Source organism: Nicotiana tabacum, chromosome 10 (genome assembly GCF_000715075.1).
Source record: "Nicotiana tabacum cultivar K326 chromosome 10, ASM71507v2, whole genome shotgun sequence".
NCBI classification, from domain to species: domain Eukaryota; kingdom Viridiplantae; phylum Streptophyta; class Magnoliopsida; order Solanales; family Solanaceae; genus Nicotiana; species Nicotiana tabacum.
In genome coordinates, this window is record NC_134089.1 from 101,171,415 (window position 1) to 101,243,503 (window position 72,089).

Genomic DNA, 72,089 nt, shown 5'->3' on the forward strand with positions numbered 1-72,089 from the left:
CCCATGATATATATATATATATATATATATATATATATATATATATATATATATATATATATATAGTGGACGGCGTGCCACACGATCCCATAATATCATATAAAAGTGGACGACATGCCACACGATCCCATAATATCATATATAAGTGGACGGCGTGTCACACGATCCCATAATATCATATAAAAGTGGATGGCGTGCCACAGATCCCATAATATCATATATAAGTGGACGACGTGCCACACGATCCCATAATATCATATATAATTCGAAACATCTGATTTTGTAAGGAGAGTCCCATTAGGGGAAATCAACAACTTATCACTCTAACCCGACAAGGGTATAACTAACAACCCAAAATATCCCGACAAGGAAGAGTATATATATCGGTCTACACATCCTGGCAAGGGAGTAATCACAACACATTCTCTTTTTAAATCCCTCCTTCCTCAACTAATACGTTCATGTTCGAGCTAACGCTCCAAAAGTACACCAATCACAATTTTACCTCAGCCGTTCACATTATATGAAACTCATCAAATAAACAAGGAGACTGTGTCACGCTATTCAAATTAAAAGCAATTAAGACTCACGGTCATGCTAGACTCCGGTGCATACATAACCGTCACCATGCCTATACACCGTACTCCACATTAGCAAGTAGCAAATAACATCCTAATCCTATTCCCTCAAGCCAAAGTTAGAACAAACACTTACCTCAAATGCTCCAAACTCAACTCACGTTTCTAGTATAGCTTTACCTCTTGATTCCACCACCAATCCGCTCGAATCTAGTCATAAGTTACTTAGTCACATTAATAATTACTAAATGAATCACTCCCCATGCATGAAAAATAAATTTTACAAGGTTTTTCCCAAAATGGTCAACAACACCCCCCGGACCCACGTGGTCGAAACTCAAGGTTCGGACCAAAATCCGGTTACCCATTCTCCCACGAATCCAAATATATGATTTGTTTTGAAATCGGACCTCAAATTGAAGTCCAACTTCTCAATTTGTAGAAAACCTAGGTTCTACCCAAAACACCCAATTTCCCCCATGAAAATCTTTGATTTGAATTTGAAATCACGTTAAAAGATGTCAAGGAATAAAGAAATTAAGTTAGAAATCACTTACCAATCGTTTTGGATAAGAAAAGTTGTTTGGAAAATTGCCTCTTAGGTTTTGGATTTTTGAAAAGTGGATAAAATGACTGAAAATCTCGAATTTATATATATGCTGGGGGCTGGCGCGGACCGCGCAGAAATGCACCGCGGCTGCGTGGCTACCTGCGTGGACCGCACGAAAATGTACCGCGACCGCGCCGAGGGAGGGAAGAAGTGGGCTCTCTGAACCCACCCAGCGCGGACCGCACTGATTTGGTACGCGGCCGCGCTGGTCGACCTGGCTACCGACCCTCTGAACCCCCACTACGCGGACCGCACAGAAAAGCACTGTGACCGCGTGGCTGCCAGCGTGGCCAGCGCGGAAACGGCCGCGGCCGCGCTCGGCCTGCAACACCTGAACCTGCATTTTTTTAAGTCTAAGACCTCCCGGGCCCCACTCAAAACTCACCCGAGCCCTCGGGGCTCCAAACCAAACATACATATGATCTTAAAAACATCTTACGGTCTCATTTGTGCGATCAAATCGCCAAAATAACATCATATACATAGAATCAAGCCTCAAAACACATGATTTTCTTTCAACTTTCATAAAACTCAAATTCCCCATTTTAAGTCCGAAACACGTCATATGACGTCCGTTTTTAGCCAAACTTTACATATAGTGCATAAAACATATTTAAGACTCGTACCAGATGTCGGAACCAAAATACGAGCCCGATACCATAGTTTTCTGATCAATTTCCTTCTTCATTTTCCTTAATTAATTTCAGAAAACAATTTCACACAAAATTTCATTTCTCGGGTTTGGGACCTCAGAATTTAATTCCGGGCACACGCCCAAGTCCCATATTTTTCTGCGGACCTTCCGGGACCGTCGAATCACAGGTCCGGGTCCGTTTACCCAAAATGTTGACCGAAGTCAATATTATGCATATTAATATCAAAATCCATCAAATATTTCACATAATTCACATATTCTAACATAAACACTTTCCGGCTACGCGTCCAAAATGCGCACGCAAATCGAGGCAACTAAAAGCGAGGTTTTCAAGGCCTCGGAAGCGTGGAACAAGGAAGAACTACGGTGATGACCCTTTGGGTCGTCACATTTATTAGGCAAGATAAACAAAGAGAACAAAGGTAAAAGAAATTTATTATAACACAATGAGAAATAAGGATTACAAGGATATAGCTATAACGGTCTATATTAGATGCCTAAATGCATAAAAAAGGGGGGGGGGGATCCTATGTTTTTTAGCCTAAAGGATCACTCCGTGCAACATAAATAATATTTCGCAACTCCCTTGAGGTAGGGAGTTACTCGTATTATTCAGCGGGCACAAACTATTATCTCTTGCTACCCGATTACTATGTTAAAGTTGTTTACCTAAATGCGCTCTAATTCAAATCTAAATCGTACCCTATGCCTGTATACTCGTCCCATGCCTATGGTCCATGAGGCATTGGACCTCTACTTAGGTGGTTCTAGACTTTACTTAGGCTGCTCAGAATGATTAAACTAGGCGACATACAAAACAAGTTGGACTTCATGTAGAGGCCAATTAAGGGCTCAAGTTAGCCTCCACACTTAGACAACAAATGCATGCAAACAAATTCTTACATTAGGCGTTAGATAGTATTGAGGCAAATTAAAGCCATTAAGCCCTATAGACATGGTTTCTATGTGACCTTGGATTCAAACGTGTAGGCAGTTTCAGATGCAAGGCACCACTTACTCGTGTTTGATCCTATAGGCATACTTTCTAATGATAGAATGGCTAAGTAATGAAACAGTGTTTGAAAGTTTAGCATTAACACTATAAAACGAGTGGTAATACCCTATAGGCAGGATTTCTAACGATCGACGATTGAAACTGATTTTTTTTATACTTAGCCCCAATATACATGTTTTCTAGGTGAGCAGTATGATAACGATAGCAAATTAACCAATTAAAGTCCTATAGGCATGATTTCTAGACAAAGATCAGTAGAACATAAGCTAGTATAATCATATAGGCATGGTATCTAATGAATATGCTGTGTTATGCAACTTGAAAGAATGGTTATTAAAATTTGTTTCCTATAGGCATGCTATCTAGTAACACATAGCAGTAGACATAGGAATAAATAAAGCACTTATGCTTTGATAGTAGACAAGTTGTGTGAGTGTGTGATTCTCCTAATGGCATGATTTCTACCAGTATACATGAAAATTGAATAGCATATATGGCAGATTGGATAAAATAACAAGTAGACCATACGAACCCTATAGGCATGTTTTCTACCCTTGCATGCAAACATTAAAGTATGCCCATTTTCACGATTTCACTAACACCCCAATTGTTTATTACAAACCAGATGATAAATATAAATACAAATATTACACGAAAGATAATAATAGGCCTACAGTAAACCCAAAAGGAGATACCCAGTATTGCATGGGCCTTCAACAAACTCTTTCTTCACAAACAACATACCCAGATCCCAACAAGGGATTATATTTATCAGCACAACCCATAAATCATAGAGGAACTCAAGCCAAACCAAACAGCCACAGATTGACCATGTTACCCAAACATTAAATTACACAAAAATCACTTAAACAACCTAGTTTGTAGATTCAGTAGATAGAATGAGGAGAAAATGGAGTGTCAGAGATAGCTCAAGTCTTAGTAGTAAATAGAGTGGTCAATAACCCCAAATCCTAGTGTGTCAGAGTTCACAAGGGTCTCAAATAGACCCGGAGCACTGCTCACAATAGGGAGGTTAATAGTAAAAGTCTTGGTGGCCTTGGCTTTTAGCCGGCCAAGAGTGATAGATTCAGAATAGTGTAGATAACAAATGAGAGAGAGAGGATAATGATTAAGGGTCAGAATTTGAAGATATGCACTTGTATTTTAGAAAGCAGACATAACAAAGTTGTCTAAAACACAGAACATGCTAGTTTAAGAGGGTCAACACGATTTAGAGGCAGGTTGCTATTACAGATTTAACACGTAGCATGAAGGAACATATTGGTAGAAAACACATTAAGAGAGTTAGAGGAGAAATAAGCTTTTCTGAGATTACAAGATTGGAATACAAAGGTGAATAATATCAAACGAGTCTAAGTAGAGCACTAACTTAAAGGGTTTAAATCCTAAGGGTCCAAATTATGCTGAATATCCATCACAACACCAGAAAGCAGACATACCAGTTTATCACAAAGATAAACAGTTCCAAACATTGTAAGGAAACACAGACTAAGATAGCCACTCTAAAGGTCCCAAATAATCACTAAGGATACAGAATCAAGCAAACCAAAGGCATGCTGAATGACACAATAGCAAGGGAGTAAGTCATACGTAATAGTTAAGGTCTTAACATAGATTAAAACATATTATAGATGTGAGTCAGTCATTACAGGAATCCAGAACAGAGTAGAGAAGCAAGCTCATGTCAAACATTAAATGTAGACATTCAGGTACCAACACATTAGGCTAAATGAACTTAAGAGGTTCTAAATTATTCAAGTGAAGCATATTCAAATAACATATATCAAAACTGGAAATTTTAGGTAAAATTCAAATACCAAAGAGGTTCAGATCATAAGATGAGTTCAATGCTAGCAAAGTTATACGCAGAGATAGCCCAGAAACACAATCAAAGCCAAGTTACTTACTAGTTGAACAGACAACAAGAAAGAACAAATTCCATAGTACTTTGAATATTAATAAAGAGCAAGAACCCAAAATCTTAGTACGTTAGAGTTCTCAAGGGCTTTAGATGAACCCCGGGCAGTGCTCGCACCAAGAAAGGCTGGAAAATCAAATTCTGGTGGCCTTGGATTTCAGTCGACCAATAATCAAAGGATAGAACAAGAGAATCAAAGAACAATAGAGTAATAGCTTCAATTTTTAGTGAATCTAGTGATTAAAGGTCTGTCTCAAAGGGAAATAGGAAGGGATTTATATAGTAGTAGAAATCAAGCAAACAAATCAAAGAAATACTGTAAAATCAACATAATAAGGAAATAATAACATGCAGAATCAATAAAAAGTCGGATTAGGGAAAAATTAGGTAAAACGTAGTTGACAGAAATCGTAAAATTGGCTGGAGATCTTGGCTAATCGGACCCATATAGCCTTGATATAAACGTATCTAGACGAAATATTGTTTGAATCCCAACGATCAAACTGATTCCCTTTGATTCGAAGATTTGTAGTTGCCAAAAATAGAGCAAGTACTATTTAATACCATAAAGAGGCAATCAGTGGAGAAGGAACATGAATATGGTAAGTAAATAATAGGTGAATCCCATTGCTAACGAGATTAGAAGAGGGATTGGTGAAGGGCGGCGATTAGGGTTCTTCAGAGAGAGGTGAGACAGAGAGAGTTTAGAGGTGGCGGGTAGTGGGATTTGTCTCTAGAGTTTGGGGTATTGGTGATATAAGGAAAGTGAGGGAGTGTTGTGAGCCGTTGATCAATTTTGATCAACGACTGGGATTTGAGAAGAGCTGGGCCGGGTTTTGGACTGGATTAGGGATTAAAGGGTCGTTTGGATTGAGCTTAGGGGTTAGGCCAAGGATTTGGGGCTTGTTTGGTCCGAAATTAATCCCGATTTTGGGCCAAATTTTAAAATAGGAAATTAAGGGGGAAATAATTTAATAAAACAGTTAAATAAGTTATAAAAAAAATTATTTATGCAAATTAATACTTTAAAAAAATAGTAGGAGATTATAAAAATATAAGATATTATTTTGACCTTGAATAAAATGACAAATGCAATAAAATTGTAAACTATAGGCTATTATTGCAAGATTGTGCAAATAGCTTAAAAATACTAATATAATTATATAGAATAAAGTAAAATATTTTAAACATATATTATAGATGCAAAATAATAATTTTAGGTAATTAAGTTATCACAAAATAATTGAAAGGAGTAATTAATAAATATTCAAGTAATTTAAATACAGGAAAATCAATTTTAAAGCTCTAAAAATTATAAAAAAATTATACAAATGCTTGTATAGATTTGTAAACTAAATAATGATGCAAAAATGATATTTTAAAAGTATATATATTTTTTGAGAAAATACGAGGGCAAAATTGGGTATTAACAGCTGCCCCTCTTTACCGGAATGATGAAAGAGTTGTCGGGTAAAGAAAATGATGACCAATTTTGGCCGAATTGAGTGAGGAATGATGTAATTTGAAAAAATGGAGGCCGAACCCTGATTCCTGAGTTGCCTACATATCCCTGGTGTTACGGAAATCAGGCCGTGTGTAGTTTTGGATCCAACGGTGAACGAAACCGATAGAGTTATTATAGGAATGTTCGCATGTTTCAGAGAGGGTTCTTTTGGGTAGGATAGTATTAGATTAATTTATGCGGAGTCATGCATGTGAATCTGAAATGTTACGGATGTATCACAAAGCAAATATCTGAACGGTCATAGAATAAAACTGGGTAATTACTGGTGGTCGGCTACATTTGAAACAATTAAAGGATGTGAACGTTGTGAATTGAAACCGGAGCGAAGATTGCTCCCGTTTGTAGAACGGTTACCTCCTGGATTACCTGCAAAACTTAAAACACGGTGCATGCGAATATATATATAGATTATTGCGAAAATTTAAAACATGATGCAAATTCCCTTTAGACCATGAATGTTGTCCAAATTCCCTTTGGACCTTGAAGGTTGCTTTTGGACGGTGATGGTGATATCCTTAGACCATGACGTCCTGGGCCATGAAGTGTATGACAAGGATTCACAGGCCATGAAATGGTGTCCTCAGGCCATGAGGATGGTGCTTACGGATGATGACGCCTCTGAATAATGATGTGCAATTTGAGAAATCCTCAAGCCATGGCCTGGTGTCTCCAGGCTATAAGGATGATGCCTTCGGACTATGACACCTTTGGACAAAATGGCGATATTTCAGCCTATGAAGTGCAAACATGTGACTCTTGGTCGCATGAGAAGATGAGACAAGACAAGGCTTAGTCTTGTATATGATGAGGGCAGTGCTTAGACCTAGGTGAACAGAGGATAGTGCTAGGTCTTAGGTGGCATAGTGGGGATAGTATTTAGTCTTATGCAAGGAAAATGCAATGCTTAGCCTTATGCAAAAAGGGGAACAATGCTTAGTTTCGTGCAGGAAAGGCAGTGCTTAGCCTTATGCAATTGAGGAGGCAACGCTTAACCTCATGTAGGAAATGGAGACAGTGCTTGGTCTCATGCAAGGAAAGGCAATGCTTAGCCTTATGCAATTACGGAGGAAATGCTTAGCATCATGCAAGAAATGGAGACAGTGTTTGGTCTCATGCAAGGAAAGACAATGCTTAGCCTTATGTAATTACGGAGGCAATGCTTAGCCTCATGCAAGAAATGGAGACAAGGCTTAGTCTCATGTAAGGAAAGGCAGTGCTTAGCCTAATGCAATTACGGAGGCAATACTTAGCCTCATGCAAGAAATGGAGACAAGGCTTAGTCTCATGCAAGAAAAACAAAGAATAGTTGTGAGAGAGTAAGGTATTTCTTATCTTGATATGTTTGCGTTTGGCAATTTGTCGTCATGAAGGTAGTGACTTGATGCATCTACGAATATCATTATCTTATCGTGCCTGCATTCAAAGAAAAATCATGAGTTTTGTGGGGGGAAGGTCGGTTTGTGCTTTCATATTCTTGCTCTGTCTTTGCTCCTTTATTGAGATCCTGTTTTAGTTACCCTGGGCAACATCTGACTGTCATAAAAACAAAGCTTTCGAAAAATATGCATGCATTTAATAATTTGTATGCAAAAAATATAGTTATTTAAATTGTAGTAGTATGCGATATCAAATAATTTAGATGAACCGGTGACCGTGACATATTTTAGAGACATTGCGACCTCCTTGCCTTAGAATTTTGAGAGTCCAGTTTAAATGCATACTTCTGACAATACTTTTGGTTGTTCCGCATATGACGAAGTTGGCTGAACTTGCGATCTTGCCCCAATTTCTGATCCTGGGGAAAATGAAGATTTTATTAAGATATGACCGAACCCACAGAGCTGCCTACGTATCCCCTCTTAAACAAGAATTAGGTCAAGCGTAGTTCAGTTACATCAAGTGAAAAAATGTGAACAATCCTAAACATTGTATCTCTTGATTGTGTCTGAGCTAATAGGTTTTGGCCAAATCTCTCCATCCATTTCTGCAAGCATGAGTGCTCCTCCTATTAATACTCGATGAACCATGTAAGGACCTTGCCAGTTGGGTGAAAACTTCCCTTTGGCTTCAACCTGATGTGAGAAGATTTGCTTTAGTACCAACTGCCCCGGTGCGAACTGACCTTTTTGTTGAAAGCTCTTGCCAGTCTGTTATGGTAGAGTTGACCGTGACATACCACATTCATTCTCTTTCCATCAATGAGATCCACTTGTTCATAGCAACTCTGTACCCATTCTGTATCACTGAGCTCAACTTCTTGTATAATTCTTAGAGAAGGGATTTCTACTTCGGCAGGAATAACGACTTCGGTTCCATAAACTAGTAGGTAGGGAGTTGCCCCAGTTGATGTGCGAACCGTGGTACGATACCCGAGTAAAGCAAATGGCATCTTCTCATGCCATTGTTTGTAATTATCTACCATCTTCCTTAGTATCTTCTTGATGTTTTTGTTGGTGGCTTCTATAGCTTCATTCATTTGCGGCTTGTATGCTGTGGAATTCTTATGCTTGATCTTGAAAGTTTCACACATGGCCTTCATTAAATCACTGTTAAGATTGGTGGCATTGTCGGTGATGATTGACTCTGGCACTCCGAACTGATAAACAATGCGATCTCGAGCAAAATCTGTGATGACCTTCTTAGTTACAGGTTTGTAAGATGCGACCTCGACCCATTTTGTGAAATAATCTACGACCACCAGAATGAACCTATGCCCATTTAAAGCAGCGGGTTCGATTGGACCGATGACATCCATACCCCAAGCGGAGAAAGGCTAGGGTGCACTTGTTGCATTGAGTTCATTAGGTGGTACTCGTATTAAATCAGCATGTATCTGGCATTGGTGACACTTCTGAACATACTTGATGCAGTCTATTTCCATAGCCATCTAGAAATATCCTACTCTTAGTATTTTCTTGGATAAGATAAGCCATTCATGTGCGGTCTGCAGGTTCCGACATGTATTTCTTAGAGCAATCTGGATGCTTCTTTGGCGTCGTCACACTGTAATAATCCTAGGTCTAGAGTCCTTCTGTACATAATTCCTCCACTTTGAAATAAATGGTTGGCTAACCTTCAGAGTGTGCGCTTCTGAATATGAGTTACGTGTTCTGGATACTCTTCATTTGCCAAGTATTCCTTGATGTCGTGGGACCATGGGTTTCCATCACTTTCTTCTTCAACATGAGCACAATAAACTGGCTGCTTATGAATTCCTATTGGGATGGGATCGATGAAATTCTTGTCTGGGTGTTGTATCATGGAAGATAACGTGGACAATGCACTTGCAAACTCATTTTGAACCCTCAGAACATGTTTGAATTGTATCTTTGTAAACCTCTTGATCAGCTTTTGCACACAGTGCAAATATAACAATATTTTGGTGTTCTTTATAGCCCATTCTCCTAAAAACTGATGCACTAAAAGATCAGAATCTCAAATCACCAGAAATTTGTGAACATTCATGTCAATGGCCAACCGGAGCCCCGAGATACAAGCCTCATATTCTACTATATTATTTGTGCATGGAAATATGGGTTTTGGGGATACCAGATAGTGTTGGTCGGTTTCTAATACTAAGACAGCTCCGATACCCACTCCTTTGAAGTTTGCAGTTCCGTCGAAGAACATTCTCCAACCATTATATGCTTCGGTGATATCTTCTCCTACAAATGATACCTCTTCATCAGGAAAGTACATATTCAATGGTTCGTATTCTTCATCTATAGGATTTTCTGCCAAATGATCTGCCAACGCTTTTCCTTTGACGACTTTCTAAGTTATATAAATGGTGTCGAACTCACTTAGAAATATCTGCCATTTTGTTAACTTTACCGTAGGCATGGGTTTCTGGAAGATATATTTCAGCAGGTCCATCCTTGATATGAGATATGTGGTGTATGCATAGAAATAATGCCTCAACTTTTGAGCTATCCATGTCAAAGGGCAGCAGGTGTGCTCCAGCAAAGAGTACTGAGCTTCGTAAGGTATGAATTTCTTACTCAGATAATATATTGCCTGCTCTTTTCTTCCAGTCTCATCATGTTGTCTTAGAACACAACCCAAAGCCCCATCTAGTACAGACAAATAAAGCAACAAAGGTCTTCCTGGTTCTGGTGGGACCAGAACAGGTGGTTTAGATAAATACTCCTTGATTTTGTCGACGACTTTCTAGCATTCTTCAGTCGAACTTGTTGCAGCATCTTTCTTCAGCATTTTGAAAACTGGCTCACAGATCACGGTTGATTGTGCTATGAAATGGCTGATGTAGTTGATACACCCTAAGAAGCTTATCACATCTTTCTTATTCTTCGGAGGTGGCATGTTCTGGATAGCTTTGACCTTTGACGGGTCTAATTCAATCCCTCGGTGACTGAAGATGAACCCTAATAATTTCCCAGCAGGGACTCCGAAGGCACACTTTGCAAGATTCAGTTTCAGATTGTACCCTCGAAGCCGATCAAAGAATTTCCTCAGTTCTGCTATATGATATGTGCTTTTTCTGGATTTGATGATGACGTCATCCACGTACTCCTCTATTTCCTTATGTATCATGTCATGGAAAATGGTCTTCATGGCTCTCATGTAGGTGGCTCCAGTATTCTTTAGACCAAACAACATTATTTTATAGCAGTACATCCCCCATGGTGTGATAAAGGCTATCTTTTCAGCATCCTCTTCATCCATCCAGATCTGATGATATCCCGCGAAGCAATCCACAAAGGATTGGAGTTTATGCTTGGTACAATTATCGATCAGTATGCTCTTTAGGACTTGCGCTGTTTAAATCTCGGTAATCAACACACACTCTGACTTTCCCATATTTCTTTGGAACCAGTACAATGTTGGCCAACCAAGTCAGATATTCAACCACTCTGAGAACCTTGGCTTTGATTTGCTTGGTGACCTCCTCTTTTATCTTCAAACTCATATCCGACTTGAACTTTCTGAGCTTCTGTTTTACCGGTAGGCACATAGGATTGGTAGGTAGCTTGTGAGCTACTATGGATGTGTTCAAAACAGTCATATCATCGTAGGACCATGCAAAGATATCTTCATACTCTTTTAGAAATCGTACATACTCTTCCTTCTCTGATGGTGATAGGTGAATGCTTATACGTTTTTCCTTGACTGTTTCGGAATCCCATAAGTTAACTATCTCAGTGTCGTCTAAATTAGAATTAGGCTTCTTTTCAAAAATTTCCACTTCTCTGACAATTTTCTCAGGTATTATATCATCTTCCAGATCCTCTGAATCACTGTCCTTATGTTACATTGTCTCATTACATGTCATAGTCGTAGGTTCCTCGGGATAGGTAATAATAATATTGTAGAGATAATATATAAAGAATAATAAATACTAAAAATAGCAATGCATTAATAAAATCTTGAAAATGTCAACAAGTACGGCTCGATGACTCGAGCAATTATTTCAAAACAAAATATGTTCAAAACAAAATATTGAAAATGTCTTAGATGCTCGAAAAATTATTTTAAAAATAATTGATGCTAATTTCCAGGCTACCCAGAAACTCAACGGGCCCGGGATGGTGCAATAGTTCAATTCTTGAGAACAACTTCTTTCTCCATGATTGGATGGTAAGGTCTTCCTCCTCCTCAACTATCACACTGCAATCCATGTCTTAATCATCTAGAAATAGCTTCCTCATGCCAGCTAAGGCTTTGTCTTCCTCAGACCCCAACATCATGTTAGCTTGATGAAATGTCTGGTACAAATGTAGTACTGGTTGTTCCAACGGATAATAAGGACCATGCCATGGCGGCAAAAATTCTGGTATTCGTGCCAAGTATATTCATACCCAAGCCCGAAAGTTGTACCATGATGCTTCGGTTGTACTGGTTTGGTGATCCCTTGGAGATTTTTACCGAGACCTTTACCAGGTTCATACCCTATCCATAGCAATATGCTTTCTATCTTGTTGCTCCACCATTTTTCCTTTTCAATTGTGTTGACGCGCTCAATGCGATGGTATGTTTCTCCACCTAACTTCTTCCTATTCTCGATGACTAGAATAGTCTGACTGGAATAAATGGGATTACTCCCATCCCCATGGATGATCACCTCCTGATGGTTCCATTCAAACTTCACAGAGGCCACTGCCCCAACGACATGTATCCAAGGTCATCCCAATAATAGATTATAGGTAGTAGATATATCTAGCACTTGAAACACAACATCAAACTAGGTTGGGCCCATCTGTAGGCTGAGGTTGATTTCTCCCATTGTGGCTCTTTGAGATCCATCAAACGCCTTCACATTCATACTTCCTGTTCGTACCTCGTGCATCCCTTTACTTAACCTCTTCAGAGTAGTCAGTGGACATACATTGAGACTTGAACCCCCATCTATCAGGACCCTCGTGATGAACTTATCCTCAAATTGTACTGTGATATGTAGTGTCCTGTTGTGACTTAGTCCTTCTGGTGGCAACTCATTTTCATAAAAGGTGATTTTGTGGCTTTCCAGTACCTGCCCAACCATATTGGTCATTTCCCCACTAGTGATGTTGGTGGGTACATAAGCTTTACTCAACACTTTCATCAAGGCATTCCTGCATGTCTCAGAGTTTTTCAGCAGTGACAAGATGGATATCTGAGCGGGAGTTTTGTTCAAATGGTCAACCACAGTGTATTCTATTGCTTGCACTTTTCTTCAAAGGTCATCAGGGCCAGTCTCAACGGCAGGTGGCTTTGATGCAGCTTCTTTGCTTATTCCTCCTAAGTGCTCTGATGTATAACCCTACCAGTTCTAGTCATGCCTTGTGCTGCACCTGTTTCTTCCATTTTTGCTTTTCCTTTCCTAATTGCTTCCACAACATAATCCCATGGTATAGCATCAGACTTGTAAGATGGCGTGGGTGCTACCATCACAGTGAAGGGTGTGGTTACCTCGACTTCAAATGGTGCTAGTGCGGTTACCTCAACTTCAAGTGGTGCTTGGGTTTGTACCACAATGGATGTGAGGGTGACTGGAGATGTTTTAGGATCATTCCCTTCCCGAATGAGTCCAATTAACCCCTCTAGATCTCATTCCTCGTTGGTCTCTATCACATTTACTCCCTCACCTCTGTTATCCGAGATAGGTTTGTTACGAACATTTGGCGTAGCTTCCTTTGCCTGTATGACTTTGTTGTCGATTAATGTTTGAATCTTGTCCTTCAGAGTGCGACACTCATCAATGGCATGCCCTACATACCTGAGTGATAGGCACATGTATTGTTTGGTTTAATCCACCGAGAAGAGTTTTCCATGGCAACAACGGGGATGGGAGTGACATAACCACCAACCTTCAGTCTCTCATACAGTTGGTCTATGGGTTCAACAATTGGAGTGTATTGTCTGGATTATCTGCGGTCAAAGTTTAGCCTTGGTTTTTGGTAATTTTGGTGGGCGGGTGGTGGTGAGTGATAATATGCAGGTTGGGTATTATAGGCGTGGTAGGTGGCAACAAGTTGTTGGTATTTTGGGGGTGAAGGCTGGTATGTGGGTGGAAGTGTTTAGTATGTGAGAAGAGACTTTAGACGTTGGGCTACCATCACAGCACCTACCTCTTTCTTCTTCGAGATACCTCCTAATTGCAAGGCTTTATTTGTGGCCTGCAGTGCTTCGAAATTCGTCACCATTCCACTCTTAATTCCTTCTTCTATTCTTTCTCCCAGCTTGATGATGTCAGAGAATTTATGGTTTTCAATAACCATCAGCCTTTCATAGTATTGCGGGTCTTGAGCTCTGACGAAGAACTTATTCATTTGTTCTTCTGCAAGCGCTGGCCTTACCTTTGCAGCTTCAGATCTCTACCTAGTATCATACTCGCGGAAATTTTCCGTTGGTTTCTTCTTGAGATTTTGAATGTAGAAAATGTCTAGTGCATTTTCTATGTTGAACCTGAATTTGTCAATGAAATCTGACGCCATGCTTACCCAATTAACCCACTTCTTCAGGTTTTGACTGATGTACCAAGACAAGGCATCTCCTATGAGGCTTCTCGTGAACAACTTCATATGGATTTGTTCATCTTTGCCCACTCCTACAAGTTTGTCACAATATGTCCTTAGATGTACTTTTGGATTACAATTCCATCGAACATTTTGAACTTGGAAGGTTTGTAACCCTCCGGTAGTTCCACATCTGGTTGAATGCACAAGTCCTCATAGTTCAAACCTCCAATGCCCTTACCACCTTTGACACTCTGAACTCTTCCAGTGAGCTTCTTGAGTTCTTCCGCCATGTTCTTGATGAGCAGGTCCTTCTTAGTTGATTCCGGTATATATAGGGTTTGTTGTGGGGTATGGGATAAAGTTTTCACATATATGAGATTGCTTTGATGAACCTCGGGAATCTGGGCATAAGTGTGGTCATTGCTTGAGTTTTGGGGATCAGGAGTAGGTTGTGGTGCATTTTGAGGAGTGTGATAAGTTGTGGTCTGTGGGTATTAAGTTGGATGATGATGGTGTTGTTGAGGAGTAGGTACCGATAGAGGGTTATGGTTCCGAGGTGGTGTGGTGTATTGGTGTAGTGCAGGAGGATTCGATGGTGGATTCTGGTTCTGTGTGTTTTGAGGTGGTGCCGGGTTTTGGGCATTTGGATTTTGTTGGTTGATATTAGGGACGTTTAGGGTGAGGTAAGGGTTTGCCAAGTTCCGGACCTGCTCAAGTTCTCCTTGTAGCTCCAGGATTTTCTGTTCCAGGCGTAAGAACAGTTCATTCTGTGCCAGAATACTTCGACCATATGAAGTTTCAACGTTTTCTGCCATAGTAGTGTTGTCTTTTCTAATACTGCTTAAATTATCTATTTTTCCTTTCCCTTTGCTTCTGCCTTTAGGATCACTTGGTGGAGGAGGAGGTGGAGGACCTCTGGATCTAGTGTGATATGCAGATGATGCCAGTATGCATGAACCAACCTTGGGAGTGGGAATAATGAAAAGAAAGAAACATAAACAAAAGGTAACCAAGTTAGTACGGGATATCGATAGAATGCTTGCAATATTAGACATGTTTTGCAAAGCCATGTAATAAATCACATCATAATTTAGGGGACCTAGTTGTGCCTGAGGTAGGCCTAAGCGATACATAGACTTGGAGAAAATTGATACCAATAATTGCATCATTTCTTTAAATGCGAAAATGAATCAAATCCTTTCTATATCGACAATAATAATAAAGTTACTAATGACATTTAGCCTTATTACAATTGAAATCTAAAACTAAGCTAGAAAGCAATAAAGAACATCATTTCCTAATCTACTTGGTCCTAGAAGGACCTTCCCCGTGCTTGGCTCTCTTGACACCATAAATCAGGTTCCCCAGGTTGCGCATATCCAACAACAGGTAAGCCCTTTCTAGATGCCCTCCTTCACTGCCATCCGTGTTTTGACAATCTGAAAGCCTCTTTCCCTTAAGCTCCATCAACCCTTGTTCCAAATATTCAAATCTCTCTGTTGACTTAGTGGCAATTTCCCTCTATTTTTGTTGATTGCTTCCATATCCACTTTGTGTTGTTCCAGATGCCTATTTTCAAACTCGAAGACCCTTTTGCCTGACCTCCTATACTTGACATATGCTTCAGCAGTGTCATCTATGATCCTATTTTTCAGATTAATTCCCGACTTGACATCTCCTGCTATATCGTCTACCAGCCATGATGGGTAGAAGTACACATGACCGACATGATTAATATCCTTTTCCACAATGACCTTTTGGTCCCACATATATTGTGCCTCGAACTTGAATGTAATGACGTCCCCTTTAAAATTTTCTTTGTACTGGACCATGTTGAAACCCGAGGTATAACCTGTTTTTTTCTCGATTGTCTCATTACCCTTAAAGGAGCATAAGGATAGATACCCCTTAACCCGATAAGTACCATATGAGCAGTCTCTCTTGACCTGATGATGAACTCACTGCTAGGAAACCACTCAAACATCCAATGTACCTGCTCGTCTGTCAGATTGCTGAAGAAATGCACACAACTTATAGCATTTCCGGGTTGTTCAAACATGTTAGGGATAAATGTCATTTTCTTTGGGTGATGGTAAGCTATGTAATCATTCAGCGGTCCTCGCAGAAGCTCTTGGCAATATTCTCCCCTCTGAAAATGTTCTAATAACCAGACTTGCAGTAACAAATTACAACCTTCTAATTGCACGAATCCTTGTTTGCACCGATCTAGAGCGCGGTACATTTCAGCTAAGATCATGGGGATGATAGTATAGGTTTGTTCCTCGATGCCTTCCATCAAAGTCCTGGCGACCATGGCTAGACGAGTATAGATCCTTCCCCCTTTCATTTTAAATATCAATAACCCCAAGAATCAGACGATGAATACACAAACTCAACGGTGCATCCAACCCAAAGAAGTAATGGTGAGTTCCTCATGATGAAGACGATATGACTTACTATGCCTGTAACGCTCATAAAGGAATTCAAATGGGGTATATGACTTCTTCAAACAAAGCAACTCATCATTTTTCTTCAAACCTAGCATTTTTAGAAAATCGCGAGGGGTGCGATTCTCTGGCACTAAAATGAACTATCCTATGGCAACTAAGCGAAACCTCCTATTTCTTTTAGGAGATGAGTCATTTCTATGTCACCAAAGCGGAAGGCAGCCATTTTCTCATCCCAGAACATGGTAGCAGCCTCAATTAATGCCTATTCGGTCAGATATCGAGAAAAAATGGCAAGTCACCAAGAACCCTTCTCACATGATTCTTGTCGCAAGGTGCGAGGTTTTTCCACCAGTCAAGTAGCAGAGGTGGGATGTTTTGGACCATGCCGAACCTAGGGACTTCGTGCTTCATTTTTTGCAAACAAACAAGGTTAGCTCTTTCCCCCCCTCCAAATTCGACCACTTACACAATAATGATCAACATATTGGCACATTTTCTCCAAGTAATGCACATAACATGATAGTTTCCATTGGAATTGTGGAAATCTCATCGGACTTTGGACAAGGCTTATCTTAGCGGGAATTACGCTAACAACGTTCTAACCCGTACTAGGTTTAACATGATGCATGTATATTTGATATTGGAGTAAGGTTTCTAAAATGGCCTAGACTGGTACTCTCAAGTGGACAACTAAAAAGGGAAAGGCACGGGACCATCGGCTGCACCGCTGATCGACTAGTTTACCACAAATAAGCCTTTATGATTTAAAAGGATAATTTTAGAAGAGCGAGGACACTCATCAAGCGCCACTATGTTGATAACTGGCATGAGTGGAGTATAATGTGGAGCATGCTTTATACAGAGATAATAACACGTTGCCAAATATTTGCATGATAAATATGTAAAAGCAGTAAATGAAGTATTAAGGTAAAACATGAAAAATATAAAAAGAAAGACAAAGGAAGAAATTAGTTCATGGAATATATGTGAGAATGTAATAAAGCAAGTAAGGGAGTAGAGATGGGAGAGACATGATATAGCAATTTTTAAACAAAATGAAGAGCAGTCATAACAAATAATGGTGAACGGGGAAGGGATGTGTATGTTATAACAAAAATAAAGGTGGAGAAGGGAAGGGATGTGCATTTTATAACAAAGAAAATAATCCACACAAGCCAAGTTCATTATGGTAAGAAACTAAGTGTAAAATCCCTAGTAGAGTCGCCACGCTATCGCGCCCCATTTTCTCGCAAAAGCGGGTTTTGACATTGTGACGACTCTTTTAGATGGGAGATATAGTGCTAAAAGAAATGAGTCACCACCTAATGGTTTTTAAAGTGCGTTATGGCACCTATTATGCAGATAACTCTGTTTGACTAGTCAACGCCACCAAAGATCGGGTAAGGTCTCAAATTACCTCAAAAAAAGGTATTAGGCACTCTTCAAGGTCCAAAACTGTGGGTCCCGACCGAACTTAAGACTATGTGGATTATTTATTAGGCAAGATAAACAAAGAGAATAAGGTTCAAAGAAATTTATTATAACACAATGAGAAATAAGGATTACAAGGATATAGCTATAACGATCTATATTAGATGCCTAAATGTATAAAGAAGAGGGGGTCCTAAATTTTTAGCCTAAAGGATCACCCCGTGCAACATAAATAATACTTCGTAACTCCCTTGAGGTAGAGAGTTACTCGTGTTATTCAGTGGGCACAGACTATCATCTCCTGCTACCCGATTATTATGTTAAAGTTGTTTACTTAAATGCGCTATAATTTAATTCTAAGTCGTATCATATGAGGATCAATTGCACCAATGCCACTCTTCTCTCTTTAGGCTCTCGGCACATGTTATGCTAGTGTACACCCACTGGGAATAGCCATGGAGAGAAGGGGACAGGCAAAACAACAACTTGTCATTGTTGGAAGCTCTGTAAGTGCAAAGGTTATAGCTGAAACACTAGAAAGAGGTAGTACATAAAAGCTCGCAACACCGCCGGGAAACAAATTTTCGTCAAGTTCATTGATTGTAAATACACCATATGTACCAAATGCAACAACAAAGTGATTAAATCTAAGTAGGATGTTGGTTGAGGAACACCACCAATCGGCATCACTAAAATTGTTAACTGGGGCTAAAACCTAGGTGACTCTGGGAGAAGCATCAAGTGGCAATCAAAGCAGATCTCAACAATTTCATAGAGACCTTCAGCAGGCATCCTCTGAGGATGGAAAGAAAAAGATTACAGTGGAAAATCAAGTAACTGACCAATTTGGCTCGTCTAGTAATAAAAGCAAACAGGTGGTGGGCAGTGAAATAGAAGACCAGGGCAAGCATGAGACTAAGGCAACAGAAGCAGGAGGGCCTAATAGAACATGGGTTAATCTGTTTGCAAGCAATAGAGCAGTTGAGAATGGCATGATGCTGACATGTATGGCACCTGACATTGTCAATGGCAAGGTAGTAGTAAAATTAGACAAAGAGGAGGTCGAGAAGGAAACCATAAAATGGAAGAATCCTCTGATAGTATACATCATCGGTGAAAAACCTGGATATAACTACATGAAGCAGTTTATGGCTCGCACATGGTGCAATGTGACTAAGCCAATTCTTTACCTCCACGAAGAAGGTTACTACATTGTGAAGTTCCAAAATATAGAAGATCTTCGGGAAGTTTTGTATGGAGGGCCTTATAGTATCAATAGCAGACCTGTGATCTTAAAGCAATGGTTACCTGATTTTGATATATCAAATGAATTCCTAATAGAAATTCCTTTGTGGGTCACTTTCCCCAAATTGCTAATGAACTATTGGGATATAAATCTCTTAGTAAAATGGCTAGTGCAATTGGTAAGCCTCTATTTGCAGAACAATATACAACTAACCAAACCAGAGTATCATATGCTAGGATCCTAATTGAGGTGAATGTTACTAAAGAAGTTCCAAACGAGATAACAATGGAGGATCCATCTGGAATACAATTTCCAAAAGCCATTTTCTATAAATGGAAACCAGAATATTGTGCTAAGTACCTCAAACTTGGACATGATTGCAGCAAAGACAAGAAATAAGTACCAACAAGGCAGACACAAAGATGCAGAAGACAAAAGAGAGTAGTTCAAACTTGGATACCTAAGGGCACAGTCGTACAAAAGGAGAAAGAGGATACACAATATAATCCACCACCAAATATTAAAGAGAATAGAGGAGCACATCAAGCTCAAGAGTTCAATGGCCAGAAACAACATACACATGACACTAACCAGCAGGAGAACTAGAAATTAGTAAAGAAGGTGGTAAGGAGCCCAAGGAAAACAACAATGCTTACACAAAGAGGAACACAACACAATGAGGCAATAGATAGAGGATACGCTGTAACAATCATGAACAGATTCCAATCATTACAAGCTATGGAGTCTGAGACGGGAAAATCCAAACCTCCTGATATAGGAAGGAAACCACAACATCAACAATGACTTAGTTATTTTGGAATGTTAGAGGATTGAATAAGAGGTATAAACAAAAGGAAATAAAGTAGTATCTAAAAGAAAAGAACATAAAAATAGCTGGGCTAGTGGAAACTAAAGTCAAGGAGAAGAATGACGGGGCTATATCAAAAAGGATTGCACCAGATTGGAAGATTATTAGTAACTACAACAATGCCTCCAATGAAAGAATTTGGGTTTTGTGGGATGAGAAGCATACAATGTGCAAGAAATTGAGAATGATATTCAATTCATACACTGCTATGTCACATATACAAAAAGTAAATTTGTTTTCTATATGACAGTGGTGTATGGATACAATACAATGAAGCAAAGAAAATATATTTGGAAGAAACTACAGAGTTTGGCACCTGGGAAAAAACCATGGCTGATCAGTGGAGACTTCAATGCTATGCTAACTCCACAAGACAAAATCTCTAAAGTACCTGTGACTTTAGCAGATATTCATGACTTTGCAGAATGGTACCATAATCTGTATCTAACTGAATCCCATGGAGAGGTGAATACTTCACTTGGACAAACAAGCAACAATGAGATGATAGAGTTAGAAACAGGCTGGATAGAACATTTGGAAATGGTTGCTGGATGATACAACATGGCCATCTTACAGTCAATTTTGAAAATCCTTTTATTTCAGACCATGCACCAATGTTGATCCCTATTACACAGTCCACCACCAACACAAAGTGCCTTTCAGATATTTCAATGTTTACGCTAATCACTCTGAATTTCCTCATATAGTAGCTAAAGGATGGAAGCAAAACCACGTTAGGGGAAGAATGAAAAGTATTTGGTACAAGCTGAAAGAACTTAAACTAAGGTTTAAGCAACTGAATAAAGAGGAATACAAAGGAGTTACTGAGAGAATTGATCAAGCAAGGAATAAGCTGAAGAGCATACAAACGCTAATGCATAATTAATATATTGATACACTAGGTGGCTAAGAAAAGGATTGCTTACAGCAGTTTGAATCCTGGTCCCTAATTGAGGAAAGCATATTGCAACAAAAAGCCTGAGCTAATTGGATTCAATTGGGATATTACAAAATACTTCTCAGCAATCATGAAAGAGAAAAGGCAGAAGAAGTAGATCACTGAACTTAAATCACAAACAGGGAGGAACCTCACTAAAGCTGATGATATCAAAGAGGAACTGATGCAATTCTACAAAGCTCTAATGGGAATATCAGCCAAACATCTACCTGTAGTTAATAGAATGGTTATGAAAAAAGGACCAAACTTGACACATCAACAACAATTAGAGCTGTGTGCTGAAGTGACAGATGCATAGATATACAAAGGCTTATGCACAATAGGCAATGAGAAGGCCCATGGAATTGATTGCTACAATGCAGTTTTCTTCAAAAAGGCTTGGCAAATCATTAATAAGGAGGTTTGAAATGCAATTAAAGAGTTCTTCTTGATAGGTATTATATATAAAGCAATTAACTGTACAACCATTACTCTGCTTCCCAAAGTACCTAATCCAGAAATAGTAAGAGAATACAGACCTATTTCTTGCTGCACAATATTGTACAAGTTGATTGCTAAGGTGCTAGCCAACAAAATGCAAATAGTGATACCATGTATTATATCTGAAGCACAAGCTGGCTTTATTCTAGGAAGAAGAATCTCTAATAATATCATCTTAGCATATGAACTGGTAAACACTTATAATAGGAAACATATTTCTCCTAGGTGTATGATTAAAGTGGACATGATGAAAGCATATGACTCAGTTGAATGTGTGTATATTGAACAACTAATGAAGATCTTGCAGTTTCCAACTAAGTTCATAAAATGGATCATGGCTTGTGTGTCCTCTGTTAGTTACTCTATCTTTTTCAATGGTGAAGCAATGGAACCATTTCCAGCAGCAAAAAGGCCTAAGACAAGGTGATCCAATATCACCTTACCTGTTTGCTATAGCCATGGAGTATCTGAGTAGGCTGTTGGGTAATCTAAAACAGAACAAAAAATTCAAATATCACCCTAGATGGGCATAACTCATCTTAGCTTTGCGGATCACTTTTTGCTATTTGCAAGGGGTGACTTAGACTTTGTATAACAATTGCAAGACTGCTTTCTAACATTTTTTTGGTGCTTTAGGTTTACATGCAAATACCTCTAAGAGTGAAATTTATTTAGGGGGTTTACACCAACTATCCAGATAGCTTGTTACAAAGAACATAGTATACTCAAGGGGAGATGCCTTTCAGATACCTGGGGATTCCTTTGGATACAAAGAAACTTATATTGGCACAATGACTACCTCTCATAGACAAGATCACAACAAAAATATCATCTTAGACAACCAAGAAATTATCATATGCTGGGAGAATTCAATTGGTGCAAACAGTGTTATTTGGCATGCAAGTATATTGGGCCCAAATGTTCATATTACATGTCAAGGTAGTTAAATTTATTGAGGCATATTGCAAAAGCTATATGTGGTCAGGAGGGAATATCATCACAAAAAAGGCATTGTTGTCCAGGGAAAGAGTATGTCTACCTAAAGCAGCTGAAGGCTACAACATCACCAATGTACGAGTATGGAATAAAACAACAATAGTAAAGACATTCTGGTACACATAAGGCAGATAAAATGTGGATAAAGTGAATTCATCTCTACTATATCAAAGGACAAAACATCTTTGAAATGAACATACCAAATCAGGCAATCTGGATGGTAAAGAAGATATTGGGGGCAAGGGATGATATCAAGCAAATACAAAGGCCTACTGTACAGAAGAAAACTATTATCAGATACATCTATAATCAACTGCTAGGGGATCATCCTAAAGTTGAATGGAGGAAGCTGATGTATCATAACAGAACCAGAAGCAAAGCTACCTTCACTCTATGGTTGCACTGTCATGGGAAGCTTGCTACTACAGATAGACTTCGCAAATGGGGTATCAATGTGCAATCACTTTGCGTGCTGTGTCAAGTCTCAGATGAAAGCAAGGATCACCTCTTTGGGGAATGCAGTTTTTAAAAGGATTTTGGAGCAGACTCTATAGTGGCTGCAAATGCAAAGTTCAATAGGACAGGCACGCTCTCTTCACATGGATAATGTAGAAAGCTAAAGGGAGAATAAATACAACAAAGATTATCAAAATGACATATGCAGAGTTCATACATGCAATATGGAAGGAAAGAAACAACAGAATTTTCAAAGAAGAAACTAGAGATCAAGATAGCATAGCTAGAGAGATAGCATATGTATGTAACATTAGAGGCACGAGTGACATGAGGAACCAGCTACAGAAGTTGATCTTTTAAATATGCAACCCATAGCCTAGCTTTACATGTATAGATTTAGACGGCTGGATAGAAGAACAATAGGATGTAGGAGGTAAGAGGTAGATTGTTTTGTTTTACTCAGAGTAGCTAGCTATGTATAGCTATGCTTGTTTTGTAATAATTTCACTGGTGACTAATATAATACTTTAATTACCAAAAAAAATCGAACCCTATGTGTACACTACCCATCCCATGCATATGGTCCAGGAGGCATTGGACCTCTACTTAGGTGGTTGAAGACTTTACTTAGGTTGCTCAAAATGATAAAACTAAGCGACATACAAAACAAGTTGGAATTCATATAAAGGGCAGTTAAGGGCTCAAGTTAGCCTCCACACTTAGACAACAAATGCACGCAACAAATTCTCACATTAAGCATTAGACAGTTCAGAATTGAGGCAAATTAAAGCTATTAGGTCCCTATAGATATGGTTTTTATGTGACCTTGGATTCAAACATGCAGGCAGTTTCAAATGCATGGCGCCACTTTAAACTTATAGACATGATTTCCTAACAACTATATAGTTTAGGAGTATTTGGTATTTCATGCTGATTAATGAGATTACAGATTATAAGTTATTAAACCCGTGGACATGATCTTTAAGTGATTTACGCAATAGGGGATAGTGAAAACCATTGGAAATACTCAAAATTACTCATGTTGATTTCTAATGGTGGCATGGCTAAGCAATGAAATAGTATTTGAAAGTTCAGCATTAACACTTCAAAACGAGTGGTAATACCCTATAGGCAGGATTTCTAACGATTGACGATTGAAACTGATTTTTTTATACTTAGCCCCTATAGGCATGTTTTCTGGGTGAGCAGTATGATAACGATAGCAAATTAACCAATTAAAGTCTTATAGGCATGATTTCTAGACGAAGATCAGTAGAACATAAGCTAGTATAATCCTATAAGCATGGTATCTAATTAATATGCTGCAGTTATGCAAATTGAAAGAATGGTTATTGACATTTGTTTCTTATAGGCATGTTGTCTAGTAACACATAGTAGTAGACATAAGAATAAAAAGAACTTATGCTTTGATAGTAGATAAGTTTTGTGAGTGTGTGATTCTCCTAATGGGATTTCTACCAGTGTACATGAAAATTGAATATCATATATGGCAGATTGGATAAAATAATAAGTAGATCATACGAACCCTATAGGCATGTTTTCTATCCTTGCATGAAAACATTAAAGTCTACGCATTTCCCCGATTTCACTAACACCCTAATTGTTATTACAAACTAGGTGATAAATATAAGTACAAATATTACACGAAAGATAATAATAGGTCTACAATAAGCCCAAAAGGAGATACCTAGTATTTCCTGGGCCTTTAACAAACTCTTTCTTCACAAACACCATTATATTCATTAACATAGCCCAGAAACCATAGAGGAAATCATGCTAACCAAACATCCACAGATTGACCATGTGACCCAAACATTGAATTGCACAGAAATCACTTAAACAACCTAGTTTGCAGATTTAGTAGATAGAATAAGGAGATAACTGAGTGTTAGAGATAGCTCAAGTCTCAGTAGTAAAGAGAGTGGCAAAGAACCCCAAATACTAGTGTGTCAGAGTTCACAAGGGTCTCAAATGGACCTCGAGCAGTGCTCACACAATGGATGTTAATAGTAAAAGTCTTGGTGGCCTTGGATTTCAGCCGGTCAATAGTGATAGATTCAGATAAGTGTAGGTAACAAATGAGAGTGAGAGGACAATGATTAAGGGTCAGAATTTGAAGATATACACTTGTATTTTAGAAATCAGACATCGTAAAGTTGTCTAAAACACATAACATACTAGTTTAAGAGGGTCAATAAAATTTAGAGGCAGGTTGCTATTATAGATTTAATACTTAGCAAGAAGTAACATATTGGTAGAAAACACATTAAGAGAGTTAGAGGAGAAACAAGTTTTTCTAAGATTACAAGATTGGCATGCAAAGGTGCATAATACCAACCAAGTCTAAGTAGAACACTAACTTAAAGGGTTTAAAGCCTAAGGATCCTAATTATGTTGAATATCCATCACAACACTAGAAAGCAGACATGCCAATTTATCACTAAGATAAATAGTATCAAATATTGTAAGGAAACACACACTAAGATAGCCACTCTAAAGGTCACAAATAATCACTACGGATACAAAATCAAGCAAACCAAAGACATGCTGAATGACACAATAGCAAGGGAGCAAGTCATAGGTAATAGTTAAGGTCTTATCATAGATTAAAACATATTACAAATACGAGTCGGTCATTACAGGAATCCAGAACAAAGTAGAGAAGAGAGCTCATGTCAAACATTAAATGTAGACATTCAGGTACCAACACATTAGGCTAAATGAACTCAAGAGGTTCTAAATTATTCAGGTGAAGCATATTTAAATAACATATCTCAAAACTGGAAATTTTAGGTAAAAATCAAATGATAAAGAGGTTCAGATTATAAGACGAGTTCAATGCTAGCAAAGTTACTCACAGAGATAGACCAAAAACACATTAGGTCACGAATTCAGAAGTATGAATATGCAAATGATGAATACAGAAGAACAAAATTGTAAAAGCCAAGTGACTAAACAGTTGAACAGACAATAAAAAAGAATAGATTCCACAGTACTCTGAATATCAACAAAGAGCAAGAACCCAGAATCTTAGTGCGTCAGAGTTCCCAAGGGCTTCAAATGAACCTCGGGTAGTGCTCGCACCAAGAAAGGTTGGAAAATCAAATTCTGATGGCCTTGGCTTTCAGCCGGCCAAGAATCACAGTATAGAACAAAAGAATTAGAGAACAATAGAGTAATTTTTTGGTGAATCTAGTGATTAAAGGTCCGTCTCAAAGGGAAATGGGAAGAGATTTATATAGTAGTAGAAATCAAGCAAACAAATCAAAGAAATACTGTAAAATCAACATAAATAAGGAAATAATAACATGCAGAATCAATAAAAAGTCGGATTAGGGAAAAATTAGGTAAAACCTAGTTGATAGAAATTGAAAATTTGGTCGGGATCTTGGCTAATCGGACCCATATAGCCTTGATATAAACGTATCTAGATGAAATATTGTCTGAATCCCAACGATTAAACTGATTCCCTTTGATTCGAATATTTGTAGTTGCCAAAAATAGAGCAAGTACTATGTAATACCATAAAGAGGCAACCAGTGGAGAAGGAACATGAATATGGTAAGTAAATAATAGGTGAATCCCATTGATAACGGGATTAGAAGAGGGATTGGGAAGGGCGGCGATTAGGGTTCTTCAGAGAGACGAGAGACAGAGAGAGTTTAGAAGCGGCGGGTAGTGGGATTTGTCTCTAGGGTTTGGGGTATTGGGGATATAAGGAAAGTGAGGGGAATGTTGTGAGCCGTTGATAAATTTTGATCAACGGCTCGGATTTGAGAAGAGTTGGGTCGGATTTTGGACTAGGTTGGGGATTAAAGGGTCATTTGCATTGGGCTTAGGGGGTGGGCCGGGGATTTGGGGCTTGTTTGGTCCTAAATTAATCTCCATTTTGGGCCAAATTTTAAAATAAAAAATTAAGAGGAAAATAATTTAATAAAATAGAAAAATAAATTATAAAAAATTCTATTTATGAAAATTAATACTTTAAAATAACAGTAGGAGATTATAAAAATGTAAGACATTATTTTGACCTTGAAAAAAATGACAAATGCAATAAAATGGTAAAATATAAGCTATTATTGCAAGATTGTGCAAATAGCTTAAAAATACTAATATAATTATATAAAATGAAGTAAAATATTTGAAACATGTATTATCGATACAAATTTTAGGTAATTAAGTCATCACAAAATAATTGAAAGGAGTAATTAATAAATACTCAAGTAATTTAAATACATAAAAATCAATTTTAAAGCTCTAAAAATTATGAAACATTATAAAAATGCTTGTATATATTTTTAAACTAAATAATGATGCAAAAATGATATTTTGAAAGTATATATATTACTTGAGAAAATATGAAGGCAAAATTGGGTATCAACAGCAGGAATGGGACTCGAGGAGCGTTCTATATCTTCAATGCAGAGGGTGGCCGGGAACGTAGGTTCATGTCTTTTGACCCCCTTCTTCAACTGCAAGGCCGAGATTTTCTCAGTGGCCATCTTCATGGGCATGCACGGGATAATGCAGGGCTTGGCCCCAATTGTTCCCATCATCAGCAACATGTTGACATATGGTACGAGCATGGTGTTGGTTTGCCTCAGGAATTCCAATCCAACTATCAACTCGAAGTCATCTATGATCACCATGTGTATGTTGAATTTTCCTTCGTAAGGTCCAACCTTCACTAGTACCTCTTTGGATATTCCACCCACTGGCTGAGGAGGTGAGTTGATAGCCTTGACACGACCTCTGCCCTTTCTTACAACTAGACCAAGGCGCTCCACCTGAGTCAAGGCTAAGTAGTTGTGGGTATCTCCCATGTCTATCATCGCCCGAATAGGCTTGCCATTTACCTTCATCTCGACGAATATTAAGGTCCTCTCTTGTTTAAGAGGAGTCTTCTCATCCGCCTTCTATTTCCCTTTCTTGGTGAATAGACAGTTGTCCTTCTTCTTACTACCAGCACCGGTTCCCGCTAAGGCCTCAAAAATAGAGCCAACAATTGCATTGAAGGCACCTACTAGTTCGATCTGGTCCGCATCATCTGTGTCGTCATCGGTCCCATCATCAAAAGCTTGATGGGCGTTCATCTGTGCACATAGGCATTCATTATTTCAATGTGGTCCGCACCAATGACGACATCCTGAAGGGGGCTTTCTCCCTCGATCATTGTTGTTTGACGCTACACTATTGTTGTATGAGGAGGGAGCCTTAGATTTGGTTGCACTCCGATCTCCTCCACTTCTGCTAGGGCTACCATTGCTAGGCTGGGCCCTTTTGTATCCTGCTGGGGTAGGCGGTTTAGGCTTATCCTTCCAAGCTTCCACTTGATAGTCCCCAAGGCATTCAGCTGCTTGGATCACCTTGGGTAGGGTATCTACCATTTGTCTTTGCAGCTCCATACGGGCATAAGGTTTCAACCCTTCTAGGAAGGTGAAGAGTTTGTCTTTGTCCCCCATGTCACGTATGTTTAGTATGAGCACGGAGAATTCTGGCACGTAATCCTACACTCATGATTTGGTCTAGCGATGCTCCCATAACTTTCTCCTTGCATTGTACTCAACATTTTCGGGGAAGAACTGCAGGGGTATAACTACCTTCAGTTCTGCCCATGTTTTGAGAGCATCTTCACCCGCCCTGATGGCTTCGTACTTCACCTGCCACCAGAGTTTAGCTTCACCCTGAAGATACATGGCAGCAGTTGCTACCTTCTTAGCTTCTTCTAGACCCCACACAGTATCGAAGTACTGTTCGATGTCAAAGATGAAGTTTTCCACTTCTTTGGCATTTCGAGCTCTATTGTATGGCTTTGGCTCAGGAATTTCCAGTTTTTGTGTCACGAGGGCGAGGTTCACAGCACCCCCAATTTGGTTTCCTACAACAAGAGTCATTACTTGGTTTTCTTATCTAACCTTATGGGCTGCCACATTGGGAGCCTTAATCTTATCCAAATAATCCATTAATTATCCAATAATCTTCTTGATTATCTTGTTAATCTCCCACTGATCGATAATTACTCAATTATCTTCATAATTTAGAATTATCTCAAATTACTTAAAATGCTACTCACTTTTAACACACCTTACTATCATGGTCATGTGATACCTTGTATGACACTAGTCCATATATACGGGGTATTATAGCTTGGAATGTATTTTGTCTCAATATGTCAAACTTTGATGAAACTCATTTTCTTCGATTCACGTCTCTCATCTTCACGAATTTACGTATCACTTGTTATAAATAGCGTAATACTTAATATCTCAAAATAATCTCATTCCCGAACTTATGTTGATTAACTTACGACAAAATTTTAATGTACGAAAATGTGGATGTAATATCTCATTTCCGAGCTTTCATCAATTTACTTATAGCATACTTTCCCATACGAAAACATGGGGTGTAACATCATTCCCCCCTTTGGAACATTCATCCTGGAATATTAACTGATGCACTTATCATTCTCATAACCCATAGCTCTTACGAATACTTTAGTACTCTCCTTGCCATTTAGGCAACTGTTTTGTGAATAAATCCAAAGGTCAGGGCATTCCCCCCTTTAGGCCTCTTTCTCACGCCACGACTTGTGGTCGTAACCCTTCAAATATTTTAATTGTTGCTACCTTCCATCATGCAGCCTATACAACTTTGACATTGTAAGTGTGGCTATGCGACTTTTCTCTCCTTTTTCCTCTAGCTTTTAGCCAATCTCTAGGCCTCACTTTGTAAACATATACAGAACTTGATAAGATGTCCCTCTGGGCATCTATGGGTATACTGAAGTTCTTTGCTTGGTACTTTGTTGAACTTACGAATATTGCTATATTTTATTTCATAGATCCGTTTATCCATCCATATGACTTTACCGCATCAAGGTAGGTCTTATTATACCATAATTCTTACTTCGATTTATCGTTGCTGAAGTCTCCTACCAAATTCCAGCTTACTCTCATTGCTTATCCTATATGTATAAGTCTAAGTCCTTTAATGCTTCCTCATTACTGTTCATCTTAAGAATGACGGCCTAATCTCATTTCATACTTTGCAACTTTTATCCATCCATTATTGATTCACCTCAATAATGATCTACAATCTACCATTGATAACTTGAAACTTTTTACGTAATACCTTGCCACTAGGTACCTTTTTTTGTGTCACGGGGGGCGAGGTTCACAACGCCGCCAATTTGGTTTCCGCCTCCTCGAAGCAGGCCTTGTAAAAAAGCATTGACAACATTGAGCTGACCTGTCAAGTTGTCTATACTTTGTTGCATGACAGTCACCCTGTCTACCTCTTATGCCCCGTAGGCTAAATCCTCGGCATGCTCCTATTGGAGGCCCTCGAATTTGCCAAAAAATTAGGCTACCTCTGTGGCTGTCGTTTGCCGCCTCTCCCTCAAAGTCACGACTGATGTTTTCTATGTAAACTTCGACATTGAGCATTCTGCGGTCTAGGTCGTCCAACCTTTGCACTAGGCTAGTTTTTAGTTCAGGCACAATATCCACGATGGGTCTTTCACAACCCAAACCAAAGGGTCACGACGGGAACCCGATGCCTTACTCAACCGAGTACCAACGTAGCATATATTTCTTATCATACTATCATTGGTATCTGGTCCAACATGGCCACAACTCGTAATGTATAACTATAAGTGGGAAAACATTGTATCAATGAACCATCTTTCTTAAAATATGAATACATATGGGTTGTCATGGCCTCTGACATACTGTACAAAATGAACCTCTATCTATAAAACCTCTAAGAGTATTTGCCATCAAATGGGACAGGGTACTGGCTTACCCATAAGTCTGTAGCAAAATTCTGACACAATGACTCATAGACTCGGCTGCACTCTGAATGAGGTGGAGTCTTATCGATCCTTTGCTGAATGCTAACCTCGTCTACTATGAGGGCTCGTCAAACTGATTGTCTATACCTGCAGGCATGAATGCAGCGTCCCCAATAAAAGGATGTTAGTACGAATAGTGTACCGAGTATGTAAGGCACATAAACAAGTATATAAAAGACATGGAATAAATGTGGAGTAAACGTAAGTTTGGATAACTCTATAAATCATGAAATACTTATAGTGTCATGCATATGTGTATGAATGTCATATCGTGCATAGGTACATGTTTCATAATATCATCAGGCCTCTGAGGGCATCCCATCATATCATCTCGGCCACTGTGGGTAAAATCATCAAAGTATATACCAGTTGATCAGGTGGTGGTGCGTATATAACGCCGTAACTATTTCACATATCCCATATACATATATACACGTATATAATACTATCTGGTCATAGTTCAATGTACATGTATAAATGAATGCAATGCATGAGAATTACGTCAATAAATCTCTTGAAACGTCATAAGACCATTATGCCACTGATTATTATCATAAAATAAATTTTATCAACTTACTTATTTTCTAAGACCCATGAACAGATGATAAAATAATAGAACATATGGTGAATTAAGAACATAAGCATCTCTAGTATTTCTATGAATAGAGTCATTTATGAAAGTTGTGCATTTGCTCGTTTCGTTTGTATCATATGGATTATGCCAAAAGGAAAGAAGGGATAACCTTAACATACCTGAGCCAATTCTTTTGACAATCCCTTTAACACACGTCAATTGCAATAACACGTAATAGCGGATCGAAGGAAGAAAATATTCGTATGATATTCTTAAGAAAGATTGCACTGTACTCCCTTAGAATCGCAAATCCCATGTTGCTATAGTATTAAATAGTATTTGTATGAAAGATTGAAGCCACTCACATTGCTAATGCAAATTCATATCTTTGCTGAAGCCTTACATATTACACAGTAGTTGTAAGCATCCAATTTTGAGAATTAGAGAGACTTTTAAGTCTTGGTGGTGTGGTCCCCCCTTTGTAAGACTTGGCCGCCCAAAAATCTCTTAAAATTCCACCTATCTTCCTACAACCAGAGTCATTACTTGGTTTTCTTATCCAACCTTATGGGAGCCTTAATCTTATCCAAATAATAATTAATTATCCAATAATTTTCTTGATTATCTTGTTAATCTCTCACTTACCGATAATTACTCAATTATTCACATAATTAAGAATTATCTCAAATTACTTAAAATGCTACTCACTTTTAACACACCTTATAAACCTTACTATTATGGTCATATGGTACCTTGTATGACACTATTTCATATATACAGGGTTTATAGCTTGAACCGTATTTTATCAAAATGCCAAACTTCGATGAAACTTATTTTCTTTGATTCGCTTACCCTCTCATCTTTACGAATTTACGTATCACTTGTTATAAATCGCATAATACTTATAATCTCAAAATAATCTCATTCCTGAACTTACATCGATTGCGGAATGTAATATCTCATTTCCGAGCTTTCATCAATTTACTTATGGCATACTTTCACGTACGAAAACATGGGGTATAACATCATTCCCTCATTTGGAACATTCGTCCTCGAATGTTGACTGATGCACTTATCATTCTCATAACTCATAGCTCTTGCGAATACTTTAATACTCTCCTTGTCATTTAGGCAACTGTTTTGTGAATAATCCAAAGGCCAGGGCATTCCCCCCTTTAGGCCTCTTTCTCACGCTACGACTTGTGGTCGGAATCATTCCAATCTCGTAATTGTTGCTACCTTCCATCATGCAGCCTGTACGACTCTGACCTTGTAAGTGTGCCTATGCGACTCTTCTCTCCTTTTTCCTCCAGCTTTTAGCCAATTTCTAGTCCTCACTTTGTAAACGTATACAGAACTTGATAAGATGTCCCTCTGGGCATCTATGGGTATACTGAAGTTCTTTGCTCAGTACTTTGTTGAACTTACGAATATTGCTATATTTTATTTCATAGATCCGTTTATCCATCCGTATGACTTTACCGCATCAAGGTAGGTCTTACTATACCATAATTCTTACTTCGATTTATCGTTGCTGAAGTCTCCTACCAAATTCTAGGTTACTCTCATTGCTTATCCTATATGTATAAGTCTAAGTCCTTTAATGCTTCCTCATTACTGTTCATCTTAAGAATGACGGCCTAATCTCATTTCATACTTTGCAACTTTTATCCATCCATTATTTTTAAAATTTTACGACCCCATTTCTCTCTCTCTCTCTTTTATTTTTTAAATTTACAGATGGAAGATTTGTTATACATAAGAGATCTATCTTTTATATATAAAGATCTAAAAAGACACTTTACTAATTTCAACATTGTAATAAGTCGTGAAAGCAAAATAATTAATAAAAGAGTATTCAGATATTGTTTTTGTTTGTTTTCCGGTTTCTATCGTAAAATAATGGGCGAAAATCTTGTTTCAATAATAAAAGAAAGGATGAATAAATTATGGACAAAAATAAAAGACTAAGTGGTCGTTTGGTAAGAGGGAATAAGAGGTGAGATTAAATTTAACCTTGTTTGGTTGGAGATATAAATTAATCCGAGGATAAATTTATACCTCCAACCAAACAAGGTATAAATTTAATCCCACCTATTATCTCATCTATCCCATCTTATACCATCAAATGTGGTATTATTTTATACCATACCTCAAGTGGTATAAATTAGTGCTGGGATTGATTATAATTCCGGTACTATTTTGTCCGCGTACCAAACGACCCGTAAAGGAAGAAACCGTCTTTGGGTTGTGAATTCTCTGCTCTAGGTACGATGAAGAGTTTCAGTTAGCACCTTCTGAATTATAGTTTTCATGATTGATTCTTTTTTTTCTATTCTTGTATGAATGTCTTCATTTAGAAAGCACACATCTTACGCATGATTTCTAAATTTTACTTGTTATATTATTAAAGTTATAAAATTATTTTTATATTATTTTATTGGTAAGTAAATAACTTTCATTACCTAGTGAACATTATGTACAAATCTCAAAACAAAAATAAAAGTTCACCTCTCTAAAGCCTGGCAGCTAGCTTTGCCTTCACAATACGAGCTTGTTTGGCCCAAGCAGAAAATTTATTTTTTCAAGATAAAAATATCTTTACCATAAAATTATAGTATTTCCTAAATTATCTTTTATTAATATAACTTTTTTATCTCTATTCCCTTTCTTCTCTTTTTTATTTTTACCGTATTTTTATTCTTTCTTTTCTTATTCCTATTTGGAATAATCTCCCTATTATAAATACATCTTGTCTTTTCTCCTTCGCTGTTTCTCCTGTTCTTCGCTTCCTGTTACTATTTGAAATAGCAATGCTAAGTCATCATATTTGCATTTGTAGAATTGGTTGTGCCATAGATGAAATGGCATTCTGAACCGCCACTATATTAATTTTAGATTTCAACATATTAAAATCCAAGATCTAAGAAGATAGTGGTTGCAACTACCGATTCTGTTTTCCTTCTGTCAAAAAGCGTACGATAAGCGTGTTTAGCTACTGTGAGCCTAGGCCGGCAATGGGCAGAAGAGGGGGGGCGCGAAAGGAGCCGATCCAACCTCAGGTGGTCGCGCAGAAGACCATGGAAGTAATCAGACGCAGTGGAGGTGCAAAGGAGGCTATTGATGCACTGGACAAGTTGGGATCTGAAAAGGAAAATTGGCCCCCACTATCAAACAATTTGGGTGAACTACGAACGCCGACCTATTCCGCAGGTGCTGTAACCATATTGAGGGGATCAGAAATTACTAAAATAGGTGAAGGGACGAGTACCGAGGTGCTACATCCGGTGGTCACTAACCAGCAAGGTGCTGCCAAGATGAATGTAACAAAACCAGAAGCTGCATCTCTTGGGGCGCAGAGGCGATTAAACCTTGCAAAGCCCGTTGAAACGGCAACAAATGTGGAGATGACAGTTGCAGCAAATGGAACTCATCACTAAGTAGGGGAAAAGGAATGGAAGAATTTATTCAATGGTAATCGAATGGCCGCTAGAGGTATGAATCTAAATTTTTGTTGCCCCGATTGTGTAGGATGGTGAGAAGATTATTGAATTGAGCAAGGAGGAAGTGGAACGGGAAAATGAGAAATGCAAGCTGGCCTTGATATTATATGTTGTGGGTGCTGATTGAACTATTGGCGCACTTGAACGATTTATTTCTACTCACTGGAATTTTGCCTCGAAGCCAAAGATATTTTATCATAACGATGGGTACTTTGTTGTGAGGTTTAACTGCGTAGAGGATAGGGATGAAGTTCTTTACTCAGGCCCATATACTATTAATAATAAACTAATTATCGTTAAACTATGGTCGGCTAACTTTGATTTTCAAGCTGAAGTTCTCCAAACTGTGCCAATATGGGTCAAGCTGCCAAATCTACCATTAAGTTGCTGGGGTATGAACTCTCTAAGCAGGATTGGAAGTGGTTTGGGTTTTCCTTTATATGCCGACGAGTGCACAACCAATGTGGATCGTATTTTCTATGGTAGGATTTTGGTTGAAATGGATGTAACTAGGGAATTACCAAATGTGATAAAGGTATTGCATACTAATGGTAGATTGTTTGAACAACATATTGTATATGATTGGGTTCCAGAATACTGTCCTACATGTGTTAGGTCGGACATACTTGCAAGCCAACACAGAAGGCATCTAAAGCTGAAGTGTCAAATGCTGTAGTGCCTAAGGCTGAAATACCTAAAGGCAAAACTACTAAACCTAAGCAAGTTTGGTTAAGAAGGCCTGGAACAATTGTTATCATACATGAGGGTGGTTCTTTGGCTGCTAACAGGGAGCAAGGTGTAAAGAATGCCCAAAAACAGAATGAAACCAACTCAACTTTGCCAGGACAAGATGAGCAATAGAAGACCGTGAAGGGGAAATCAGTTGCAAAAAGAGCACAACCTACTGAAAGAGTTGATACAAATATTGCAAATGAGTTTAGTCCATTAATATAAGATAATGTTCAACAAATATTGCCAAGCTATAGGGATAATAATAACAGAGGCCAGTGTAGTTATGAGGTGGTTGCAGTGGATTCAGCTCCTCTCATTATTCCGATATGAATCTGGTAGCCTGGAATGTTAGAGGCTTCAACAAGGCCTATAAGCAAAAAGAGTTCAAGTTGTTTCTAAAGAATAATAGTATATGTGTAATTGCAGTGCTTGAGCATAGAGTTAAAGAGCACAATGCAACGAAAATTATTAGCAAGTTTGGTAGAGGTTGGGGTTGGTGTCATAACTATCAATATAGCAGTAGAGGTAGAATATGGATCCTCTGGGATCCTAATTATATTTGCTATAACATGGTGAGCATGTCCGAGCAGTATATTCATGGTAGTGTGTCTATTCACAAACTTAATTTGCTTTTCAACTTAACAGTTGTTTATGGATCGCATACCATAGATGATAGGAGAAGGCTATGGGCTGAGTTGAGGTCCCTATATCACACTCAACAGGGACCCTGGGCAGTTATGGATGATTTTAACACTATTATGTCAGCTGAGGATAGACAAGGTGGTAGTCCAGTACAAGAGGTGGAGACTAGGGACTTCTGTGAATATCTTCTGGATACTGGGATGGCTGAAATGAAGTCAATTGGGTGATGGTTTACGTGGATGAATAGCCATATTTTCAGTAAAATAGACAGGGCTTTAGTGAATGCTGAATGGCTGATAAAGTTTCTGCATCTGGAGGTCATTATTTTGGATCCAAACTTTTCTGACCATTCACCATTATGTATTGAAATGGAGGGCATTGTCTTAGTAGGATCAAAGACATTTAGATTTGTCAATTGCATTGCTGATCATGAGGACTTCCTAAGGGTGGTGCGTGATGCTTGGCACATAAATTCAATGGGAGATCCTATGAACATTGTTTGGCAGAAATTGAGGTGTGCTAAGGCGGGCCTGAAGAAGCTGAATATTCAGGCATTTAAATAGGTTAACCTCAAAATAAAGAGTTTAAGGGAGAAACTAACAGATTTTCAGGAGCAAATGAGAAACAATGATCATAATCCTGCATTTTTTGCCCAGGAAAGGGAGACAAAGCAACAAATGGAAAAATGGGACAACATTGAGGAAAATATATTTAGGCAGAAGTCAAGAGTACAGTGGTTGCAACTTGGAGACTCTAACACTGTTTTTTTCTTTGCAAACATGAAGAATAGAATATCTCAGAATAGAATAAAGAGTTTGATAAATGCAAATGGAATTTTAATACAAGGGCAGGATGAGATTAATGCTGAAATAACCAATTACTACAAAGGTTTACTTGGAGCCGTAGCTGATCAATTTCCATCCATAAACCCTCTAGTTATGAGGGAAGGAAAGACACTAGAAAGGCACCACCAACTTCTACTAATTACCCCGATTACCAGAAATGAAGTAAGTCGGGCTCTTAAAGATATCGATGATCTCAAGGCACCAGGATGTGACGGATATAATGCATATTTCTTTAAAAAAGCCTGGCCAGTCATAGGTGATGAAGTTACAAATGCTGCGTTGGAGTTCTTTTCATCAGGTTACCTGTATCAACCTATAAATTGTACCACTATCACTCTAATTCCCAAAGTACAGAACCTTTCTAGAGTATCTGATTTCAGACCTATTTCATGTTGCACCATCCTTTACAAACTGATATCCAAAATTTTGACTCAACGACTACAACAAGTTATGGATATGCTAGTAGATACTAGTCAATCTGCCTTTGTGCCAGGTAGGGTGATCATTGATAACATAATTATGAGTCATGAATTAGTCAAAGGGTATGGGAGAAAAGGAATATCTCCTAGGTGTATGATGAAGATTGATATGAGGAAAGCATATGACTCGATTGAATGGCCTTATTTGGAGCAAGTTCTTAACTGTTTAAATTTTCCTGAGGTGTTTATAAAGTGGGTCATGGTTTGTATTAAAACAGTTTCTTATACCATTATCATTAATGGTGTTCCTGTTGCTCCCTTTCAAGCAAGGAAAGGATGAAGACAAGGGGACCCTTTGTCTCCCTTTCTCTTTATTTTAGCCATGGAGTATCTGAACAGGCAGTTGAGGACTTTTAAGAGGCAGCGTGATTTTAATTTTCGTCCCAAATGTGCTAGAATGAACATTACTCACCTTGGTTTTACCGACGATCTCCTGTTATTCTGTAGGGGTAATTTTGTCTCTGTTCAAATGTTATATAATTGCTTTCAAATATTCTCTCAAGCTTCAGGATTGGTTGCAAATGCTGACAAAAGCTCCATTTATTTTGGAGGAGTGTGTAAAGATGATCAGAATGCTATCTTGCAGGCCCTTGGTTTTACAAAAGGAGAGTTACCTTTCAGGTATCTAGGGATTCCACTTAGCACAAAGAGGACTAATGTGTTGCAGTATAAACCATTGCTGGACAAGATACTGAATAAGATTACCTCTTGGACATTTAGTTTTCTGTCATATGCCGGTAGGCTGCAGTTCATAAAGTCTGTCCTATTTTCTATACAGATATTTTGGTCTCAGGTTTTTGTTCTTCCAAAGAAGGTGGTCCAATTAATTGAGTCCTTATGCAAAAGATTCTTATGGACATGCAGTGTTGATATGTCAAGGAAAGCTCTAATTGCTTGGGAAAGATTATGCTATCCTAAAGCGGCTGGAGGTCTTGGGCTACTAGATGTACATGCATGGAATGCTGCTGCCATTTGCAAGTTGCTATGGAATCTTTGCAAGAAAAAAGATAAATTGTGGGTACAATGGGTGCACATTTATTATGTAAAGGGTAGAAGGGTGTGGGACTCGCAGGCTAATCAAGCATCGTGGGTGATTAGAAAGATCCTAAAAGCCAAACTTATTTTTGAGAAAGTAGGTATTCTAGAACAAGATGTGTATCAAATGGACAGCTTCTCCATTAAGAAGTTATACTGTAAGATTAGGGGAGATTGTCCAAAAGTTGAATGGAGAAGACTAATTTGCAGCAATCATGGTGCTCCTAGATGGACTTTTATTTTATACTTGGCTATCTATAAAAGGCTCCTTACAAAGGATAGAGTGGCACAGTTGATTTCTGTTGATAGTCTGGTGTGTCCTCTATGCAATGATAGGAATGAATCTGCAGACCATGTCTTCTTCAGCTGTCATTATTCTTTTGCTATTTGGGACAAGTTGTTGCAGTGGCAAGGTATTAATAGGGTTTCTGGGGAATGGAAAAATGAAGTCGATTGGGCTGTGAAAAATAGTAAAGGTAGATCGACTGGGGCAATTATCTATCGAATGACTTTGGCATGTGGTGTATATTGTATTTGGCATGAACGAAACTTGAGACTATTTCAGCAAAGGAGCAGGCCTGCAAGTGCATTGATAAGACAAGTTATTCAAGAAGTTCACTACATGCTACGGTTGCAGAGGAAACTAGAAGAACTTAGTTTTATCCCTAAGGAGGGTGAGTAGTTGAGGAGCTAGTAATGGATAGATTGCCTCTTTGCTGCAGAGTTGGGGCTTCATGTCCAACTCTTGCCACTTTGATTTTTTTGAGCGGTACATATTACAATTAGTAAATAAAATTCTTTAATATCCAAAAAAAAGAATTGCAATGCTAATCACTACATTTAAGAACTTTATTCATAAGGTATAATTTTTTTTCTTTTGTAGTATGCCAATGTTATATGATCTCCAGTTTGTAATTTTATTTTATAATATTTTTTGGCATGCATGCATATTATATAGTTGACATAATGCAACACCACATAGTTTGTTGTTTTCTCACGAATTGACAGTATTTTTCATACACGTAATTTGTAAGCGTATATATTCCTACCAATATTAGTACTTTTATAGACTTATATTTCATATTAATTAATTTTTTATAATATATATTACTTTATGTTTTATACTTTAGTTAAATATAAATAAAAAAATTAATTAGTTTTTTTATAATAAATATTAAAATTTTGCTTTTTTAGGTAATGCTAAATGTAAACTAAATCTTTATTGTCTTTTTTTGTAATTTCACAATCAAAAGTACTTTTTAGAAAGATTAGTCATACATAATTTGCTTATCAAATATTGCAAAAAGTGCTATACTCTTTACTACTGACCCATGCATCGGTAAAGTCAGAAAACTATTTCTTTTTAATCAACCAAAGTTCGGTAGTCATTGAAGGCTATAGATCAACTGAATTAAAATGAATCTCTCATATTCAAGAACAAATGAACTTGTTGAGCATTTAAAAAGAATTTTCTTGAAGCAATATATGAATTAATGAATGGTAAACAAAAGAAGGGAGATCCACAAGGGTGTTTTTGAGCCGTGACTGTTGACACAACTTGATTAATTATATGAAATTATATTGTCTATAATAATTTATTTATTTTTAAATAAAATGGTCACACAAGTCTCTGGTTATATTTTTTTTAGAACAAAAGCTTTCTTATATTTATTAGGGGGTTTTTCATTTGATTTATTGATATAAGAACCTCAAAAAGATGTTCTAGGTTTCGGCAATACTTTTCTTTTAAGAAAAAAAAATCTTGTAATAAAAAAGGGAAATACATAAGATGCACCCCGAACTTGTCCTGAAAAATCAGTTTTCAACTCAACCTTTACAGGCGTTCTTTTTCCATCTTATACTTGTCCAGACTAATAGCCTGTTTGGCCAAGCTTCTCAAGGGGAAAAAAAACTTTTTTTCCCAAAAGCACTTTTTTTTCCTAATTTGAGGTGTTTGGCCAAGCTTATTTGGGAAAAAAAAGTGCTTTTGGGAAGAAGCAGAAGCAGTTTCAGAGAAGCAGAAAAAAGTAATTTCTTTCCAAAAGCAGAAGCAGAAGCAGTTTTGGCTTTTCTTCTTACCTAAAATACCCTTAACAAAATATAGTATATACCAAAATAACCCTTAAACCTAATACTTAGGATATTAATTTATAAATATTTCTTCTTATTTTTAGGAAAACTTTCTAATATATAGTGACTTTAGGGGTGAATGCTTTTATATTTGTTGAAGGAATTTTAATATATTTAACTTATATTAAAAGAATTAAGTACTTTTAAATTTTATTTTCATATTTTACTTAAATAAAATAATTTTTTTTAATTATTGCATGTAATAACAAAATTTTGATATTATTTATTTACTTATAATATTAATTATTAAGTAAATCTATTCATGTCCTTATTCGTAATTTGACACTTAAAAGCACTTTCTAAAAAGCTTGGCCAAACACAAATTATTTCTCAAAAGTGCTTTTCAGACTGATTAGCCAAACACAAACTGCTTCTCTCCAAAAGTACTTTTTTCAAAAGCACTTTTGAAAAAAGCACTTCTCAAAATAAGCTGATTTCTCCGGCTTGGCCAAACATGCGATAAATTGAATTCCTCCCTAATTGGTGACATAGCAGAGAAGGTGGTTTCACTCCCCAAACTCGAGTAGAACTAAGAAAAGAATATTAATTACATACTAAATCAAACATATATAATATTTTTATTTGACATTATATATTTAACTTAACTTAATTAATTGTGGGGTCCCACTTTCTTTTTCTCTTTTTTTCTCTTATTTTTTCTTTTTAATTTATTGTTTTTCTCTCAATCCTTTCTTCTATCTCATCTTCTCCCACCCAAAATACACAGCCCCTGCTACACCCCCACCATTGCTGGACCACCTAATCTCCCCTCCTCCTTCATCCCACTATTTTCTTTCCCACCTGACTTATGCCTTCAATATTTTTCTAACCTCATTTTCATTAGCTCGTCCCAAAAGATCAAATAAAATCACCATTGGAGAGTTTCTTTTCTAGCCCTCTTCATTTTCTTTGTCGGTGAGTTCGCCGAATAATTTTTCGGTCAATATTCAGTGAAAGAGCTTTGGTGTGTTTTTCTTCTCCATCTTTGTTATGCCCGAACTTCTTCCTTTAGGCTATGATGGCCTAATGGTCTTTAATGGTTATGGTTGAAGGAGAGAAAATAGTGATAACTCCGTGGAAACCCAATAACTTTTTCAAAATAACGGTGACGTGGAGTGGAATTGAAAAATAATTTAAAAATAAAAAATAATTGAAAAAGATAAAATAAATTAAAAATTGACATGTGGCGGAGCGTAAAGAACACAACCCTCCACAATGGTTATATATTTTTAGGGAAGAATTAAATTCAGTCTGGACAAGTATAGGATGGAAAAATAACACCCGTAAAAATTGAGTTGGAGACTAATTTTTCAGGATAAGTTCGGTGTGCATCTTATATATTTTTCCTTTAGATACAAGAGAACCAAAACAAAATCAAGTTCAAACATTCGCATTTTTTCCAAAAAATAAAATATAAAGTACTGTAATTATTTAAACATAAACCAAAACTGATTGTTTTCTGATCAAGCAAAAAGTTAACATTTTGCAAATGAATTTTTTCTTATACTACTAAACATAACTTCTGACTAAAAAACCGACCGACCGTAATCTGTTTGAATGATTACCGACCAAAAATTGATTGAATCGGGTAGGTCGAACAATACTCGTTGGTAGCAAAAATTAGCCAATTTCTGTCGATCAATTGAATTTCAAACTCGACCCAAAAAAATCTCGCCAACCGAAATTGGTCGACTTTTTAAAATTATGCAATTAAAAAAATACACCATATGAAAATCGAAAAAAGATCTATATAGTGGCACGATACTATTCTAACACTAGACTATTGGTACTTGATGGCTTAAGACTTTTTATTTGTTTATTTATTCTCTTTAATGGTATTTTTGTGCGAAAATAACCAACCAAATTTGATCGATTTTATTAAAATAATGAAATTACCGAGCGAAATCTGTCGATTTTTTGTAAAATGAGTTGACCAAAAAACGACCACCGATTTCGGTCAATTTTTTAATATTAATTTTAATTTATTTAAAATATAAAACATATCGAAGTTGGTCTATTTCTTGAACAATAAACTTTTAGGTACAATTACCAACCGAGCCGGTCGCGAAAAAAAAATCATATTTTTTGCGCAAAATAAAACAAATCGAAGTTGGTCTTTATTCGTATAATTATTATTTTTGATATATACATATGGTTATTATGCCTGACTCCACCATCACAATAATAGAACTTTGATTAAGAAAATAAAAATAAAAACAAAGAATAGCATTGATGCTCCTGAAAATAATTTTTTGTTACTTCCTTGGTCTTTAGTGGAATGTCATGGTTTTTTTTTTTTTTTTGGGGTAATTAGATGGAATTTTATTACCAAGTAAAACTGTGAGATAAAAAGAAAATTCTGAGGTATGGACGTAAAACTCCCTAGTAGCACCAGCAACTAATAAACATCCTATACTCCTGCTATACAAAAACCACCCATCATGGACTCACTCAATCTTGTTAATCTTGGCTTCAGAATGTCATGTGTTTTTTAAATGTATCAGAGAAAGTGTCATATACAGTACAAATAAAGCCAGCTAAAACATTGAAATAGGTTGTCCAGTTTTCTGTAAAATTTTAAAATTTTGTTTGTTTCCAAGTGTATAGAAACTGATGGATTTCATGTGTTTGTCCCTGACACATTCATTTTTCAACTTAGTAAATCTGGCTGTTAATCAAATAAATGTGTGATTCCAAATCTCGAGAGTACCTGACACCAACTTTTCTTTTTGTAATTACGAAGATGGTCATTGCATACTTTTTGGGGTTTAAAAAAGACATACATTGTGATGGCACAAACTTCTTAATTAACTAGCATCACACGCAAAGTAAAAACCACATACAGAAAAAAAAAAATTAAAGCAATTAAAAAATTCAAAGATAAAAGGAGAGTTAAGTTCATATGTAGTCACTGACTTTCTCCGAAATATCAGTAAAGTGATTTTGAGCATAAATATCAAATTTATGAAAATTCATTAAAATATAGTGACATCTAAAAATATGTACTAGGAGTAGCTTCGTAGTAATTATACATTTTTTTCCAAATAACACAACATCATTTCTGCCAAATAAGAAGTACTTAAAGCTAATAATATTCCCCAAGCAATTCAAACATCCATATTTCCTTTCCAAAAAGATGAAGCAAAAATTAATTCTTTCAAAACGAACCACAAAAAACAAATGGTTTGTAATCAAGCAGAACGTGTCAAGGTTGCAAATAAATTTATGAAACAATAACGACAGAAAAAGCTCTATCTAGTTTCATCCATTGCTTATATATTTTAATGTTTCATGAAATGATATCGATAACGTTTGAATTCCAGCAAATGCGAATAACATATTGCTGTTTCAAATATTCACGAATGTGTGTTAATTAATTATACAATCAAAACCGGCTAAAATATTGTGCAAGGGCCTGCTCCTTATTTGTTAAACAATACTAGTGTTAGAACTCGCGCGATGCGCGAATAACACTAAAAAATTATTAATTATATTATTTTAATAAAATTTCAACTGTTATTTTGTATCTTTAATGCAGTGTAACCAAAAATAAAATAATAAAATTAAAGGAAACTAATTATATAGCTTTAATTAACTTTTCTATTTATTATTTTAATTTATTACATTATCGGTTATTTCGTATTATTACATAGATATAAAAGCTTTTATTAATGGGTTAGTATCCTTGTCCACTACTCCATTTTATTTATCGATATACATTTTTATTTCTCCTACTTTTTTATTTTTTTTGTTTCTTATATTGTTAACAGTTTTTCGAATATTTAATATATAAATAATAATTTTGTATTTACTACTTTATTTTATTTTTAAAATTTATGTGCCCTATTTTGTATATTTTTTATACTATGATGTTTTGATTAGTTTTCCTCATTTACTTTTTTATCTAATGTTTTAATATTTTTTTATTTTGTATTAAGTCTATTAACGATATTTTTTTTCTATTTTATTTTAATTATTGAAAACTTTCTACATGAGAAATTTCTTTCTATTTTTAATATTTCACTATGTTGCTCAGAGGACTTTTATTATTACATATTTTTATTATTGAATTTACTTAATGAGATTCGAGATATGTAACATTATTTATTTTATATCGTTGCTCTTCACAAATCAAAAATAATTCTTCATCTCAAACTAAAATAAGTATTATTCTTTCAACTTTTAAAACCATGTTAGTTCGTTGTTGCATTATGCAATACTTAGTCTAACTCTTAAATTTAATTTGTTTTCACACTCTTATTTTATAGCTAGGAATTCATTAATTCAGTAAAATTCAATCGATTGAAAAGGCAAAAAAATGGTAAAAAAGAAGAATAAAATTAAGTTTAGCTATGACAGAACAATACAAAATAATTTTTGTTTAAACGTAATTTGATCTTTATTTTTCTAAATGTTCAATAATTTTGTAACTGTTAAATTACTACTATTTAAATAAAGAAAAGTAGTAAAAAAATCTGAATAATTGTATTCCTGGCATACCATACAAATAACATCTTCTATTATTTGCAAAAGCAAAAAAAAAGTGCATAAAAAGGTTTGAAAATAAGCAATGAGAATTAAGTCACAGTAAAGACAAACAGAGGCGGATCCAGGATTTGAGCACAGCGGGGGCACCACTGTCTTTAACGTAGATATATAAGCTAGTAGCGATAAAATTTAACGTGCTAACTCCTTGAAAATTTAATGATTATGAGTCAGTGATCAAAAATATCTTTTAAAATATCAAAAACTTACTCAAATAAAATCAAGATTAAATATTTGTTAAGTAGTTCAAGCAGAGTCTCAATCGCTATCGCTAAATCGACGGAGGTATGCTACTTTGCCGAAGTGATTTTGAAGGCACAAGCATTTTGGAGTTTTTCTATCGCTCTTTTTGGGGGCAATTTTGTTGAATTACTTATTTTAATACAAGTCAAGAAAATGATGATGCTTATAAACTTAGTTATCATGATAAAGAATATAAATTGGCTTCTTGCTAAAACTTAGTTATCATGATAAAGAATATAAATTGGCTTCTTGCTAATGGAATATTTTATTCCTCTACAATTTTCTTTAATCTTTTTATGTCTCTCTTTGTTACCTTTTTCAAATTCTAGAAAGACGTTTCTCAAAAAAGTTTTTGTCTATTCTATATAGAAGCTCTAAAGAACTAATCGTGGAGAGAAGCTTGGTTTGAGGCTTTTGAGAGAGAGATTTGAAGGGAGCAAAGCTAAACTAAATTCACTAAATGTACTAGTGCTAAAATATTTTTGAACTCAGAAAAGATTAAAAAGAGAGAGAAAACCAAATTGAGCTCTAAATACAGAATACTAAACTATCTTGAATTCAAAGAGGAAAAAAAATTAATTTGTTTTCACACTCTTATTTTATAGCTAGGAATTCATTGATTCAGTAAAATTCAATCGATTGAAAAGGCAAAAAAATGGAAAAAGAAGAATAAAATTAAGTTTAGCTATGACAAAACAGTACAAAATAATTTTTGTTTAAACGTAATTTGATCTTTATTTTTCTAAATGTTCAATAATTTTGTAACTGTTAAATTACTACTATTTAAATAAAGAAAAGTAGTAAAAAAATCTGAATAATTGTATTCCTGGCATACCATACAAATAACATCTTCTATTATTTGCAAAAGCAAAAAAAAAAAAGTGCATAAAAAGGTTTGAAAATAAGCAAATGAGAATTAAGTCATAGTAAAGACAAACAGAGGCGGACCCAGGATTTGAGCACAGCGGGGGCACCACTGTCTTTAATGTAGATATATAAGCTAGTAGCGATAAAATTTAGCGTGCTAACTCCTTAAAAATTTAATAATTATGAGTCAGTGATCAAAAATATCTTTTAAAATATCAAAAACTTACTCAAATAAAATCAAGATTAAATATTTGTTAAGTAGTTCAAGCAGAGTCTCAATCACCATTGCTAAATCGACGATGGTATGCTACTTTGCCGAAGTGATTTTTGAAGGCACAAGCATTTTGGAGTTTTTCTATCGCTCTTTTTGGGGGCAATTTTGTTGAATTACTTATTTTAATACAAGTCAAGAAAATGATGATGCTTATAAACTTAGTTATCATGATAAAGAATATAAATTGGCTTCTTGCTAATGGAATATTTTATTCCTCTCCAATTTTCTTTAATCTTTTTATGTCTCTCTCTGTTACCTTTTTCAAATTCTAGAAAGACGTTTCTCAAAAAAGTTTTTGACTATTCTATATAGAAGCTCAAAGAACTAATCGTGGAGAGAAGCTTGGTTTGAGACTTTTGAGAGAGAGATTTGAAGGGAGCAAAGCTAAACTAAATTCACTAAATGTACTAGTGCTAAAATATTTTTGAACTCAGAAAAGATTAAAAAGAGAGAGAAAACCAAATTGAGCTCTAAATACAGAATACTAAACTACCTTGAATTCAAAGAGAAAAAAAAATTGATTTGTTTTCACACTCTTATTTTATAGCTAGGAATTCATTGATTCAGTAAAATTCAATCGATTGAAAAGGCAAAAGAAATGGAAAAAGAAGAATAAAATTAAGTTTAGCTATGACAGAACAATACAAAATAATTTTTGTTTAAACGTAATTTGATCTTTATTTTTCTAAATGTTCAATAATTTTGTAACTGTTAAATTACTACTATTTAAATAAAGAAAAGTAGTAAAAAAATATGAATAATTATATTCATGGCATACCATACAAATAACATCTTCTATTATTTGCAAAAGCAAAAAAAAAGGTGCATACAAAGGTTTGAAAATAAGCAAATGAGAATTAAGTCATAGTAAAGACAAACAGAGGCGGACCCAGGATTTGAGCACAGCGGGGCACCACTATCTTTCACATATATATATAAGCTAGTAGCGATAAAATTTAGCGTGCTAACTCCTTGAAAATTTAATGATTATGAGTCAGTGATCAAAAATATCTTTTAAAATATCAAAAACTTACTCAAATAAAATCAAGATTAAATATTCGTTAAGTAGTTCAAGCAGAGTCTCAATCGCTATCGCTAAATCGACGGAGGTATGCTACTTTGCCGAAGTGATTTTGAAGGCACAAGCATTTTGGAGTTTTTCTATCGCTCTTTTTGTGGGCAATTTTGTTGAATTACTTATTTTAATACAAGTCAAGAAAATGATGATGCTTATAAACTTAGTTATCATGATAAAGAATAAAAATTGGCTTCTTGCTAATGGAATATTTTATTCCTCTCCAATTTTCTTTAATCTTTTTATGTCTCTCTCTGTTACCTTTTTCAAATTCTAGAAAGACGTTTCTCAAAAAAGTTTTTGACTATTTTATATAGAAGCTCTAAAGAACTAATCGTGGAGAGAAAGCTTGGTTTGAGGCTTTTGAGAGAGAGATTTGAAGGGAGCAAAGCTAAACTAAATCACTAAATGTACTAGTGCTAAAATATTTTTGAACTCAAGAAAGATTAAAATAAGAGAGAGAGAAAACCAAATTGAGCTCTAAATACAGAATACAAAACTACCTTGAATTCAAATAGAGAAAAAAATTAATTTGTTTTCACACTCTTATTTTATAGCTAGGAATTCATTGATTCAGTAAAATTCAATCGATTGAAAAGGCAAAAAAATGGTAAAAAGAAGAATAAAATTAAGTTTAGCTATGACAGAACAATACAAAATAATTTTTGTTTAAACGTAATTTGATCTTTATTTTTCTAAATGTTTAATAATTTTGTAACGGTTAAATTACTACTATTTAAATAAAAAAAGTAGTAAAAAAATCTGAATAATTGTATTCCAGGCATACCATATAAATAACATCTTCTATTATTTGCAAAAGCAAAAACAAAAGTGCATAAAAAGGTTTGAAACTAAGCAAAGGAGAATTAAGTCATAGTAAAGATAAACAGAGGCGGACCCAGGATTTGAGCACAACGGAGACACCACTGTCTTTAACGTAGATATATAAGCTAGTAGAGATAAAATTTAGCGTGCTAACTCCTTGAAAATTTAATGATTATGAGTCAGTGATCAAAAATATCTTTTAAAATATCAAAAACTTACTCAAATAAAATCAAGATTAAATATCCGTTAAGTAGTTCAAGCAGAGTCTCAATCGCCATCGCTAAATCGACGGAGGTATGCTACTTTGACGAAGTGATTTTTGAAGGCACAAGAATTTTGGAGTTTTTCTATCGCTCTATTTTGGGGGCAATTTTGTTGAATTACTTATTTTAATACAAGTCAAGAAAATGATGATGCTTATAAACTTAGTTATCATGGTAAAGAATATAAATTGGCTTCTTGCTAATGGAATATTTTATTCCTCTCCAATTTTCTTTAATCTTTTTATGTCTCTCTCTGTTACCTTTTTTAAATTCTAAAAAGACGTTTCTCAAAAATATTTTTGATTATTTTATATAGAAGCTCTAAAGAACTAATCGTGGAGAGAAGCTTGGTTTGAGGCTTTTGAGAGAGAGATTTGAAGGGAGCAAAGCTAAACTAAATTCACTAAATGTACTAGTGCTAAAATATTTTTGAACTCATAAAAGATTAAAATAAGAGAGAGAAAAAACCAAATTGAGCTCTAAATACAGAATACTAAACTACCTTGAATTCAAAGAGAAAAAAAATTTAATTTGTTTTCACACTCTTATTTTATAGCTAGGAATTTATTGATTCAGTAAAATTCAATCGATTGAAAAGGCAAAAAAATGGTAAAAAGAAGAATAAAATTAAGTTTAGCTATAACAAAACAGTACAAAATAATTTTTGTTTAAACGTAATTTGATCTTTATTTTTCTAAATGTTCAATAATTTTGTAACTGTTAAATTACTACTATTTAAATAAAGAAAAGTAGTAAAAAATATGAATAATTGTATTCCTGGCATACCATACAAATAACATCTTCTATTATTTGCAAAAGCAAAAAAAAAAGTTCATAAAAAGGTTTGAAACTAAGCAAATGAGAATTAAGTCATAGTAAAGACAAACAGAGACGGACCCAGGATTTGAGCACAGCGGGGACACCACTGTCTTTAACGTAGATATATAAGCTAGTAGCGATAAAATTTAGCGTGCTAACTCCTTGAAAATTTAATGATTATGAGTCAATGATCAAAAATATCTTTTAAAATATCAAAAACTTACTCAAATAAAATCAAGATTAAATATTCGTTAAGTAGTTCAAGCAGAGTCTCAATCGCCATCGCTAAATCGACGGAGGTATGCTACTTTGACGAAGTGATTTTTGAAGGCACAAGCATTTTGGAGTTTTTCTATTGCTCTTTTTGGGGGCAATTTTGTTGAATTACTTATTTTAATACAAGTCAAGAAAATGATGATGCTTATAAACTTAGTTATCATGATAAAGAATATAAATTGGCTTCTTGCTAATGGAATATTTTATTCCTCTCCAATTTTCTTTAATCTTTTTATGTTTACCCTTTTCAAATTCTAAAAAGACGTTTCTCAAAAAAGTTTTTGACTATTTTATATAGAAGCTCTAAAGAACTAATCGTGGAGAGAAGCATGGTTTGAGGCTTTTGAGAGAGAAATTTGAGGGAGCAAAGCTAAACTAAATTCACTAAATGTACTAGTGCTAAAATATTTTTGAACTTAGAAAAGATTAAAATAAGAGAGAGAGAAAACCAAATTGAGCTCTAAATACAGAATACTAAACTACCTTGAATTCAAAGAGAAAAAAAAATAAAATGAAAAAGAGCATGCATTGCTACTGCTGCTGGTTCTTGAAGCCAGGTCATCTTGAGAGGGAGGAGCAAATGTCACATGTTAAACCAGTCCAGCAATCAAACTTTTGTGTTTGAGGGGCACATCAAAATTATTTAGGGGGGCCTTGATGTATATACAAGTATATATACACGATTTTTGCCGAAGTTAACGGGTTCCGGTGACCCCTCTAGTGACCATGTAGGTCCGCCTCTGGTTAGAAGTTCAAATTTATTCTCTTTTTTTTAGGTATATATACCATTTCAAATCATGTTCTTCCAATGTGTATACTAACGAGAAATAACTCAGGAGATAATCGATACCATCTTATATTACAAAGAAGCTATTCTCGGTCCTTGGTGCTCTATTTTAAAGAACAATGCATCAAATGGATCCAATCAATTGAGATAATTATCATACAAAGATCACTGGTTCTCTAAAATTTAATAGTTGTAGCTATTACTATTTATTTGTAGATATTCTAAAGAGTATTTTCTATGTTCTTTAACCAAACAGGAAGTCTGTTGAAATCAACATAGTCAAAATAAATGATAGATGATATTATAAAATATTTGACTGAAAATTTAAATACAATAATTATCTCTAATTACATATAGCGCATACACATTATCCAATTATGAACAACACAGAATGCCTTCATTTTATATCAACTTGATGAACTTTATAATATTCAAATTCACCAGAAAATCATACTAATTACTTTTAAGAAATGATGATATACTTCTGGAAAATGAATGAATTAAACATTAAGAACAATATCATATCATTGTTATAGAATTTTTTCAAAGCTTCATAAATAAGAAAGAAAGGGAGAATTCACCGTACTACCACTGCTTCAATGGGAAAAATAATACATTAGAGATTGCACAACTTTTAGATGGATCAAACTTGCTTTCTCTTTCCCAGAAAGAAGATTATATATACATGAGTTTAAGCTCATACTCCCTAAAATCTCTCCTAAGAATATTCTAATAATATCATATTCCTATAATATATCATATAGTATCACATCTCTAACAAATATAGATACACAATATATAAATACTATATTTACACATTTACAGATCTTGATTCATAAAAGAAAATCCAACAACAATGAAGCACGAAGAAAAATCAATAAGATCTGCAATTTTTTTTTAGTAGCATCATAATGCTTCTTTCAATCAAACTTGATTTTTGAATCTTAATTTAAAAAAAGATTATCTTTCAATTCAAGATTTAAGATTTCAATTCAAAATTTTTTATCCTTCAATTTAAATTTTCTTTATCTCAATTTAAATATGTTTTAATCTAAATTCGATATTTTTATTATAATGTTTATTAACTTTTACTTTTACTTTTTCTTATCACACCACTTGGCGTGGTTGATTACCTTGTTATTCTTAATTAATTATTTGAGTGATTTATTTAACTCTATTTTTCGTTAAGGATAATAGTCTAAAAGATATGCAAGAGATATGACAGTTTAGGAGTCTTTTTTTCTTAAAAATCATTTTTCAAAACATAGATTCATTTCAATAAATTTAAACCTCATTATATAAAGTCTGCATTAACAAATATTTGGAATTCAATAATTTAATTACATTGCATATTTCTAAAAAGAATGTTTTTAGCTCTAAAGTAAAATTTATAATAAATATTTTTTCAATAGTAAGGATCGTTGGATATGAACTATCGATTTTATACAAAATATTTATTTAAATATTTTTTCTTCTTACAAAAGAATACCTACCATAACTGAACTATACACAAAATTTAATTAAAGATACCTATAATAATGTATATTGTTCACAAATAAGGTTAGATACAAAACTTGTACTAAATAAAGAATTATTATTTCAACTTAAAATTAGTGTATAAGATTTTCAAACGAAATTTTAATTGATTCTTGCTCAAAAAAGGATACCTACAATAACTGAATTATATACAAATTTAATTAAAAATACCTATAGAAAATCGTGTACTGCTACTTCCATTAAATATATTTTCATTTATAATTTAAATTTTTAATATTGTCTTAAAATTGCCAAGTGGCTTCATTTTAGATTGCCACTTGGCTTAACCACATATTTCACTACTCTCCTTTTAGTATAATATAGATTTGTAGCTATTCTGTAACGATCCGATCGGTCGTTTTGAGCTTTTGTACTTTGATCGCCAGTTTTCGGGCATGACTTGCCCCGTATGATGTATTATGACTGATGTAGATCGATGGTTTTGGTTTTCAGGAAAAACGGAAGGAATTTGAAAGAACAGTCTCAGATGAAAGCTTTGAATTTGAAAGGTTTGACTAAGAGTTGACTTGTTTGTATATGATCTCGGATCGGAATTTTTATGATTTGGTTAGCTCCGTTAGGTGATTTATGACTTAGGAGCGCGATCGGAATGCATTTTGGAAGTCAGTGGAAGGATTTGGCTCGAATTGGCAAAGTTAGTATTTTGGCGAATTCCGGTTGATAGGTAAGATTTTGATCCGAGAGTTGGAATGGAATTCCGAGAGCTGTTGTAGCTTCGTTATGTCATTTGTAATGTGTGTGCAAAATTTCAGGTTATTCGAACATCATTTGGTCGAGTTTTTGATCGAAAGTGTATTTCGGAAGTTTTTGGAAACTTAGGCTTGAATTCGATGAGTTTTGGGTAATTTGATGTTGTTTGAGGTGTTTTGATGATTGGAACAGGTTTGAATGATGTTTTGAATTATGTTGGCATTTTTGGTCGGGGTCCTATTGTGACGACCCGGCCGGTCGTCTTAAGAATTAATGCCCCGATCCCCTATTAACTGCTTTCCCCAAGTTTATTTCTACTAATGTGATTTGTCGGGATGCTCGGTATTGAGTCTTGAGGAGTTTTGGGACACTTAGTCCCTAAATGAGAGCTTAAGTGTTAGAAAGTTGACCGAAGTCGGAACAGTGGGGAGACAGCCTCGGAATGGAAATCCGACGGTTCCGTTAGCTCAGTTAGGTGAATTTGGGGCTGGGAGCGTGTTCGGAATGTGTTTTGGAGGTCCGTAGCTAAGTTAGGCTTGAAATGCCGAAGTTTGAATTTTTGAAGTTTTCGGTCCGATAATGAGATTTTGATCCGAGGGTCAGAATGAAATTCCGGAAGTTTTAGTAGCTCCATCATGTCATTCGGGATGTGTGTGTAAAATTTCAGGTCATTTGGACGAGATTTGATACAGTTTTTGATCGAAAACATAATTTAAGAGTTCTTGGAGTTCTTAGGCTTGAATCCTATGTGAAATTGGTGATTTGATGTTGTTATAAGAGTTCCGAAGTGTTGATCAAGTTTGAACGATGTCATGGGATGTGTTGGTATAATTGGTTTGAAGTTCAGGGAGTTCCGGGTAGATTCCGGGATGTTTTAGTGCAAAAATCATAGCTGTAGCAGGTCTACAAGGGTTGCAGGCCCCAGAACTCACTCACGCGGTCCGCACAAAAATTAGTGCGCCCGCGTTGAGTGGTGTGTGGACTACATAAGAGCGGCCGCGGTAGGCGTCGCGCGGACCGCACAAAGTGGGGCGCGACCGCGGTGAAGGGCCCTCCCGCTGGTCCTACTTCAGAAGTTCATATCTTTTGATCTACAAGGAATTTTGAGGTGATGCAAAAACAAAAGTTGTATCCCTTCATGTCTAGTATCCAGAAAGGTAAAGATATCGCAATTTAGACATCTGTAGAAAAAGTTATGGTCAAAATACTAAAGACTGTCACTGCAGATGGAGGCCTGTGCGGCCGCACGTTGCCTTTGCGCGGACCGCACTGGCTTGCGCGGACCGCGTGAGTTTTGGTGCGGCCCGCAGTAGCTGGAAACCTGAGGGGTACCTATAAATACGAGGTTTTGGGGTTTATTTAATATTTTGACTTAGAGAGCTCGGATTTTGGCGATTTTTCGAAGGTTTTTCAAGAAATTCATCGGAGTAAGTGATTTTAACTAAGATTTGGCTTGAATACATGAATCTAACACTGAATTCATCATTTAATTCGTGATTTGAGAGGTTTGGAAAGAAAATTGTGAAACCTTTCAAAAATGTAAAATGATGATTTAAAAGACCAAATAGTGTCGGAATTATATAATTTCCGTATGGTTAGACTCGTGAGAGTGCGAGGTTTCTGGGAATATAAATTTTTACCGATTCCGAGACGTGGGCTCGAGGGGCGTTTTGGTCATTTTCCATAATTTTGCGTATTAGCTTTGAATTAAAACATAGGATCATTTGTTTGAGATGATATTTACGATATGCAATTGAATTGATTAGATTTGGGCCATTTGGAGTCGGATACTCGTGGCAAAACCATGGTTTCTAGTTGATTTTGAGTCGGTTCGAGGTAAGTGGCTTGTCTAACCTTATGTGAGGGACCTTTCCCCTTAGGATGTGCTATATTTGATAATTGAAATGCCCTGTACGTGAGGTGACGAGTGCGTACTTGAGCTAATTGTTGAAAATCCGGTTTTTCCTTAAGTATTTCAATTGAGTTCTTTTCTTGTTTTATTCTACTTGTGAATTTAGCATGTTGCTAGTCTAGAAAGGCATGTTTAGTTGACTTAATTGCCTATTTGCTTAAATTGCCTGAATTGCATTACGTGAAGCATGTTAGGCTAGAAATAAATGTTTACTTGGTACGAAATTAGCGTTTAATTTAATATTCTTGTGTTGTTGCTCTGTGTTTTAAATTGGGACTACGGGTTAGATTACCGGGAGATTTCCCCCTGCATATTTACTTTGGGACTATGGGTCACATTCCCAGGAGATTCCCCCTGCACATTTACTTTGGGACAACGGGTTAGATTACCGGGAGATTCCCCCTGTACATTTACTTTGGGACTACGGGTTAGATTCCCGGGAGATCCCCCACACATATATTGAGGATACCGAGAGATCCTCGGGATACCAAGAGATCCTTAGTACATATTGAGGATACCAAGAGATCATCGGGATACCAAGAGATCCCTGACTTATATTGAGGATACCGAGAGATCCTCGGGATACCAAGAGATCCCTAGTACATGTCGAGGATACTAAGAGATCCTCGGGATACTTAGAGATCCCCAGTTACTTTCCTTATGGTTTGTTTTCATCATTGTTTCCGTTATTGTACTCTTATTATCTTGCATAGATTCTTACTGTAGGTTCTCAATTGCACTGCTTATCTTATCCTGCCATCTTTATATTTTATATAACCTCAGTAGGGCCCTGACCTTCCTCGTCACTACCCAACCGAGGTTAGGCTTGGCACTTACTGAGTACTGTTGTGGTGTACTCACGCCTCTTCTGCGCATGTTTTCATGTGCAGATCCAGGTACCTCTACTCAGGCGCACTATCAGTGAGGCAGGAGGACTACAGAGACTTCGAGGTAGATCTGCTGCGTCCGCAGACCGACGAGTCTCCCTCTTTATTCTATCTTTAGTACTTAGTTCTCTTTCCTTCCGTTTGTTAGATATTCTGGAGTTTGGAGCCTCACTATACATTTCTGTAGCCTGTGTTTTCCCGTGAGTTTTCGGGTTTTGGGATTGTTTTAGTCTTGAGATATTGAGTTGTATATGCCGAGCGGCATTCAGTACAATTTCCTTTTTAGATAATTAAATATGGTATTCTATTTTTTAGCAATTATTATGTTTCCGCAAGTGTTAGGCTTACCTGGTCACGGAGACTAGGTGCCGCCATGACATGTTCACGGTTGGTGAACTAGGGTCGTGACACCCATGAGGCTAGGATAAGTTTTGGAAGAGTTTTTGGAAGATTTTTGTCGTTTTGAGCATAAGCATGTAATGATTCAAAGGTCCATTTTTAGTTCTAGAAATTGAAATTTGATTTTGAGACTTTCAGAATTTTGATAATGAATTATAGGAGTGATCTGGAAAGTTTGGTCTAATTTCATCAAGTCGCGATTGAGTTTTTGACGCGAATCATAAGTTAATTGTTTAACGAGCGAAATGGATATCGCACTGAGCAAACAAGCTCCGAATTGAGTTTCGATTGAAGGACTATGTTCGTATCATTATTTGTGACTCATAGGAACAAGAATCATCAAATTCCGAGTTCGTATGGTGGAGTTAGAGCCTTTTTAGTGAAAATAAATATTGCTGGTGCAGCAGGATCTGGTGCGCACCTTTAGCGACCAGATTTGTCACTTTTAGCGATGGGAATGGCTCTTTTAGCGACCAGAATAGGTTTATTAAAGCTGTTGCATTTTTCTGCTCATTTTGACCTTTTTTTTGTGAAAGAACACGGCTTGGGGCAATTTTTAAGCAAGAAATCATGGGAAATCTTGAGGTAAGTCACTTGTGATCATTTCTACTCCATAATATTGAATTATCATCGAATAATCCGACTAGATTACATGTTTTTAAGGTGTACATTGGGGATTTGGACCTAGGGATTTTAAAATAAGATTTGAAGATTTGGAGGCCGAATTGTTATCGGAATTTAGTAATTTTGGTATGGTTGGACTCATGGTTGAATGGGTTGTCGGATTTTGTGAGTTTCGTTGAATTCTGAAGCGTGGGCCCGGGGGCCAGATTTGAGCAATTTTGGGATTTTGATGTTAAATTGGATATTTTCAAGTGGGCTTCGCTCCCTTAGCATATTTTAATGATTATGTACTGATTGTCGCTAGATTTGGAGCATCCGGAGGTTGATTCGTGCGGGCGAGGCATCGCGGGCTAGATTTTGGACCGGATCGAGGTAAGTAATGATTGTAAATACTGTCCTGAGGGTTTGAAACCCCGGATTATACGTCGTTATGTTACTTTGAGGTGACTTGCACACTGGATGACGAGCGTGGGGTAGAGCACCGCTAGGGATTGTGACCTAGTCCATCCCGAACGAATATTTTAATGCGTATTTGATAGTTAATTGTTTGACATTATTATATTTTTGGGCTGTATACCATGTTTGGGGCCTTGTGCTGACTTGTTGAGACCATCAGGGGCATTTTTACTATCTTTCCTCACTCTATTTGTTTGAAAGCATATTCTCAGTCATGTTTTACCTGTTTAATACTCAAATCTGGCTTTATCACTATATTCTTAAAATGTGGAAATTATTTTGGGCTGAGTTCCCTGTTTTACTGAGATAGGCCGAGGGTCTGATTGTGAGATTGATGACTGAGATAGACTGAGAGTCTGATGGTGAGGTTAATGACTGAGAGAGGCCTAGGGCCTAGTTGTGAGGATTATATATCTATGGATCGGGCTGCACGCGCGCAGAAATGTATATATATATGTATATAGATCGGGCTGCAAGCCGCAACGATACTTATATGGATCGGGCTGCGCGCCGTAGCAATATAGCGCTTGGGCTGTAGGAGCCCTCCGGAGTCTGCACACCCCCAGTGAGCGTAGTCGACTATTTATATGGATCGGCTTGTGCGCCACAGCGATGCATGGATCGGGCTGCATGCCGCAGCGGTTACTTTGATTTCAGTTATTGTGAGAGATAGACGGATCGGGCTGCACGCCGCAGCGGTTACTTTGATTTCAGTTATTGTGAGAGATAGACGGATCGGGCTGCACGCCGCAGCGGTTACTATATGGTACCAATTGAGCGTGAATGCTGAGTGTGAGTATTGATTGGTAATAGTTGAGTCACGAGTGACAGAGAGGCTAGCCCGAGGGGCGATGGATATATACATGCATATGAGTGATGTTTTTGCCTAAGAGGCCTGTTTATGGACTTATTGATTTCACTCCTCTTTAAAGTGAATTTCTATCGAATATGTTGATTTATCGACTGTTTTCACTCATCTTTATATTGAGCCTCTATCGGAAAGTTGAACAAATATTTTAAAACAACTTTTATTTAAACTGGGGTTTATGAGATGTTCAGAAATTAATCACTGGTTTGGCATTGGTTATTTCCACTGAGATTTTTAAGTTATGAAGTGTTTATGATTATTGTTTTGCCCGAGGGGCTGTTTTACAAACTATGCTTTGCCCGAGGGGCCGATTATGACTTTAATCTCTATTATTATCTTAAATGGTATTGAACCCCACCGAAACTGCTGGAAAGTATTTCAAAATGATTTTAACTAAAAGTTGGATTTTAAAAGGGAAGATTGACTCGTATTATGATTTGAAGGCCTGTTGTGTTTATTGAGCTTAACATGAATGTGGATTCATTGTTTCCTACTGCTCAGCCTTTAGTTACTCTTATTACTTACTGGGTTGGAGTACTCATATTACTCCCTGCACCTCGTGTGTAGATTCAGGTATATCGGAACCCGGTAGCGAGTGTTGATAGCTCAGACGCGGAGTCATCAGAGTTAGCAAGGTGGTTGCATGACGTTCGCAGCACAACTTCCTTACCCTCATTATTGTTACTGTATTTAGTATATTTTTAGACTTTTGTTGTATTCAGACCTTAATAGTTGCTTATGACTAGTGACACCTCGATGTCGGGCTGGTATTTTATTCCGCACTATTATTCCAGGATTTTATTATGAAACATTGTTTAATTTAAAGACTTAAAAATGACTCTTAATGCTTAAAGGGTTAAGGTGAGTGTTGTGTCGGCTGGACTTGTCTTCACGAGAGGCGCCATCACGACCGGGCCGGTTTGGGGTCGTGACAAGTTGGTATTAGAGCCTAGGTTACATAGGTCTCACAAGTCATGAGTAGGTTTAGTAGAGTCTCGCGGATCGGTACGGAGACGTCTATATTTATCCTCGAGAGGCTGCATAACCTTTAGGAAAAACTTCACATTCTTGAATTCTTATCGTGCGTCATTGATTCAGCTTGAAAGGTAACTCCTTGAACTCTTTCCATGCGTTCGTATGCGCACAAGAGCGCTCGATATCAAATGTGCATCGATGGCTTGTGATTCCCTGATCGAGGGGCAAGATGCGATCTTTGTGAGTTGATGTTGGGCCAGTCTGGAGGACTTGAGGCCGGATCTTTGCCTATGGCTTGAGCACCGAGGTGCTGATTGTGTGAGCAAGTGTTTTGAACTTATATGTTCGGTATTGTCCCTATTAGTGGAAGTGACGACAGGTTAGCTACGTGATGAGTATTTTAGTACTGCGAGATGTATCTATGTAACTTGGAAGTGACGAGGAAGTCTGCGGGATGATAGATGAACTATTAAGTGTATGATTTCCATTGTAATTGGATGTGTAGCTCCGAGTTATGGGCGCGTGGAGAATCTTTTTGTGTCTCCTAGTTGGGAGTGAAGTAAATTTTATGTTGCGGTATGAGTTCAGACTCAGGAAGACTAAGTGGTTGTGTAATGTGTATGACGGTGGAAGGTATACGAAAATGTTATATGGAAGGCAAAACAGGTGGGTTATCCCCTGCGATGTGTTCTGGAGTTGTGCGATCTTTATGTTGTCTGTTAGAAGATCCCATTTACAAGTGAAATATATGTGTGAATTTAATTTGGATCGCTTAAGAGTGTGGGTTTAACTGTTAGGAGAGTGAATGCGAGATTTGCATAGAGTTAAAGTACCCGATGGTTGGTGTTCAAGAGCTTATGAAGGACTGAGTCTAATCTCACTATGGTATTATGGCAGCAATAAAGTATACGCATTATGAGTTATGGCGCGTGTTTTGATCTATGGCTTCGACCCAAGTGGGGGGAGTCCGCTATTGAATAGTTGATTGCGCGGTTATGTGCTCTAATGGTTCCAGTTTGAGGCGTATTTGTGAATCAGTTATGGCTCGAGTAAAGGAAATTTCAATAAAGGTTATGTTATGCTTTATGGGTGTACGAGAATCGGAGAATGACTTGAGTTGTGGTTGGTAAGGAATGCTCGGTGCATAGAGCAGGAAGGTGCTTGGTTATATTGAAATGAGGTCACATTCTGTAGTGTCGGAGTGCAAATGAAGCACAAGTTGTTCGGTTCGTTTAATCAATCTAACTGCGGTTTGAGTAGAGTGGATGCCTCTAGAGAATGGTCCTATTGTGTTCCAAATTTTACATGCAATAATTTGAGGCTTTCAAGTTATACTTATGGATAGAAACTGAGTTTTACTTGGAAGACGTCAAGACTTGTGGTGTTTTCTATATTAATTATGGGATTCTATGTATTAGTATTAGGAGGTAACAGATTTAGATCCGCAGGAAGTTCTTCAGAGCGAAGTATTTCGAATGTGGTGCTTTTGGGAATATTTAAGAGAGTATTCAGCGGCTTATGAGTCTTAGACAGTGTGGTTTTATGCTTGGGTCTTGTGTGGTAATCCTGGGTTGAGAAATTGTGGTGCTACAGCAAGAGAGAATATCAAGTTGAAAATGAATCAGAAGAAAATTTAGATAGATGGAATAGTTTGATAGTAGACCGAATCGGTATGGTAAGGATATGATTAATTATGTGCGTTTGTTCGAGGTAATGAGTTCTTTCAGGTATTTTGTGGCGATGCTCTTAGGTTTTGATGACTTGCTTAGCTTGATCGAGTTAGAAGGATTAAGTCCTGACATGTCTGATTTGTGCAAAGGGAACTCGAAGAGTTCTTGATGGTTTTACCGAGGTTTGGGAATGTATATTTTCTGTGGACATGGGATGTATAGTGATTTTCCTTCTAGATGGGACCAATGGAAGGTTCGTGACTAGTGAATATGTAGTTGATTGTGGCTTGGAAAGGGATTTTAAAGTTCTCATATTTATCATAGGATGTCATGTTATATGAGGTATGTTGTGTAAGGCGGTGATTGGCATATGTAAGGTCGCAATTCAGTTTTGAAAGGAAGTCATAAATTCTGAGACAACACATGCAGTTTCAGATGACTAGGTAAATGATATTACTAAATGGTGTGTCTTGATAACAGTATGCACTTCAGAAAGAGGGAAATGTGGTTAAGTTAATAATACATCATAGGTATTGCAGTTGTGGACTGTGAGAAAATAGCTAAGGTTGGTCAGAGGGTAATATGTGCTATGATTCAGTCGTTGTGAACCTTTGGAGGATTATTTATCTGTTGTGTGTGACTAGATTTGATGTATGGTCCATTCATAGACCTATATGGATGTGTGTTCTGTATCACGACGGCTTGGTTGACTTCGAGTTGCCAATGGTGAGGAGTGTGTTGATTCATCTGTTATTGAGCTTATTAGTAATCTGGGGAGACCTATGAGTTACCTTTCTGTGTTGCGAGGCGTTATGATTTGTTGGATATAGGCACATATGGTGCAGTTCTATTAGGATTTCATAGTGGAAGTCGAGCGGGAAGAGTAATTTGGTATTGCTCGGTGAACGACATATTAGTTATGTCCTATTGGGTGTGCGTGGTGTATATTATTTGTTTCACCGTGTGCGTAATGATTGCTTTGGTTCCAGACATCAAATTATGCGTGGTTGTCGATTTCGAGCATAATGACTTGAGGTGTTTCATGTGGAACAATGTTAGATAGGATCGCGCATCACAGTGAAGTTATGTGGAGGTATGACCTTGCGGATTAGATTTGTGTGTTATGTTCCTACAATGCGAGAAGGGTTCTCAGCCTTGTGTTATGGCATTACTGGTGAGCTTGAGGTACAGCTCTTTCAATTGAGTCATTTTTATGATTTGAGTATGTTCGGACCGTTTCTTATTGGTGCGCGTATTATGCAAGTGGTGTTTTAGGCCTGTACGGATGTGTCATGTCACCAGAGTAGTGTGTTGGATTAGAGGAGATCGTTGGGATCTTTAATGAATACAAACAGATTCGATTTCAGCATGCCGGGAGGATAAATATCGAGGTTCGACTCAGAAATTTGCTATGGTCCTTGCCAAAGGAGAAGTGGCCTTATGAGTGGTTGATCTGAGAAATGGTTATGGTTTATTGCGTGTTTCATTTATCATAGGCAGTATATGGAAGTGTTGGAATGAGACTTTAGTTGATAAGAGGTTTTCTGTCGGTAGTCGGTTGTTATGTGCAGCTGCTGTGAATAGAAGTTATCGCTACGAGTGTTTGAGTTATGTGGTATATCATATAATTGCACCTGAGGTTGCAGGCATAGGTTATTACAGCTGGTTCGGGCCTATTCAGTGCATGAGTGTGAGGTTTTGATCGTATTGATGGTTTCAGAAGTGAAAATGTGGTTCTATGATTCATGGGCTAGATTGGGTTGTGTAATTTCAGCTTCTATGTGTTATCACACCTATATGAGATAGGGTGACGTGGGATCACCCCCGGGTTATGCATGGTAAAGTTATTCAGCTATTGGTTGGCTTTTAGAACAACTCTGAGTACGTTCGAGGATGAACGTATGTTTAAGTGGGGGAGGATGTAACGACCCGACCGGTCGTTTTGAGCTTTTGTACTTTGATCGCCAGTTTTCGGGCATGACTTGCCCCGTATGATGTATTATGACTGATGTAGATCGATGGTTTTGGTTTTCAGGAAAAATGGAAGGAATTTGAAAGAACAGTCTCAGATGAAAGCTTTGAATTTGAAAGGTTTGACCAAGAGTTGACTTGTTTGTATATGATCTCAGATCGGAATTTTTATGATTTGGTTAGCTACTTTAGGTGATTTATGACTTAGGAGCACGATCGGAATGCATTTTGGAAGTCAGTGGAAGGATTTGGCTCGAATGGGCAAAGTTAGTATTTTGGCGAATTCCGGTTGAATGGTGAGATTTTGATCTGAGGGTCGGAGTGGAATTTCGAAAGTTCTGTAGCTTCGTTATATCATTTGTGATGTGTGTGCAAAATATCAGGTTATTCGAACATCGTTTGACCGAGTTTTTGATCGAAAGTGTATTTCAGAAGTTTTTGGAAACTTAGGCTTGAATTCAATGAGTTTTGGGTAATTTGATGTTGTTTGAGGTATTTTGATGATTGGAACAGGTTTGAATGATATTATGAATTATGTTGGCATATTTGGTCGGGGTCCCATGAGGCTAGGATAAGTTTTGGAAGAGTTTTTGGAAGATTTTTGTCGTTTTGAGCATAAGCATGTAATGATCCAAAGGTCCAATTTTAGTTCTAGAGATCGAAATTTGATTTTGAGACTTCCAGAATTTTGATAATGAATTATAGGTGTGATTTGGAAAGTTTGGTCTAATTTCATCAAGTCGCGATTGGAGTTTTGACGCGAATCATGAGTTAATTGTTTAACGAGCGAAATGGATATCGCACTGAGCAAACGAGCTCCGAATTGAGTTTCGATTGAAGGACTATGTTCGTATCATTATTTGTGACTCATAGGAACAAGAATCATCGAATTCCGAGTTCATATGGTGGAGTTAGAGCCTTTTTAGTGAAAATAAATATTGCTGGTGAAGCAGGATCTGGTGCGCACCTTTAGCGACCAGATTTGTCACTTTTAGCGATGGGAATGGCTCTTTTACTGACCAGAATAGGTTTATTAAAGCTGTTGCGTTTTTCTGCTCATTTTGACCTTTTTTTTTTGGTGAAACAACACGGCTTGGGGCGATTTTTGAGCAAGAAATCATGGGAAATCTTGAGGTAAGTCACTTGTGATCATTTCTACTCCATAATATTGAATTATCATCTAATAATCCGACTAGATTACATGTTTTTAAGGTGTAAATTTGGGATTTGAACCTAGGGATTTGAAAATAAGATTTGAAGATTTGGAGGCCGAATTGTTATCGGAATTTAGTAATTTTGGTATGGTTGGACTCATGGTTGAATGGGTTGTCGGATTTTGTGAGTTTTTGTAACATACGGGGCAAGTCATGCCCAAAAACTGGCGATCAAAGTACAAAAGCTTAAAACGACCGGTCGGGTCGTTACATCCTCCCCTACTCAATTTGAAAGGTTTGACCAAGAGTTGACTTGTTTGTATATAATCTCAGATCGGAATTTTTATGATTTTGTTAGCTCCTTTAGGTGATTTATGACTTAGGAGCACGATCGGAATGCATTTTGGAAGTCAGTGGAAGGATTTGGCTCGAATTGGCAAAGTTAGTATTTTGGCGAATTCCGGTTGATAGGTGAGATTTTGATACGAGGGTCGGAATGGAATTCTGAAAGTTCTGTAGCTTCGTTATGTCATTTGTGATGTGTGTACAAAATTTCAGGTTATTCGAACATTGTTTGACCGAGTTTTTGATTGAAAGTGTATTTCAGAAGTTTTTGGAAACTTAGGCTTGAATTCAATGAGTTTTGGGTAATTTGATGTTGTTTGAGGTATTTTGATGATTGGACAAGTTTGAATGATATTATGAATTATGTTGGCATATTTGGTCGGGGTCCCATGAGGCTAGGATAAGTTTTGGAAGAGTTTTTGGAAGTTTTTTGTCATTTTGAGCATAAGCATGTAATGATCCAAAGGTCCATTTTTAGTTCTAGAGATCGAAATTTGATTTTGAGACTTCCAGAATTTTGATAATGAATTATAAGAGTGATCTGGAAAGTTTGGTCTAATTTCATCAAGTCGCGATTGGGTTTTTGACGCAAATCATGAGTTAATTGTTTAATGAGCGAAATGGATATCGCACTGAGCAAACAAGCTCCGAATTGAGTTTTGATTGAAGGACTATGTTCGTATCATTATTTGTGACTCATAGGAACAAGAATGATCGAATTCCGAGTTCTTATGGTGGAGTTAGAGCCTTTTTAGTGAAAATAAATATTGCTGGTGAAGCAGGATCTGGTGCGCACCTTTAGTGACCAGATTTGTCACTTTTAGCGATGGGAATGGCTCCTTTAGCGACCAGAATAGGTTTATTAAAGTTGTTGCATTTTTCTGCTCATTTTGACCTTTTTTTTGGTGAAAGAACACGGCTTGGGGCGATTTTTGAGTAAGAAATCATGGGAAATCTTGAGGTAAGTCACTTGTGATCATTTCTACTCCATAATATTGAATTATCATCGAATAATCCGACTAGATTACATGTTTTTAAGGTGTAAATTTGGGATTTGGACCTAGGGATTTGAAAATAAGATTTGAAGATTTGGAGGCCGAATTGTTATCGGAATTTAGTAATTTTAGTATGGTTGGACTCATGGTTGAATGGGTTGTCGGATTTTGTGAGTTTTGTCGAATTTCGAAGCGTGGGCCCGGGGGCTGGGTTTGAGCAATTTCGGGATTTTGATGTTAAATTGGATATTTTCGAGTGGGCTTCGCTCCCTTAGCATATTTTAATGATTATGTACTGATTGTGGCTAGATTTGGAGCATCCGGAGGTCGATTCGTGCGGGCGAGGCATCGCGGCCTAGATTTTGGACCGGATCGAGGTAAGTAATGATTGTAAATACTGTCCTGAGGGTTTGAACCCCGGATTATACGTCGTTGTGTTACTTTGAGGTGACTTGCACGCTGGATGACGAGCGTGGGGTGCGAGTATTGATTGGTAAGAGTTGAGTCACGAGTGACAGAGAGGCTAGCCCGAGGGGCGATAGATATATACATGCATATGAGTGATGTTTCTGCCTGAGAGGCCTGTTTATGGACTTATTGATTTCACTCCTCTTTAAAGTGAATTTCTATCGAATATGTTGATTTATCGACTGTTTTCACTCATCTTTATATTGAGCCTCTGTCGGAAAGTTGAACAAATGTTTTAAAACAACTTTTATTTAAACTGGGGTTTATAAGATGTTCAGAAATTAATCACTGGTTTGACATTGGTTATTTCCACTGAGATTTTTAAGTTATGAAGTGTTTATGATTACTGTTTTGCACGAGGGGCTATTTTACAAACTATGTTTTGCCCGGGTGGCCGATTATGGCTTTAATCTCTATTATTATCTTAAATGGTATTGAACCCCGACCGAAATTGCTGGAAAGTATTTCAAAATGGTTTTTACTAAAAGCTGGATTTTAAAAGGGAAGATTGACTCGTATTATGATTTGAAGGCATGTTGTGTTTATTGAGCCTAACGTGAATGTGGATTCATTGTTTCCTACTGCTCAACCTTTATTTACTCTTATTACTTACTAAGTTGGAGTACTCACATTACTCCCTGCACCTCGTGTGCAGATTCAGGTATATCTGAACCTGGTAGTGGGTGTTGATAGCTCAGTCGCGGAGTCATCAGAGTTAGCAAGGTGGCTGCATGACGTTCGCAGTACCGCTTCCTTCCCCTCATTATTGTTACTGTATTTAGTATATTTTTAGACTTTTGTTGTATTCAGACCTTGATAGTTGCTCATGACTAGTGACACCCCGATGTCGGGTTGGTATTTTATTCCACACTGTTATTCCAGGATTTTATTATGAAACATTGTTTAATTTAAAGACTTAAAAATGACTCTTAATGCTTAAAGGGTTAAGGTGAGTGTTGTGTCGGCTGGCCTTGTCTTCACGAGAGGTGCCATCACGACGGGCCGGTTTGGGGTCGTGACATATTCTAAAGAGTATTTTCTATGTTCTTTAACCAAACAGGGAGTCTGTTGAAATCAAAATAGTTAAAATAAATGATAGATGATATTATAAAATATTTGACTGAAAATTTAAATACAATAATTATATGTAATTACATATAGCGCATATACATTATCCAATTATGAACAACATAGAATGCCTTCATTTTATATCAACTTGATGAACCTTATAATATTCAAATTCACCAGAAAATCATACTAATTACTTTTAAGAAATGATGATATACTTCTGGAAAATGAATGAATTAAACATTAAGAACAATATCATATCATGGTTATAGAATTTTTTCAAAGCTTCATAAATAAGAAAGAAAAGGAGAATTCACCGTACTACCACTGCTTCAATGGGAAAAATAATACATTAGAGATTGCACAACTTTTAGATAGATCGGACTTGCTTTCTCTTTCCCAGAAAGAAGATTATATATACATGAGTTTAAGCTCATACTCCCTAAAATCTCTCCTAAGAATATTCTAATAATATCATATTCCTATAATATATCATATAGTATCACATCTCTAACAAATATAGATACACAATATATAAATACTATATTTACACATCTACAGATCTTGATTCATAAAAGAAAATCCAACAATAATGAACCACGAAGAAAAAACAATAAAATCTGCATTTTTTTTAATAGTATCATAATGCTTCTTTCAATCAAACTTGATTTTTGAATCTTAATTCAAAAAAAGATTATATTTCAATTCAAGATTTAAGATTTCAATTCAAAAATTTTTATCCTTCAATTTAATTTTTCTTTATCTCAATTTAAATATGTTTTAATATAAATTCGATATTTTTATTATAATGTTTATTAACTTTTACTTTAACTTTGTCTTATCACACCCGACGTGGTAGATTACCTTGTTATTCTTAATTAATTATCTGAGTGATTTATTTAACTCTATTTGTTGTTAAGGATAATAGTCTAAAAGATATGCAAGAGATATGGAAGTTTAGAAGTCTTTTTTCCTTAAAAATCATTTTTCAAAACATTTGCAAGATTGATTTCAATAAATTTAAACATCATCATATAAAGTCTGCATTAACAAACATTTGGAATTCAATAATTTAATTGCATCACATGTTTCTAAAAAAATGTTTTTAGCTCTAAAGTAAAATTTATAATAAATATTTTTTCAATATTAAGGGATCGTTGGATATGAACTATCGATTTTATACAAAATGTTTATTTAAATATATTTTTTCCTAAAAAAGAATACCTACCATAACTGAACTATACACAAAATTTAATTAAAGATACCTATAATAATGTATATTGTTCACAAATAAGGTTAGATACAAAACTTGTACTAAATAAAGAATTATTATTTCAACTTAAAATTAGTGTATAAGATTTTCAACAAAATTTTAATTGATTCTTGCTCAAAAAAGATACCTACCATAACTGAATTATACACAAATTTAATTAAAGATACCTATAGAAAATCTTGTACTACTACTTCCATTAAATATGCTTCCATTTATAATTCAAATTTTTAATGTTGTCTTAAAATTGCCAAGTGACTTTATTTTAGCTTGCCACTTGGCTTAACCACATGTTTAACTACTCTCCTTTTAATATAACTAGTATTAGTACCCGCGCGATGCACGAACAAATCATTTCAAATTGCAATGTATGTTGTTTGAATCATGTACAAATAACCTTAAAATATATATCTCTTGGATACAAATTATATAACATGAGAATTTAATTATGAAGCAGGATATGAAATTATTTATCAAATATCTAGTAGACAACCAATCTTTTTAACATATATTTGTAGCAACCGAACCCCTTGATTTTAGTACTTTCATTTCGTTCCGTTGTCGATATTAAAGAATACTAAACATGTCATATTGTGATCTGTCTTGTTCGAGCACATTAGATCATATTATTTTAATAAAATTCTTACAATCACTTTATTTTTATCAGGAAGTCAAATATGTCTTATTCATCACATCACTTTTACGTAAATTCTTTTTTTTGATTCTTTTATTATATTTAATGTATTATTTAATATTTCATATTATTATACCATCATATAATTTCTTGTTAGCTTATAATTAAATTAATGTCTTGCTTATTATCCTTTTAATAGTATGTGATAAAAATAAATATTTTATTCTCGAAATTTGATATATTTTTATGCTTTTATCCTCTTATTCATAATACTTTAATCATTTAAATTTGTCAGTAATATTTTTAAATATAATTAATTATTTTATTTTATCTATATTAAAATTAATTTAAAGTATAAGTATCCTCACACTACCTCTATTTTCTTTTTAATATACATTCTCTTTCCTACTATAAATGTTAATTAGTTTTATATTAATATTTTACCTATAACCAAAATAATGTCATATTTTATTTTAAATTGTAACTTTTAATTACTATGACCCAGGAAGAATGATAGCAAAACTTTACTGGTAGAAAGGAAATTAACCGATCTTAGCACAAGGGAGCAAGGAAAACAATCATAAAAAAAAGAGAAAATTCAGGAGGACGAAGATCTGGATCTGGAAAGTGATGATGAGCTAAATTGGCCAGATCTGAGCAACATAAGAGCAAGCTTGACAACGCCGATAAAGCCAAATACCATTGCGATGCCAGGGTTGAATACTGGAGGTAAAGGAACACATGTAACAATGAGCTTAGCTGGGGATGCGAGTAAGAGTAGGCCAACAAGCAATGAAACAGTAAAAATTGATGCACCAAAAGAGCAGACCAGAGCTTCAAATGGAAGTGAGAAGAGCATGCAAGAGATGAAAGCAACACAGAATAGAAATGGGGGAAGGTCGTGGGCTGGGCTATTCAGTGAGAACAAACTTGCCGCCAAAGGTATGAACCTATCATATATCCCACCGGTGATACAAGATGGCGAAGTAGTTGTTCAATTGCTGGAAGAAGACATTGCTGAGGAATAACAGAAGTGGAACCGAGACCTAATCCTTTATGTGGTAGGAAACACTCCAACAATTGGGGCGATTGAGCGATTCATAGTAAACCAGTGGAGTAAAGTAAGGAAACCAAAGGTACTGTTCCACAATGATGGATATTTCATAGTTTTGATGAACAACTGTGAAGAAAGAGATGAAGTAATATTGAATGGACCGTATATTATGAATAGTAGACCAATTATCATGCGACAATGGAAGGAGGGATTTGATTTTGGTGAGGAGATACTCAAAACCATCCCTCTAGGGGTAAAATTCCCTAAACTTCCACTTAGCTACTGGAGTAATCAAGCACTAAGTAAAATAGGGAGTGGCTTAGGAAAGTCTCTATCTGCTGATGCATGTACTACCATGGCAGATAGAGTCTCGTATGCAAGGATGTTAATAGAAATGGACATTACTAGACCCTTACCAGGATCAATAAAACTTCATGATCCTAAAGGAATGGTGATTGAGCAGATAGTACAATATGACTGGAAGCCCCAATATTGCCAATTATGTTGTCAAATTGGGCACTCATGTAATGATCAACAGAGGCAGAACAAAGAGGATGGACAACAGAGAGGCAATAATCAAAAGCTAAAGCAAGAATGGAGGAAAACAAGGGTCCTTGATCCTAAGGTGGATAGAATTGATGCTCATGGAAGATTTCTGGAACAAATTGAACCAGAAGGAGAAGCTATGCCTAGGCAACAAGGAAACGATGAGGAATTGCAGGTTGCTAGAGGAAAATCAGCATCAAAAAAGCAAATGGAAATCAACAGAGAGGAGGAAGTATACATTGGAAACGCTTTTAAAGCTTTAGTTGACACAGCTCAAAAAATTGTGCAACTATCTGAAACACAGGGGACAAGAGGGCAGAGAAGAAGAAATGAAGGTGATATAGATCCCAACATAAATACTTTAGCATGATGAATATTATAACATGGAATGTTAGGGGTATGAATAAAGTTTATAAGCAAAAAGCACTAAAAAAGTTCTATAGGCAGAATAATGTAGTATTAATAGCTGTACTGGAGAATAAAGTTAAGGCTAATAAAGCTGAAGCAATAATGAGGAAGGTGTTTGGCAATTAGCAATGGACTGCTAACTATGATGAGGCACCTGATGGCAGGATTTGGATTATTTGGGACCAAACAAAGGTGGAGTTTGAGGTAAAACAAGTCCATGAACAATACATAGCAGGACAGGTGGTTCTGAGGCAGTGCAACAACAAGTTCATATTTGTTGCAGTATATGGGAAACATAGCATACAAGACAGGAAAAGTTTGTGGACTGATCTGGAAGGAACTATAAGGGGAATACAAGACCCAAGATTAATAATGGGAGACTTTAACAACATTTTGTCTATAGAAGATAGAGTCATGGGGAATCCTGTTCAAGAAGGGGAAGTGACAGATTTCAAAAAATTCATAGTTGATATTGGACTAGCTGAACTCAAAACAATTGGGAGAAATTACACCTGGACAAACAACCATGTCCATAGCAGAATAGATAGAATACTTGCCAATGCAGAGTGGATACAAAAATGGCCTAATATGGAGGGAACTATTATACATCCAGGCTTTTCAGATCACTGCCCTATAATCGTAACTGTTGCTGAACCTACTGGGAGGGGAAAAAGATCATTCAAATTCTTTAATTGCTTAGCATGCCACCATAAATTTGATGATATTGTCAGGCAATGTTGGATGAAGAGAAGTAAGGGAAAGCCAATGTTGAAGGTGTGGTACAAACTAAAATACCTGGAAAAAGATCTGAAACAATTAAACAATGAGGAGTACAGCAGTGTGGAGCCAAAGATCCAAGCAGCAAGGAACAAGTTGATGAACATCCAAATGGGAATGGCATCTCCGGAAACTGATGATGAAGTGATAGCATTAGAGAAGGAGACAAAAGTTGAACTGGCAAAATGGCTGGAAGTGGAGGAAAGTATTATGAAGCAGAAGGCAAGAATCAAATGGCTTAAAGTAGGGGACTCTAACACAGCTTATTTCCATGCTTGTATAAAAAATAGGCAGGCAAGAAACCACATAGGCAGACTGATGGACAACACATGAAAGCTTCTACAAAGTGCTAAGGAGGTAAAAGAGGAGATTCTAAGCTTTTACAAAAAATTACTTGGTACAGCAGCCT

At 36.4% G+C, this 72,089-nt stretch overlaps 3 protein-coding genes across 3 annotated transcripts; all 3 read left to right on the forward strand.

Moving 5' to 3' along the window:
• Positions 1–21,807: 21,807 nt before the first annotated feature.
• Positions 21,808–22,140, forward strand: LOC142165274 (uncharacterized). Its single transcript, XM_075223864.1, has one exon. It carries the CDS (start codon positions 21,808–21,810, stop codon positions 22,138–22,140), a length of 333 nt encoding a protein of 110 aa, XP_075079965.1.
• A 14,033-nt stretch (positions 22,141–36,173) lies between these two features.
• LOC142165276 (uncharacterized) lies at positions 36,174–36,716 on the forward strand. The gene has a single exon (XM_075223865.1). The coding sequence runs from the start codon at positions 36,174–36,176 to the stop codon at positions 36,714–36,716; it is 543 nt and encodes a 180-aa protein (XP_075079966.1).
• A 1,419-nt stretch (positions 36,717–38,135) lies between these two features.
• Positions 38,136–39,530, forward strand: LOC107810954 (uncharacterized). The gene has a single exon (XM_016635788.1). The coding sequence runs from the start codon at positions 38,136–38,138 to the stop codon at positions 39,528–39,530; it is 1,395 nt and encodes a 464-aa protein (XP_016491274.1).
• Positions 39,531–72,089: the final 32,559 nt, after the last annotated feature.

Bases quoted from the DNA above. Each gene is read 5' to 3' on its own strand.
- LOC142165274 (XM_075223864.1), top strand. From the start codon at position 21,808: ATGCAAATAGTGATACCATGTATTATATCTGAAGCACAAGCTGGCTTT.
- LOC107810954 (XM_016635788.1), top strand. From the start codon at position 38,136: ATGGAGTATCTGAACAGGCAGTTGAGGACTTTTAAGAGGCAGCGTGAT.
- LOC142165276 (XM_075223865.1), top strand. From the start codon at position 36,174: ATGAATCTGGTAGCCTGGAATGTTAGAGGCTTCAACAAGGCCTATAAG.